The 71,802-nt window shown below is 31.6% G+C and overlaps 9 protein-coding genes across 10 annotated transcripts; 6 read left to right on the plus strand and 3 right to left on the minus strand.

Annotated features, from left to right (window-relative positions):
- Window positions 1-6,005: 6,005 nt before the first annotated feature.
- Window positions 6,006-16,325, plus strand: LOC124419280 (probable serine/threonine-protein kinase cdc7; the record flags this gene model as incomplete). The annotated part of the gene is made up of 2 exons (XM_046947927.1): window positions 6,006-8,124; window positions 11,821-16,325. Coding segments are annotated over 2 exons (2,379 nt in total), but the record flags the coding sequence as incomplete, so codon positions are not given.
- On the minus strand, window positions 16,225-32,921 carry LOC111679381 (protein NASP homolog). Its single transcript, XM_023440945.2, has 5 exons — window positions 32,779-32,921; window positions 20,369-21,168; window positions 18,591-18,750; window positions 18,233-18,510; window positions 16,225-16,647 (listed from the first exon to the last, which is right to left on the minus strand). Exons 2-5 carry the CDS (start codon window positions 21,113-21,115, stop codon window positions 16,357-16,359), a joined length of 1,476 nt encoding a protein of 491 aa, XP_023296713.2. The 5' UTR covers window positions 21,116-21,168; window positions 32,779-32,921; the 3' UTR covers window positions 16,225-16,356.
- On the plus strand, window positions 26,457-27,314 carry LOC111679376. The gene is made up of 2 exons (XM_046948423.1): window positions 26,457-26,732; window positions 26,802-27,314. The coding sequence occupies exons 1-2, from the start codon at window positions 26,597-26,599 to the stop codon at window positions 27,080-27,082; spliced, it is 417 nt and encodes a 138-aa protein (XP_046804379.1). The 5' UTR covers window positions 26,457-26,596; the 3' UTR covers window positions 27,083-27,314.
- A 1,455-nt stretch (window positions 32,922-34,376) lies between the features above and the next one.
- LOC111679375 (39S ribosomal protein L40, mitochondrial) lies at window positions 34,377-35,341 on the plus strand. Its single transcript, XM_023440939.2, has 3 exons — window positions 34,377-34,537; window positions 34,594-34,833; window positions 34,909-35,341. The coding sequence occupies exons 1-3, from the start codon at window positions 34,512-34,514 to the stop codon at window positions 35,219-35,221; spliced, it is 579 nt and encodes a 192-aa protein (XP_023296707.2). The 5' UTR covers window positions 34,377-34,511; the 3' UTR covers window positions 35,222-35,341.
- Window positions 35,342-37,276: 1,935 nt separating this feature from the next.
- On the plus strand, window positions 37,277-38,108 carry LOC111679379. The gene is made up of 2 exons (XM_023440943.2): window positions 37,277-37,618; window positions 37,922-38,108. The coding sequence occupies exons 1-2, from the start codon at window positions 37,484-37,486 to the stop codon at window positions 38,054-38,056; spliced, it is 270 nt and encodes an 89-aa protein (XP_023296711.2). The 5' UTR covers window positions 37,277-37,483; the 3' UTR covers window positions 38,057-38,108.
- Window positions 38,109-45,311: 7,203 nt separating this feature from the next.
- On the minus strand, window positions 45,312-51,789 carry LOC111679369 (DNA-directed RNA polymerase II subunit Rpb4). Of its 2 annotated transcripts, XM_023440931.2 has the most exons (5): window positions 51,572-51,789; window positions 50,613-51,426; window positions 50,341-50,553; window positions 50,035-50,282; window positions 49,651-49,968 (listed from the first exon to the last, which is right to left on the minus strand). In XM_023440931.2, the coding sequence occupies exons 1-5, from the start codon at window positions 51,633-51,635 to the stop codon at window positions 49,739-49,741; spliced, it is 1,569 nt and encodes a 522-aa protein (XP_023296699.2). In that variant the 5' UTR covers window positions 51,636-51,789; the 3' UTR covers window positions 49,651-49,738. The 2 variants fall into 2 exon arrangements, with proteins under 2 accessions (XP_023296701.1, XP_023296699.2); XM_023440933.2 differs by lacking the exons at window positions 49,651-49,968; window positions 50,035-50,282; window positions 50,341-50,553; window positions 50,613-51,426 and adding exons at window positions 45,312-45,673; window positions 49,419-49,599.
- A 471-nt stretch (window positions 51,790-52,260) lies between these two features.
- Window positions 52,261-53,784, plus strand: LOC111679360. The gene is made up of 2 exons (XM_023440915.2): window positions 52,261-52,637; window positions 53,442-53,784. Exons 1-2 carry the CDS (start codon window positions 52,414-52,416, stop codon window positions 53,782-53,784), a joined length of 567 nt encoding a protein of 188 aa, XP_023296683.2. The 5' UTR covers window positions 52,261-52,413.
- Window positions 53,785-53,787: 3 nt separating this feature from the next.
- On the plus strand, window positions 53,788-55,857 carry LOC111679358 (trimethylguanosine synthase). The gene is made up of 2 exons (XM_023440914.2): window positions 53,788-55,321; window positions 55,788-55,857. The coding sequence occupies exon 1, from the start codon at window positions 53,788-53,790 to the stop codon at window positions 55,258-55,260; it is 1,473 nt and encodes a 490-aa protein (XP_023296682.2). The 3' UTR covers window positions 55,261-55,321; window positions 55,788-55,857.
- A 3,071-nt stretch (window positions 55,858-58,928) lies between these two features.
- LOC111679361 (haloacid dehalogenase-like hydrolase domain-containing protein 2) lies at window positions 58,929-60,035 on the minus strand. Its single transcript, XM_023440916.2, has 4 exons — window positions 59,840-60,035; window positions 59,480-59,776; window positions 59,201-59,420; window positions 58,929-59,137 (listed from the first exon to the last, which is right to left on the minus strand). The coding sequence occupies exons 1-4, from the start codon at window positions 59,926-59,928 to the stop codon at window positions 58,979-58,981; spliced, it is 765 nt and encodes a 254-aa protein (XP_023296684.2). The 5' UTR covers window positions 59,929-60,035; the 3' UTR covers window positions 58,929-58,978.
- Between the last annotated feature and the right edge of the window lie 11,767 nt (window positions 60,036-71,802).

The following is a 71,802-nucleotide window of genomic DNA, read 5'->3' on the forward strand; positions in this document are numbered from 1 at the left end:
ATTGAATAATGCACAAAAGTTATTTTCTGTTGTTTTTGTTTTCATATGTTAAACAGTGGGAGGAAATTATATATATTTTATAAGAATTTCTATGGGGACAAGCAAGGATAAGTTTGGTTTAATACTTTAACAAAGGTACATTTAATGCAAAGTGATTAAGGTTTATCAACCACGCATTGGCTGTAAATGAGAAGTTTAGACTTATTCAAATTTGGTTAGAGAAATGATATAGAATGTGATACGTGAGCAACTACCTTGACGGCCTTAGTTCTCGGTTGTCTTTTTTAACCGCAGAAGGAGCAAGAACACAGCTGAATATGTTCTATGCACAAACACCAGATAGAGATGTTTAATCTATGACTATTGCAGTCCAGTTTTGTAATGTCTTGCAAATTCCAGACCATATCCAAAGCTCTCCTCCACAAAAAATTAACACTAATCACAGATTGATCTATTATCTAGACTATAGATTGTGCTATAGTCAAGACTGTAGATTGATCTATAGTCAAGATTATAGGTTGATCTATAGTCAAGACTACAGATTGATCTATAGTCAACACTTTAGATTGATCCATAATCAAGACTATAGATTGACCTATAGTCAATACTATAGATTGATCTATAATCAAGACTATAGATTGATCTATAGTCAATTCTATAGTTTAATCTATAGTCAAGACTATAGATTGATCTATAGTCAAGACTATTGTTTGATCTATAGTCAAGAGTATAGATTGATCTATAGTCAAGACTATAGATTGATCTATAGTCAACACTTTAGATTGATCTATAATCAAGACTATAGATTGATCTATAGTCAATACTATAGATTGATCTATAATCAAGACTATAGATTGATCTATAGTCAAGACTATGGATTGATCTATAGTCAAGACTATAGATTGATCTATAGTCAAGACTATAGATTGATCTATAGTCAAGACTATAGATTGATCTATAGTCAAGACTATAGATTGATCTATAGTCAAGACTATAGATTGATCTATAGTCAAGACTATAGATTGATCTATAGTCAAGACTATAGTTCGATCTATAGTCAAGACTATAGATTGATCTATAGCCAAGACTATAGTTCGATCTAAAGTCAAGATATAGTCAAGACTATAGATTGATCTATAGTCAAGACTATAAATTGATCTATAGCCAAGACTATAAACTGATCTATAGTCACGACTATAAATTGATCTATAGTCAAGACTATAAATTGATCTATAGTTAAGATTATAGATTGATCTATAGTCCAGACTATAGATTGATCTATAGTCCAGACTATAGATTGATCTATAGTGAAGACTATAGATTGATCTATAGTCCAGACTATAGATTGATCTATAGTGAAGACTATAGATTGATCTAAAGTCCAGACTATAGATTGATCTTTAGTCCAGACTATAGATTGATCTTTAGTCCAAACTATAAATTGATTGTTAGTCAAGACTAGATATTGATCGTAAGTCAAGACTATAGATTGATCTGTAGTCAAGACTATTGATCTATAGTCAAGACTATAGTTTGATCTATAGTCAATACTACAGATTGTTCTATAGTCAAGACTATAGATTGTCTATAGTCAAGATTAAAGATTCATCTCTAGTCAAGACTATATCAAAATCTTTTGAGTTTTCTTATTGTTTTTCTTTGATCTGCATGAACTTTGAACTAGAAATATTCTGTATATGATCCTTGCCATTGGTCTGATTAAGACGTTTATAGTTAAAGTTTAACAATTATTGCCATACTGAAATCAAATCATATTAACTCCCAGATATTTATTTGATCCTTCATAATAATAAAAAATTTATGTTTCAGATTATCTAATACCATTGTCCCACTGTGCATTGCACATTTCCCATGATTCTTTTACATGTTTTTGTGGGTGTGTACCAACTACCTGCTACTGTTCTGTTTTCGTTTCATTTTGTGTTCTTTTTTAGTTTTGTTATTCTTTCACCATGTTTAATACTTAATCAACACAAACAAATTAAATTTGTTTGTCTGTTGTAGCATCAATTCTTATCGTGGCAGCAACATGTTGTACAAGTGCATACAACAACAACAAATACAGTTGCTTTGTAAATTTGTTCTCATAGAAAAGAATCAACACTTGTTTGCATATTTGTCGTCGGGTATCGGTATTGTATTTCTGTTGCCAACAGAATTTTTTATTAAATTTTCACCTTAATATTTCAGAATTCATTGAAGACTAATATTAAACTTATATCAGGAGAATGCTTTAGAATGTGGATAAAAAACAACAACAAGTTATTGTGACATCTAGTCGTTCAAGATAGAATTTAAGATGTTGTGATATGTATATCAGTTTGATAATAAATATATTTTCAAAACTGTCCAGTTTCACCTTAAAAAACATCCTTAAAAGCTTTAAAATATAATTTTTTAAACTAATATGCTTTATCCACACCAATAGTGTAGAAAATGTTATATGGTTTAAAGAAAATAACAAATTCGAATTTGTATTATTATTGATGACTTAATAAAAAAATTCTATTTTACTTATTGTGTTGCCACAAAAAAAAAGTTACTCAATTTAGAAATAATTTATTTGTTGAAAAAAAAAATGCATTGAAAGGAATTTTTAAACTTTAAAAAGCAATTAAATTGCAAATGAGCTGCTAAAGTAATTGTGAATGTTAAATATATTTATTCAAATTTGTTCATAATCTCATATGGAAACATTAAATATGTTTTTTTTTTTAAATTTACTACAGTTAAAGCATTTTTTTCAGGGAATTTTGTAGGTAGAGTTTAAGGTCAACTAGGTTTTGATATCAGTAAATATAGATCTGTCAATAGTTTTTAATAAAGATCAATCCATAGATCCATTGATCTATAGCCAAGACTATAGATTTTTCTTTAGGTAAAACCATAGAATGATCTTTAGTCTACACTATTGATTGATCTTTACCAAAAGACTATTGATTGAACTATTCAAGACTTTAGATTAATCGATAGTTAAGATTATCAACTGTCAATACTATAGATTGATCTTCAGTAAAGACTATAGACTAATCTACAGTCAAGACTATAAATAGATCAATGGTTACGACTATAAGCTGATCTATAAACAAGACCATAGACTGAGCTATATATTGATCTATAGTCAAGACTAAAGATTGATCTATAGTCAAGATTAAAGATCGATCTATAGTTAAGACTGTAGACTGATCTATAGCCAAGAATATAGATTGATCTATAGTCAAGACTATAGATTGATCCATAGTCCATACTATAGATTGATCGATGGTCAAGACTATAGACTGATCGATAGTCAAGACAATAGATTGATCAATAATCAAGAACATGGATCGATTGGTCTATAGTCAAGACTATAGATTAATCTATAGTCAGAATAGATTAATATATAGTCAGAATAGGTGATCTATAGTTAAGACTACAGATTGATCTATAGTTAAGATTAAAGATCTACAGTCAAGATTAATCTATAGTCAATACTATAGATTGATCTATAGTCAAGACTATAGACAGATCTATAGACAGATCTATAGTCAAGGCTATATACTGATCTATAGTCAGGACTAAAGACTGATCTATAGGCAAGACTATATACTGATCTATAGTCCAGACTGTAGACTGATTTATAGTCAGGACTATAGACTGATCTATACTCAAGACTATAGACTGATCTACAGTCAAGATTTTAGACTGATCTATAAGTAGACTATAGACTGATCTATAATCAAGATTATAGACTGATCTATAGTCAAGACTAAAGACTGATCTATAGTCAAGACTATAGACTGATCTATAGTAAGTCTATAGACTGATCAATAGTCAAGTCTATAGACTGATCTATAGTCAACACTATAGACTGATCTATATTGAATGCGATAGACTGATATATAGTCTAGACAAGAATATTAACTCATCTACAAGAAATACTATAGATTGATCTGATCTATAGTCAAGACTATATACTGATTTATATATAGATTGATATATGGCCAAGAATGTAGATTGATCTATAGACAATACTTTGGCTGATCTATAGTCGAGAGTATAAATTGATCTATAGTGAAGATAATAGACTGTTCTATAATCAGGTATACTGACTGATATTTAGCCTATATAATACTATTTACTGATCTATAGTAATACTATAGACTAATCTATAGTCAAGACTATAGACTGATCTATAGTCAGGACCATAGGCAAGACTGTAGACTGATCTATAGTCAAGACTGTAGACTGATCTATAGTCAAGACTGTAGACTTATCTATAGTCAAGACTGTAGACTGATCTATAGACAGGACTATAGACTGATCTATAGTCAGGACTATAGACTGATCTACAGTCAAGATTTTAGACTGATCTATAGTCAAGAATTTATACTGATCTATAGTCAAGACCAAAGACTGATCTATAGTCAAGACTATAGACTGATCTATAGTTAAGTCTATAGACTGATCTATAGTCAAGACTATAGACTGATCTATAGTAAAGTCTATAGACTGATCTATAGTCAAGACTAAAGACTGATCTATAGTGAAGTCTATAGACTGATCTATAGTCAAGTCTATAGACTGATCAATAGTCAAGTCTATAGACTGATCTATAGTCAAGACTATACACTGATCTATATTGAATGCGATAGACTGATATATAGTCTAGATAAGAATATTAACTGATCTACAAGAAATACTATAGATTGATCTGATCTATAGTCGAGATCTATAAACAAGATTGATCTATAGTGAAGATAATAGATTGCTCTATAATCAGGAATACTGACTGATATTTAGCCTATATATAATACTATTTACTGATCTATAGTAAATATTATTTTTGAAAATTTTCTGAAAACAATACCTAGCATCTGAAGGTTACATTTCACATTTGGTCAAACTTTGAAAACGATTTTATTAGCAAGTTTGAAACAAATTCTACAAGAGCTTTGCAGGCAATTAAAATGAACATGACTGCTTTTGCTTCTTAATCTATTGTAAATTATTTTGTATTATAAAAATTATTAACTTTAGCTTAAGGTTAGAGTAGATATTTGTTATCCTTATATAAACCCTGCACTTTATTGCATGTGATGAATGTATTAAACTTAAGCTTAATATCATTGCCTGCTTTTCAAATTGTCTCTTTATTTCTCACTCATATTTTTTATTTGATTTATTATTCGCCCTTATTTCGAAACAAAGCAAACTAACCAAAAAATTTTCTTCTCTCTTTCTTCTATTCTTTTTTTTTCAAAAACATTTTCTTTTACTCAATTATTCATAATTATATTTAGCAAAAGCTTAAAAAATCAAATAACAAAGAACGTAGTTAAAAAATCATTAAACAAGTAGAAACTGTATAAAAAAGTATAATAGTTTAACAAAAAAACTGGTGACTAAAAGAAAAAGCAAAAGAAAATCATTAATTGCTGCTTTAAAACTAAATCAAAAATAATTAAGAGAACAGGAAATCAAAAACAAAGCACTTGAATTTTATAACAACAACAAAAAAAATATTTACAAAAAGGCAACAAAAGCCTAGAACAAAAAAGAATACGAACGAACAAACATTGCAGCGTTAAGCGATTAAATACATTACAGCGGCAATTAACATTAATTTAGAAAGACATAGAAACATACATTTACACACAAAAACACATACATACATAAACAACTAAAACTGAATTTCCTAAAACATTATTAACATCCACAAGTAGCTTGATAAAAAAAGCACAAACATTTTCAAAATAAATAAAATACACCAACAGCCTAAATCACCAACACCCTATAACATTGAAACAACCGAAACACTAGCAACATCATCTGCAACTACACCAACATCATCAACGGTAGCAGCACCGCAACAGCAATCCAAAATTACGACCACAACGAAAAAGAGCAACCCCACCAACACCAATACCAACAACTCTGCACCTCATACACAGAACAACGTTATGAATACGAACAAAATGAAAAAACGTGATACTGATTTATGACTGGTGCGTACCAAGGGTGCCTTGGGTTTGGGCACAAGCAGTGGCAGTCGCTATAAAGTGACTGCTCGCTGTGTACCGGAAGTTAGTATAACATCACCCGTAACACCACCCACAGAGAGTCAATACGGTTGTGGCAGTAGTACAACTAGTAGTAGTTGTAATCGTAGTAATAATAGTTGTAGTCATAATCATGTAACAGCAATAGCAACAACAACAACAACAGTAGGCCCCTCATCAACACCTCCAACACAACCACAAGCAACCACAATAACAACTTCAACCACTACTCCTTCATCTGTTAGTTTTTCACAAAATCAATTCTATAGTTTTCCCAACAACACCGCCACCAATACCAACAACATCAACAACATTTACAATAATAAAAACAACTATAAATTAAACAACAACAATAATAATAACAACAAAATCAACAACATTAATAACATCAACAACATCAAGAATTTGAAGAATACAATATCAAATCAGACAAACAGTAAAAGTAAAAGTAACTTTGATTGCTTGTCCCATCATACAAACGAAACTAATTCCACAATTTTATCCTCAGGAGCGACTTTAGTAGAGGAGGAGGATTTCAATGAACTTACCGCCGTACCCACAACAGCAACAAACGCAACGCCAGCAGCCGCAGCAGCTACAACGCCAGCAAACATTGTGATAGCAGCCAACAACAGCGCAACAACCACCATCAATAACGACTCGACTAAAGGGAACAATCGCAAAGTGTCCAGACATTTGCCACCATTGAAACTGCAAAGTAATTGCGAGCCTAGCTCAATAACGCCTTCGGCTGGTCAGGGGCCCTGTTCGACAATTGCAGCCACCGTAAGAAATGTGTTGCAACGTCAACAGGCCTCTTCAACAACAAGTCCAACTCAACAACAACAACCAACAAAATCAAAACGTACGGCCACGACATCGAATATAACCGCTCCAAAGAACGACGACGATTTCCATACACAAGCCAACGAGCATACGCCTCTGTTCTCGGATCTTCAACGTAACCAGCAACAGCTCACGCAAACGCCTCCTACATCGGCTAACGCTTCTACGTTAGCATCGCCCAACAATAGCATAATTGCGCAATATCAAACAAACGTTTTAAACACCACCGGCGTTGCTGCCTCTACTGCCATACCCAATTACAACAACAGCACAAGCACCACCAACAGCAACCACACCTTTAGTACTACTGCTGCTACTACTGCAACCACTACCACCTATTCGCACAATTCGAAGACAACACGTTCCTGGCCAGTGATCTATCGCAATCCCCATCACTACGACTACGAGGCCCTTTATGCCCCCAACGCCGCCAACTCGAGAGCAAACTATTATCAGCAGCAGCAACAATACGTGGCACCTTCAGTAACTTTTAAACAGAACTGCTATTCGAATCAATTCAAACAGTCGATTATCTATTCGTCCAGCAATGAGGACTTAACTACCATCAATGAATGTGCGTCAGCGGATGGTGTGGTGGCAAATGGTAATGGTGGTAGAAGCAGCAGTGGCAGCAGCAGTATTTTTGGTGGTGGCAATAGCAATCCTAGTTGCAGTAATCTACAGAAACTTAATCAACAACAGCAACAACAAACGACTTGTTACTACTTCTCACCCTCACGCCATAATAGCATTTATGAACATCCCTCGGCTGTTGTTGCCAGCTCACTGCAATTCGATCCTCATACCTCAGCGGCGACAACAGCAGCTGCTGCCGCTGCCGTTGAGTCTATACGACGTAGCAATAGTATTCTGTTGCGCAATAGCAGTTGTTCCTCGAAAATTATGCATCAAACGGGAGGCGGCAATTTAGACAGTCCCACCTCGCTCAATTCGGCCATGGATGTGACCAGTAATGTTGGCTCCTCATCATGTTGCTCAAGCTGTTGCATGGGTCCACCGCCTGTGCTTTTCCTATTTGTAACTCTACTGATGACAACCAGTGCTACAGCAATGCTTTGCGCCGCCATTATGACCGATCATTGGGAACATGTTAAATGGGATCGTATTAGTCTGGATCGTTATTCGAATCGTTCAAATCTACAGCTCGAATGGATAATGGAGGATAAGGTGGCGATGTTGAAACCGGATAAGAGAGGTAAGTTTGGAAAATTTCGTTTTGATCGTTTATTTTTGAAGTAGTTGAATACACATCCGATGGAATATCTTAAGGCCACATTGTGATTGTCTGCATATAAATATAGAGCCAATAGACGAATGTTTGTATCCTTCCATACAAATTCGATTGTGTTGCATATTATATAAAGAGCTAAATTTTCCATCTCATGGATATATCGAAGAGGATAACCTCTTCAGCAATTCAATGTGTTTTTTACCCAGAAAGACTAAAGTGAGCGCGAACTAGAACTGAACTAGAACTGAACTAAAACAGAACTAGAACTGAACTAGAACTGAACTAGAACTGAACTAGAACTGAACTAGAACTGAACTAGAACTGAACTAGAACTGAACTAGAACTGAACTAGAACTGAACTAGAACTGAACTAGAACTGAACTAGAACTGAACTAGAACTGAACTTTAACTAAACTAGAACTGAACTAGAACTGAATTAGAACAGAACTAGAACTGAACTACACTATTTTCTTCAAACTGGGAACAGTACCTCATGAGTTCTCGAAAATGTCTGCATATCGGTATCTCAAAGGCTCTCAATGCAGCCTTATATCTTCTGTAAGATTCAATAGTTATTATTACACTTTTTCGAAATTTAGAGGCTTGTTATTGTGACACTAATGTCTGCTACTTAGCGCCCAGCATTAACGTCCCTTGATGATACTACAATGCGTTCAGTCTCCAGTCTTCGATATCTTCCCTCCCAAGAAGTATGTTTCAAATGTCCTAAGACATTAATCGATATCAATATCCAGCATTGCAACTTTATCTTTAGTTTTCAAATCAAACCCGCAACATGTTAGAGATGTTGAACTGTGCTTCAAGATAAATGTAGTGCGCTTGTACATTTTCCGGAAGATATTTTCACAATTTCTCAAATAACATTTAAAATAGTTAACAATTCAGCTTAAACATAAATAAAATTACAATTTCCCTCTCTTAAATTGTGTAAATTTAAAAGTTTATCAATTTCACAAACTTTGAATTCTCTATAAAGTGTTTATTTTAAGTTAGTTTAAAGCACAAAAAAGAGAAGAAAAGAAAAACATACTTCTTCTTATCTTTCCCAAAGTCATTTTTCATTATATCAGAATACATCCTTCCGTGCTTAATGCTTGAATAATTTCCACAAATACGAAAAGAACTTTAAAGCATGTAACTACATAGAATTAAGTATATAAATGCTAAAGTCTTTTATGTAAAAACTTATGTATGAATAAATGTATATTGTCAGTATACATGTTTCAACCGAAACATGCAACATAAAATAAACATTAATGTCTTTCTTATGCTTCTTTTGGATGAGACATATTAAATCGTCATTATGCCAGTGAGAGACGTCAAAGTAACTTTTATCCAAATTCTACTAAACAGAAAAACTAAATTGCCAAGCGCACAACCTTGACCTTATTCAAATAGAGACAAGTAAGACTTAGCTCGTGTATAGAACTGCATACAAACTTATACACCTTTGCTTTCTATCTTTCTACCTTGTACTACATACATACTACTTAGTCTAAACTCTAAAAATACAGTGCTTTAACCTTTAACTGGGAGCGGCATTAATATTATTCATACCCGTTGTCTTCCTTTAGCCTCTGTCTAAAGTTAGCAAAAGCAGAGAATAAAGTGAAAACAGAAAACTAAATAATAACGATATGAACTTCACATTTGTAACTGTATAGAAAAGTTTTCTTTTCGTTTCAATGTTAACTTGGGTTGGTTGGAAGACAGACAGCAGAAGCCATAGGAAAAAATTGATTGAAATATCCTAACATATTGTACGAACTACAATGTACACTTATTTAGGAATAATAAGTTGGAGAGACCGTAATCAGTTCTGATTTTTAGTAGAATCTCTGTTTGGTTTAGTTCACAATCACGTTTAGTTCATAGACATTGCAGTTTAAAAGATAAAAGCTCTGAATACATGTGTACTTCGTAATCTCCTACCACTAGGGTCTCGCAGACGGTGCCTTACTTGCTCCTAACAGTATTTTCGAATTCCCGCCAGTTGCAAGCGGAAACTTAACATTATATTGTGACTTAAAGGGTAAATGTGTAATGTAGAACTTTAACTGAACTAGAGCTAACTGAAGAAGAACTTAACTAAAACTGAACTAGAACTGAACTAGAACTGAACTAGAACTGAACTAGAACTGAACTAGAACTGAACTAGAACTGAACTAGAACTGAACTAGAACTGAACTAGAACTGAACTAGAACTGAACTAGAACTGAACTAGAACTGAACTAGAACTGAACTAGAACTGAACTAGAACTGAACTAGAACTGAACTAGAACTGAACTAGAACTGAACTAGAACTGAACTAGAACTGAACTAGAACTGAACTAGAACTGAACTAGAACTGAACTGGAACTGAACTAGAACTGAACTAGAACTGAACTAGAACTAACCTAGATCTGAACTAGAACTGAACTAGAACTAACCTAGATCTGAACTAGAACTGAACTAGAACTGAACTAGAACTGAACTAGAACTGAACTAGAACTGAACTAGAACTGAACTAGAACTGAACTAGAACTGAACTAGAACTGAACTAGAACTGAACTAGAACTGAACTAGAACTGAACTAGAACTGAACTAGAACTGAACTAGAACTGAACTAGAACTGAACTAGAACTGAACTAGAACTGAACTAGAACTGAACTAGAACTGAACTAGAACTGAACTAGAACTGAACTAGAACTGAACTAGAACTGAACTAGAACTAAACTAGAACTGAACTAGAACTGAACTAGAACTGAACTAGAACTGAACTAGAACTGAACAAGAACTGAACTAGAACTGAACTAGAACTGAACTAGAACTGAACTAGAACTGAACTAGAACTGAACTAGAACTGAACTAGAACTGAACTAGAACTGAACTAGAACTGAACTAGAACTTAACTTGAACTGAAATAGAACTGAACTAGAACTGAACATAAACTAGAACTGAATCCTTGGGAAGCATTTGTTAATCACACGTTGCACCGCTACGAACATTTTCAAACTTTTCGAGACTTCTTTAGGTGAAAAGATATTTCTCACGAAGAAGTTTTACAAAAGTACATAAAGGGATCCCGGACAATAAGAAGTGATCTTTTGTGGAGCAACAGTTTTTTAATAAGATCGAATTAGTTCAGACAACTAATCGTACGTAGTATTTACTCTATTAAAATGCGAATATAGAGTCCTTCAATAGCAGTTAACAAGAAAATACATCATTCAGAAAAAAACTTTTAAAGGTTAGAAAAATACATTCAAACTTTAGAAAAAATATTAGGTTCTTGGAAATAAATTTACATCTATATGACTTCCTCTATGGTTTCTATACAGAATTTTTTGCCTTTTAAAGCAAATGTAATATTAAGTAGGGTATTATATATTCCAAACAATAAACAAAAATGCTCTTACCTTCTTATTGAATGATAAAGAAACACGCATACTTGACAAACCATAAAGGGAAACTTGTAAAATTTAAGTTGACAGTATGATTATGGTGGCTTGAAAATTGTCTAGAAAAAAAATAAAGAAAAATATTCAATTTAAGAAATTAAAATAAAAAAATCAGTTAACAATTTAAAAGACCTTGACAATAACTTAACAACAACAATAATTATATAATTAATTTAATAACAATTTAATTTCATTCTAGCCGATCATCGTTTTCGTCGTGATAATCTATTTTTGGTGCCAATGCATGGTGGCATTTGGACTTTATGTATAGATCTTCCTCTGCATGAAATACAAGAACTGAGACGACATCCAAAATTTCCCCGTAGCGCACCGACATGCCTTAACTATTTGGCGGGCTCAACGGAAAATGCACGAGGCGAGGAGCAGCGCAACGATTGGCAACATAGTGAGTCACAGACCACATTGCAGCCTCATTTAAGTACGTATGGTACAATCTAGGTGTAAAATTTCATGTCTCTCTATATATATCTGTCTCTCTCTCTCTATTTCTCTTTATATACAAAAAATAATGACTTTCAAATCTAATTAATTACTAACTGAGTAACACACATACACTTTGATAAATGTTTGTATCTATGTACAATGTATGTATGTTAGGAGTACTAGCGGAAATTAGCGGGAAAAATTTAAGGGTCTTTACTTATGATTACTTTATGTAATGGCTTCTACGGAAAGGTCTAAAAAATTTAATACCTTTTTAAGAGATTCCTCTTAATATTAAAACCTTTTCTTTCTTTTCCTGCACAAATAAGAAATTCCTTAGAAATAGAATGGAAAGATTTGGTCTTTGTTTAGTAGTAAGACCTTTTGGTTGACCTTTAAATTTTTCACCGCTGTAACTGGTACTCCATCCTATAGTATGTGTTATTTAATTGTGATTAAAAACTCTCTAATCACATTTTAAATGTTGTGTAAAAACACCTTATAATAGAAGAAAAGGATACATGTAAGAAAATGTGTTTTTTATAGAACGAAAAAAAATTAAGGAGAAAACGTTTAAAATATTTATTGTAAAACTTACATAATTAGTATTAGTGAGAAATGGTATTTCCGTAATAACATCACTTTCAAGATATTTTGATTTAATTTCGACGAATGCCTGGCAGTGGCAAAGTAAGTGCTGCAGAGTTTTACTGTCCTCTCCACATCTTTATTTCTCTGAATCTTCAATTTGCTTATTTGGAAAAGATTTCTCGTCTTGCTTCCATCAGGGTCACCCCATAGAATCATAATGATTCTGTATACAAATGGTTCGGCATTCAGCAAGTTAACTACATCGTGCTCCTTTCATTTTAAAGCAATTACATTCCCACATCGTTTCCGACTACTTCCGAGTGGCCTGGTACCCGTATGATGTAAACTTTACCTCTGGGAGAATGTTCAGTTAAAGCTTTTTTACAATCCAATACGGTCTTGGATTTTATTCTATCACCTGATATCGCCCTAATTGCCTAATTGTTAATCCGATTTACTTCCGTTATTGCTCTGACTTCCTGTTTTATGAAACCTGGTTTATGATTAGGTAAACGGTAGCATATTGCTGTTTCTGAGTCTTTAATATAGAACCCAAGGATAACTTTTTTTCCAATTTAAAGGTATTCGTGTAGTAACGAATTCCTGCTGGTATTTGCACTAATGTTCCGCTTGACCAAGACAGTGTTCAGTGTTTCAAAGTTTCCGACATATCCTGTGTCTGGTAGGTGTTCAGGCTCGTCCGATGATTGTCCAATGTGTCTAGTATACATTAAGGAAGGACATGTATCATAAACGCTTTTTTCTCGTTCGCTAAGAATCAGTATACGTAGAAAGATTTTCATCTTCGAGTTAATATTAAGGCCTCTCAGTGGAACCCGTTTTTTTAATTCTTTGTTACAAATCCTCTTTTCAACTGCATCAAGATGGCATTTACTTTTAGGTTTTGCTAAGTTAACATGGCAGTTTACTTGTACGTAAACACTCAGGAAGAATCGAAAGGACATCGTTTATGCAAGGCCACGCCCCTTGCATGATGGAAAATATTGGGCTGGGTTACGTGTATTGCTCACTAATAAGTGGATTGCGTGCTAGGATACCCTTAGAATTGCCATTCCCTTATATTGATAGTTTATACATAATGGTTTTCCTGCTAAATTTCGTTGACTATATGGTTCTTGCAGGAGCCAAGAGAACTACCCGGTTTTTCTAAAAATCCGATCATATTTATTAGTGCCGCACCTCTGAGATTATGTTCTTGTAAGGTCGTCCAGCGATTAAACATTAAAAAGATGTTTACTCATTCGAACTGTAACAAAAGTTACGTTAAGAGTCCTTTATAGTACTCACTACTTTCAGAGTTAAGAACACGTGTCAACTGGTAACCAGTTCATTATAGTTAACATATCAATTGTTGGCGCCATCTTGCCAGTAACAATTGAATTCTATTGCCTGCCACCACACCACAAAATCAAGTTGATACCTTTAGGATTAACGGCATAGTTAGGGTATTCATATTTTAGTATAGTTTAATGGCATGACCAATTAGCTTATTCCATTCAACTTTAAGGGCATGAATTATTATGTAAAAAGGAACAAACTTAAGGCCAAAGGAAACGCTCCACTTTCCCAGCAAATGTCAGCGTAATAGATAATCTATTTACAACTAATTCATGAGGGCAGACAGAACTCCTTACCTAAGGTGTCCACGTCTAGCAAGTCTTGAGGATCTTCTTAATAAACTGCTGAGTTTGTTGACCATGAACTCGTTCAAGATTCTCGAGAAGAAAAGACGCATGACTGAGTAGTACATAGAGTCCTTTGGTTTAGTATGTGATGTATTTCTGCCATTAGGAATAAAGATTAGAATTTTTCAATGTCTTTTTAAGTCAGTAGAGAAGATAGAATTCCCAACTAAGTTGTGCCACGTCTAGCAAGTCTTGAGACTTTTTAAAGAGGATCTTCGTAATGAACTGCTAAGTTTGTTAATCCCAAACTCATTCAAGAGACTTAAGAAGAAATAACGCCTAACTGATTTCTTTTCCAAAGAATATTTCAAGCATTTGTCAAGTTTTGTCCACACCTTTAGATTGTCGATATCTGGGCAAAATAATCCTTCATAGTTCAGTAGTTTAGAGTTTCAGTTATGTCACCCAAACAATTCCTTAAAGTTCTTTCTTATAGTCCCACAGTTTATAGTTTTAGTTGTGATGTGATCAAGTCCTTATTTGCAGTCTTATATTGTTCACTCCTTTAGTCCAGTTCAGTGCTTTAAGAAGAAATTTCCTTTGACCTAAAGTTTGTAGATTTTGAAGTAATTTTTCCATTGTTAGTTAGAAAACATTCGTAAAGTAGTTTTATTTCAACTTTTTCCGAAAAATATTTCCAGAATTTGTCTAGTTTTGTCCATTCCTTTAGATTGTCGATAACTGGACATAATAATTCTTCATAGTCCAGTAGTTTAGAGTATCAGTTTTGTCTCCAACATTTTCTTAAAGATCTTTCTTATAGTCTAGCAGTTTAGAGTTTCAGTTGTGATGTAAACAAGTCCTTATTTGCAGTCTTATATTGTTCACTCCTTTAGTGCAGTCCAGTGCTTCGAGAAGAAATTTCCTTTGACCTAGGGTTTGTTGATTTTGATATAATTTTTCCATCGTTAGTTAGAAAACATTCGTAAATTAGTTTTATTGCAATTTTTCCGAAGAATAATTGAAGAATTCGTCAAGTTTTAGTTTTGTCCACTTCTTTACATTTCCGTTATCTGGCCAAAATCCTTCATAGTTCAGCAGTTTACAGTTTCAGTTATGTCCTGAACAATTCCCTAAAGTTATTTCTCATAGTCCAGCAGTTTAGAGTTCCAGTTGTGATGTAAACAAGTCCTTATCTGCAGTTTTTTACTGTTCACTCCTTTAGTCCAGTCCAGTCCAGTGCTTTGAGAAAATAATAAATTCATAGTTTTAGTTAAGAATTTTTTTAATAAAAAACTTTATTTAAATATTTTAAATTTTTTGTTTGTTTTATACGCTTATTAACTATTTGTGTAAAAATATTTTATGTTGTGTATGCACTACTTCAACTTAATAAGTTGATGCAGTAATTTGCATTATTTTATTTGAATAAAAATATGAATAATTTATTAATAATTATTATAAGAGAAAAAGAAAAAAAGAAGGACACAAACAGGACAACAAAACTTACTGTTTTTAAGTAGCAAAATGAAAATTAAACAAAAATATATAGATATTTTTTCATAATTTTAGAGAAATTATTGAAAAAAATGAAGAGGTCTTTAGGACATTTGTTAGTGTTAGGATGCAGCAGACTCTGGCAGTTGATAGGAAAAATAGTATTAATATATGAAGTAGAAAAGGGGGAATTAATTTTTACATAAAGAAAAAAGTTGTTTAAGGAAATGAGAAATAAATTAAAGTTTTTCACTTTTTCTAGAGATAAAATGTTTAAATTGAAAAATAAAAGAAACAAAACAACATTTCAGTGTGAAACAGAAAATGTATATTATTAAGGAGTTAAAAAAAACACACACACAAACAAAACCAGGAGAAGTAGGGGGCCATTCACACAACTGGAATGCAGTTAATTTATGAGCATATTGTGTAGATAACATTTTGTATTTTTTTTTCATTTTCTTCTCTCGCTCAATATACAAATGAAAATTAATATTAATAAAAATAAGAAACAGACACACACAGATACAGATACAGGACAAAGAAAACTAAATAATTTAAACTGCAGGACGTTTGGCCGGTGAACAGGCAACAGCAGCTTCGGCTTCTGAAGTTGGCTCTTCTGGCTTTTTACGCTTAATTAAATGTGAAATATCATTAGGTTTCGACGAAGATGTTATTATGGCAGCTGATGTTGCTGCTGTACCATCTGCTGTTAACGAGGAGGCAGCGGCGACGGCGGCGGTGGCTGCTGTTGCTGTTGCAGATTTTGAAGAGCCAGCATCTACATCACCACTACTGAGTGGTTTAATGTAACTATCTAAAGCAGCACGTACTTCAGCAATATTCTGCAATGAAATTGTAGAAGAAAAGAAACACACAATACAAGATATGAATATTAAATTACAATTAATAAGACTTTTTCTAAGCATGTACATAGATACATACAACTGTTTGTATGTAATTGTCTGGGTTCGTCGTAATATGATTGCAATTAGTTTGATCAAATGTTAAGAATTTAGAGAAAAATGAGTTTCTTTTATACAATGTTAATTAAAAATAATAATACGCAGCTGACAATTTTAGGGTTAAAAAGTGTGAAATGTATAGTCGGTTGTGACTGACCTTATGATACTGGTGTTAAAAATGTGAAATTTTATTCAATTATCTTGAAAATAGCGACCTGTAGCGTGAGTACAAAGTTTACATGGACAGACGGAAGGACATATCTAAATCAATTCGGAAAGTAATCAGAGCCGATTGGTATACTTAAAGTTGGGTCAAGGCCATACACCAGTCAGCTAAATCGACTCGGAAAGTGAGTCTGAGCCGATTGCCGTGAGCACGAGGTTTATATGAACAGACGGACGGACGGACATAGCTAAATCGAATCAGAAAATTATTCTGGGCCGATTGGCGTGATTACAAGGTTTACATAGACAGATGGATGGACAGACGAACATAGCTAAAACGACTCGGAAAATGATTCTGAGCCGATTGCCGTGAGCATAAGGTTTATATGGACAAACGGACGGACGGACATAGCTAAATCGACTCGGAAAGTGATTCTGAGCCGATCGGCGGGAGTACAAGGTTTATATTGACAGACGGACTGAAATAGCTAAATCGACTCGGAAAATGATTCTGAGCCGATCGGCGTGAGCACAAGGTTTACATGGATAGACGGACGGACATAGCTAAATTGACTCGAAAAGTGATTCTGAGTCGATTGGTGGGTCTAGAGCCATATACCAGTTAGTATGTTCAAAATGTGGAGTAAATTTCATCAAATTATCTTGAAAATAGCTACCTGTAGTGTGAGCGCAAGGTTTACATGGACACGCGGACGGACGGACATAGCTAAATCGCCTCGGAAAGTGATTCTGAGCCGATTGGCGTGAGCACAAGGTTTATATTGACTGGCGGACGAAAATAGCTAAATCAACTCGGAAAATGATTCTGAGGCGATCGGCGTGATCACAAGGTTTATATGGACAGAAGGACATAGCTAAACTGACTCGAAAAGTGATTCTGAGTCGATTGGTGGGTCTAGAGCCATACACCAGTTAGTATGTTTAAAATGTGAAGTGAATTTCATTAAATTATCTTGAAAATAGCGACCTGTAGCGTGAGCGCAAGGTATACATGGACAGACGAACGGACGAAAGGACATAGCTTAATCGACTCGGAAAGTAGTTCTGATCCGATTTGTGCAGTTTAAGGTGAGTCTAGGGCCAATATTTTCAAGTGTTACAAACATCACAACATAATAACCTCCCCACTATAGTGGTGTAGGGTATAAAAATAGGTTGTACGGTTAAACTAAATTTCTTATAATATAAAAATAAGTTATTTATTCTTCTCATGATTAATGATGAAATTTAAAGATAATTTTGAATATGTGTTAAAACCAACCCCTCTTCCCCTCCTTACCTGTGCTTGTGTTTCTTCAATTTCTGTAATTTTTGCCTCAATCTCCTGTTTCGTTTCCTCCATATCTTGTATATTATTCTTATCCTTTTCAGTAAGTTCTGTTGATTTTTTAATTTCTTCAATTTCTCCTGCAATTAGATTGCAGGCTTCCTTCAATGAAGCGGCACCTTCTTTATTTTGCTGTTGCATTAAAAATGTTAAACCGATTTTATAATGAATTTCAGCCATAGCACGACGATAGTTGTTGGGTAATTCTTTGTAAATAATTAAGGCTTTTTCTAAAGAGAAATAAAGAAACAAGCAGCAAGGAATTGGGAATTAATCGACAAACGTTAGGTGTCTTTATCTTAAAACTTACCATAGTCATCACGTGCTGAATCTAAAATATTATTTTCAAATTCAATATTGGCCAATTCGGTTTGTACCTCTGCCAAATTGGGTAGACCACGTTCGCCCTGGCGGGAGAAGATTTTTGCTGCCAATTCAAGGATTTCCCAAGCTAATTGAAGGTTGGAGGCCTGAAACGCAAAGAACAAATTTTAGAGAATTTTTTTCACAAATATTTGACATTTTTTTTTTCATCAAAAATTTTAGTAAATTTTCACCCAAATTATTAATGAATAAATATTTCACCTAAAATTTTGGAAATTTTTTTGTTTCACTTAAAAAATTTTACGAATTTAATTCACTAAAAAATTTTGTGAATCTGTTTTAACAAACTTTTTAACACAATATTTTAGTTAAGTTTCACGTGTGTAATTTTCACGTAAAAATTTACAGAAAATTTTCGCTTAAAGTTTTAATGAAATTTTTTACTTAAAATTTTAGTGAAATTTTTCGCAAAATGGTTTTAGTGAAATTATTCACAATTTTAAAGAAAATTTTAGTGAAAATTTTCACTCAAAATTTTACCGAAACTACTCACTTAAATTTTTCACTTAAAAATTTTAGGAAAATTTTTCACTTAAAAATTTTTGTGAAATTTTTCACTTCAAAAATTTTTGTGAAATTTTTCACTTCAAAAATTTTAGTGAAATTTTTCACTTAAAACTTCAGTGAAATTTTTCACTTAAAAATTTTAGTGAAATTTTTCACTTAAAAATTTTAGTGAAATTTTTCACTTAAAAATTTTAGTGAAATTTTTCACTTAAAAATTTTAGTGAAATTTTTCACTTAAAAATTTTAGTGAAATTTTTCACTTAAAAATTTTAGTGAAATTTTTCACTTAAAAATTTTAGTGAAATTTTTCACTTAAAAATTTTAGTGAAATTTTTCACTTAAAAATTTTAGTGAAATTTTTCACTTAAAAATTTTAGTGAAATTTTTCACTTAAAAATTTTAGTGAAATTTTCACTTAAAAATTTTTGTGAAATTTTTCACTTAAAAATTTTAGTGAAATTTTTACTTAAAATTTCAGTGAAATTTTTCACTTAAAAACTTCAGTGAAATTTTTCACTTAAAAATTTTAGTGAAATTTTTCCCTCAACATTTTTTTGAATCTTTTCACTTAAAATTTTTGTGAATCTTTTCACTTAATTTTTTGGAAATTTTGCGTAAAATTTTAGTGAATTTTTTCACTAAAAATTTTAGTGAAATTTTTAACTTAAAAATTGGAGTGAAATTTTTCACTTATTTTTTAGTGAAATTTTTTACCTAAAACTTTAAGTGAAATTTTTCATTTAAAAATTAAATAAAATTTTTCACTTAAAAATTTAATAAAAATTGAGTGAAATTTTTTATTTAAAAATTTCACTTCAAAATGTTAGTGAAATTTTTCAATTAAAAATTTTAGTGAAATTTTTCACTTAAAAATGTCAGTGAAATTTTTCACTTAAAATTTTGGTGATATTTTTTTTTTAATTTAGTGAAATATTTCACTTGATTTTTTTTTTGTGAAATTTTTTGTAATAGATTTTATTAAAAATGTTTGCTAAAAATTTAAATGAAATTTTTACATTCACACAAATTAAATAGATTTTTCATTTAAAATTTTAGTGAAATTTTTCACTTAGAAATTTAGTGAAAATTTTCAAGATTTAGTGAAATTTGATTTGTTTAATTTTTATGTGATTTGTTCTGTAAAAAGTGAAAAATTTTCCTTAAAAATTGTGTAAAAATATTCCTCTCTTCACTCACCGCTTCATTTTCTTCATCGTCTTCTTCTGCACCAGCTTCACCATTAGATGTTGATGGCTTTTCACCATCATCAATGGCAATTGAAGTTTGTGCCTTTTCTGCCGAACCATTTGCAGCAACATCACCATTTGTGGGCTTTTTCTCTTCATCCTCCTCCTCTAGTTTCTTGTCAGTTTTAGTATCATCAGTACTGCTAACTTCTGATTCTTCTTCCATTTTTTCTGGTTTATCTTCTTTCTTTTCCTCTGCAACATCTTTCTTTTTATCGACCTCTTCTGTAGTATCTACAGCATCTTCTTTTATACTCTCCAATTTAGTGCCATTTGTACCGACAGCAGCGGCCTCTTTAGCTTTACCATTTGTTGTCTCAGCAGCAGCTTCAGCACCATTTTCTTCCTCATCATCCTCATTATCATCTTCTTCCTCATCGGGTACATCGATAACTTTGTTTTCATCTAAAGCCAATGCTATAAGAGATTTGGCATAGAGTAAATAGGGCATACCCAATTCATCGGATAATTCGCCATATAATTCTTCATAGAGAGCACAAACTTGACTTAATTCATCAGCCGCCTCGGCAAAGGATTTAACCAAGAAATTACGTGAACCATGACTGTAAAGTTCTTTAGCTTTTAAAATCTTTTCGGAACGTTCTTGTTCGACTATGGCTTCAGTGGAGAGTGTCTCTGTGGTAGTTGCAGTGCTCTCTTCAGAGGTTTTGGCAACATTCTGTTCTTCAGTTGGCATGTTTGTAGATTTCTTTTTCGTTTTCTTTTTTATATGATAACAAAACAAAATAGCTAAAATTAAAGATAAAACATTTTATTACATGTATCCTTAAGTGGAATTGTAAAAAAGAAAAGAAACACCAAACTATAAATATTTAAAACAAAAAAAAAAAACTATAAAACTTTATCTATCAACATTTCTTTCTCTTAAAGGATTATAAATATTTTTGTTTTAAACAGAAGGCAATAATCACGTAGGTTGTACCGCAAACTCTCATCAAAACATGTTTTAATTAAAAACCAAAAAACAAAATCCAAAAAAAAAATTTAATTAAAACTAAACTAATTTAAATTACTTATTTTATCCTTTTGCATTATTTTAATCAAATTGCATGCTTAATGCTTTTCTTTATCTGTGTCTATTCGTTATTTTTTTTTTTTTGGCCTGTTTTATGCGTTTCTTTTTCGCCTTGACTTTAAAACAAAATAAAATTAAAAGAGAATTCTTTTTCAAACACGTAGAAAAGTTAAAAGTTTGCTTTAATTTTTATTTAGTTTTTTTTTTATAATAAAATTTTTATTTTTTGTTTAATTCCCCATTTATCATCATTTACACAAACTCGCACGCATACAGTTAATTTAAAAATTTGTGTAAATTACAATTAAAAAGTTTTTAAATGTGTTTTCTTTTAATGTAAATATTTCAATTACAATTAAACTTACAAATTGTAAATAACAAGATACAGTAAGAAAAATAGCATACCTCAACATGTTCCAGCATGCATATTTTCTATAGAAAAGTTGTCTGGAACAGAGCTACTTCTTTTTCTATAAAAAAGTTGTCTGAAACAGCTGAACTTTTGCTTTAGAAAACAGAGCAACTTTCACTAAAGAAAACAAAACAAAGCAAATTTTCAAACAACTTTTTATTTAAAGAAGATGTCTGATAGAGAGCCACTTTTACTATAGAAAACTTGCCTAAACATAACAACTCTTCCTACAGATAAAATGCTGGAAACAGAGCAACTTTAGGTCAACTTTTGCTACAGAAAAGTTGTCTAGAAAACATCATCTTAACCTACAGCAAGTTTGTCTGAAACAGAGCAACTCTTCGCAAAAAAAAGTTGTCTAAATCGGATCATCATTTCCTATAGAAATGTTCTCTAAACCAAAGCCACTTTTCCTATGTAAAAGTTGTCTAAAAGAGAGCAACTTTTCTAATAGAATATATGTCTAAAAAGGAGCAACTTTTCCTAAAGAAAAATTGTAGGAATGAAAGTAGCTTCGCCTATAGAAAACTTGTCTAAATAAAGGCAACTTTTTCTATAGAAAATTTGCCTGAAACAGAGCAACTGAAAGAGAGCAACTTTTCCTATAGAAAAGTTTCCTGAAACAGAGCAACTGAAAGAGAGCAACTTTTCGTATAGCAAATTTATCTGAAAACATGCAACCTTTTCTAAAGAAAAGTTGTAGGAATCGGATCAACTTTTCCCATAGAAAAGTTGCTTGAAATAGATCAGCTTCTTCTGTAGAAAAGTTGCCTGAAACAGAGCAACTTTTCTTGTAGAACAGTTGCCTGAAACAGAGCAACTTTTCCTATAGAAAATTGCCTGAAAAAGAGCAACTTTTCCTATAGAAAAGTGCCTGAAACAGAGCAACCTTTCTTGTAGAAAAGTTACCTAAAACAGAGCAACTGAAAGAGAGCAACTTTTCCTATAGAAAAGTTTCCTGAAACAGAGAAACTGAAAGAGAGTAACTTTTCGTATGGCAAATTTATCTGAAAAAGTGCAACCTTTCCCAAAGAAATGTTGTCGGAATCGAATCAACTTTTCCTATAGAAAAGTTGCTTGAAATAGAGCAGCTTCTCCTGTAGAAAAGTTGCCTGAAACAGAGCAACTTTTCTATAGAAAATTAGAAAATTGCCTGAAACAGAGCAACATTTCCTATAAAAAAGTTGCCTGAAATACAGAAACCTTTCCTACAGAAAAGGTGCCTAATCATATTAACAATTTGTATGGAAAAGTAACTTTTCCTGTAGAAAAGTTTTACAAAACAGAGCAACTTTCCCTGTAGAAAAGTTGTCTCAAAGAGATCATCTTTTTCTAAAGAAAAGTTGTTCGAAAGAGATTAACTTTTCCTATAGAAAAGTTGTCTGAAACAGAGTATCTTTTCCTATAGACAAGTTATTCAAAACAGAGCAACTTTTTCCATAGAAAAGTTGTCTGCAAAAAAGCAAATTTTTTGTATGGAAAAGTTGTCAAAAAGGAAGAAACTTTTCCTAATAATAGTTGCCTGAAGCAGAGCAACTTTTACTACAGAATAGTTGCCTGAATGACATCAGCTTTTAGTAAAACAGAGCAACTTTTCAGATTCCAAGCAACGACTCTTATAGACTCTTATAAAATGGCCAAAAAAAGATTAACTTTTCCTATAGACAAGTTGTTTAAAACATAGCAAAAGTTGACTGAAAAAAGAGCAATTTTAACACTAGAAAAGTTGTGTAAAACAGAACAACTTTTTGTATAGAAAAGTGATCTGAAAACATCGTTTATTGCAACTTTTCCTACAGAAAGTAGAGAAACTTTTCCTATAGAAATCGTCTAAAACAAATCAACTTTTCCTCTAGAAAAGTGATTCAAAGTAGAGCAACATCCCTTAAAGAAATGTTAACTAAAACAAAGTAAAATTTCCTTAAGAAAAGTTTACCCTTTTTTACATCCTTTCCTTTAAAGAAAATTTCTTTATTAAAATTTTTGAAATGCATTTTTAATTGTAAATAAATTAACAAATTAAAGAAGAAACAAAAAACAAGAAAAAGGTAAACAAAATGAAGGAAATGTTTATTTAATGTTTATATTTAACATATTTAACACCCAAAGAACATTGTTTTAAAGTAAAATTGTATAAAAATTTTATTTTATTTAAAACAAGGTCATATATCCGTTTCCCTTTTGCACGGCATGGCAATGGATAAAAATTTAACAACATTACTTGTCATCTTACGTGTGCGTATATATGTATGTATGTGCAGCAATTCAATGTGTCCTTAAAACCATGTGCTTTTGAATGTGTACATCCGTTGAGGCTCATTTTTAAAGTAATTTGTATAGTAAAATAATTTAAAAATGTTAAAATAAATTCCATTTTTGTAATCTTGTGGAAATTGTAGCAACTATAAAATCTGAACTGTTTCCCTCTCCTGTCTTCCTTGTGGCTTTTTTGCGTAATCAAAATATCTTGTATTTAAAATGACAACTGTTTTTTTTTTTAAATTTTGCAATTTAACGAAAAAAACTTCTTTAAAGTATTATAAGTCGTTTTAAATACTTTATACACTTTATTAAATTGCCTTAGATTTGTTAAACTTAATAAAGAAAGAGAGAGCTTTGTGGCCAGATATCTCTTGCAGTATTTCAATGTATGTTATTTACAACTTAAATAAATCTTCTCTTAAGCTTACTTAAGACAATTAGATTGTGTTGTATGTCAAATGTAACTAGGTACTGCTTTAAGTTTGTAAAACAAAGAATTTTAAGTTTAATATTAAATTAAGTTTTAAGAAAAAGTATAGAAATTAAACAACAGCTAGCTAGCTGCTCATCCTTTATATTATAAAGGATAAAGTTTATAACCATTAAACAATATTCGTCCATTTGGTTGTCATTACACCAAAAAAAGATTACACTCTATTCTATAATCTTCCTGTTCATTAGTATAATTACCCCGTTCAACATTATCAGCACATATGCTAAGGTTCTATATGCAATTAAAAGGTTTTTTTTTTACAAAAACTAATACACATTGTTGTCATGTTAAATAAGCATTTTGATTATAGATTGAGCGACAGTTTAGTTTGTTAAATGTCAATGTTTAAAGGAAATGAAACATATTGCAGGAATAATGGTTAAAACATCAGTTATAAAACCAATTAATCTATGGTAAACAATGCTTTTTTGTAGTTACAATACCAAAAAATTATTTAAAAAAAAATAATGGATTAAAAGTATGTACAAATGTAAATGTTAATACTAAAAGATTTTATGTTAAAATTGAATTAAAGTATTTGGTTGGTGTTACATTTGAAGATTTCATTGTCATGTCATGTTAATGACAATCAAAATACTATGTGACCTTGTTGGATAAAGAGCAAACATAATATTGTTATATGTATTTTTTTATTTCTGTTTATTTGTTTGCGTAAAGGAAAGGATATGAATACAATTTTTGTATTAATGTAACTACATGAAATGAATATATAACAATTTTGGCGGCAATAGCATCTTGTCATCAAAAGAAAAATTTTAATTAAAAATCCAATAGAAAGTTTTAGACAAACGAACTTTTGCCATAGAAAAATTGTCTGAAATACACAGCTATTTTTTCTGAAATACCCAGTTATTTTTATTTGTCTAAAACACAGCAACTTTTGCTATAAAGATCAAATTTTCCTTTAGAAAATTGATCTGAAACAGATCAACTTTTCCTATAGAAAAGTGATCTGAAACAGATCAACTTTTCCTATAGAAAAGTGATCTGAAACAGATCAACTTTTCCTATAGAAAAGTGATCTGAAACAGATCAACTTTTCCTATAGAAAAGTGATTTGAAACAGATCAACTTTTCTTATAGAAATGTGATCTGAAACAGATCAACTTTTCCTATAGAAAAGTGATATGAAACAGATCAACTTTTCCTATAGAAAAGTGATCTGAAACAGATCAACTTTTCCTATAGAAAAGTGATCTGAAACAGATCAACTTTTCCTATAGAAAGTGATCTGAAACAGATCAACTTTTCCTATAGAAAAGTGATCTGAAACAGATCAACTTTTCCTATAGAAAAGTGATCTGAAACAGATCAACTTTTCCTATAGAAAAGTGATCTGAAACAGATCAACTTTTCCTATAGAAAAGTGATCTGAAACAGATCAACTTGTCCTATAGAAAAGAGATCTGAAACAGATTAACTTTTCCTATAGAATAGTGATCTGAAACAGATCAACTTTTCCTATAGAAAAGTGATCTGAAACAGATCAACTTTTCCTATAGAAAAGTGATCTGAAACAGATCAACTTTTTCTATAGAAAAGTGATCGTAAGATGACGTTATTTTTCATTATAATTGCACTTTATTCAACCTTTAACCTTAATAATTAATAAAAATCTAATAACTATACAATTTTATATTAAATGTTTAAACTTTTTTCTCTGCTTTTTTTTAATTTAAGTTTGCTAATTGCTATTTTAAAAGAAATTTCTACAATTGTATATAATATGTAATGTTAATTAAACAAACATCATACCTCATTTAAACTATACAAATTCATATTAAAAAAAAATCCTCTACACCTTAACACTCTATGCTTTTAGTACACATTTATTTTTGTTACAAAAAAAGCTTAATTTTAAGCCAGTTTTTCTCAATGTTTTTTTTAAAAATTTCTTTAAAAACGCAATTTAAACAGAAATTTATAATTATTATTAAATTTCTCATTTACAGGAATGCAAAATTTGTCAATTTCCTGCTCATTAGTGTGTCTGATAATACTGGGCAGTGCTGCTTTAGTGGGAGCCTTTGGTGTTTGTCAAAGACAAATAAGCGCCATATTGATAACAGGTGTTATGTATTTACTGGCAGGTAAATGTTATAATTTATTCCTTTTCTTTTTGGTAAATATATTTTTTTTAACAATTTATTTACTTTTAGCTTTATTTGCTTTATTTACTCTAATGATAATACATTTTAAAAGACAACAAGGTCGTCCCATGTTGGATAGTGATTATGATGGTACTGTAGATGGTATAGTGGCTAGACCGGGAGGACCAGCAATAATGGCTAAACCACTTTTAGGAGCTCGAATATTTTTAACTTCTTGGAGTTTAGATTTAGGTTGGGGTGGTGTAGTCTTATGTGCTATAACCTCTGTACTTTGGATATTATTATCGAAAATAATGCGTTTTAATCCCTTTTCCACTTTAATGATTTAGGACAGCAAATTAAAAACTTTTTAAAACAAATTAGTATTAAAAAAAACAATTTCATAATTAACACGGTACCTAACAACAACAACAACAACAAATACTTATTGTAATATGTACTTTAATATAAAACGTATATTTTTTTATTAAACAAAAATTTTTCCAATTAAGTTTGTTGCTTATTTTAGTTTTTTTCTTTTTCTTTTCTGAAACCTATTCATATTAAAGTTTGAAATAAAAAGTACCTTGAAAATAAACTAAAAACAAATAAAAAATGGGAATAAATTTAAGCTTTTAAAATAAAATTATTGAATAAATTAAAATCAAGAGAAGAAAAAAAACCTAAAAATAATTGTATTAAAAAGTACTTGTAGAACTAATTATAAAAAAACCCAAAAAATTGCAACAAAACAGAAAATTTAAACAAAAAAGTAATCTAATACTAAAAAATAATATTTATAATATTGTAAAAAAAAAGTTTTAAACACTTCAAATAGCAAATTAAAGAGAAAAAAACAAAAATATTATTTTATACAAAATTCGTTTTGAAAATAAAAAGAAAGATATAAATAAGCATTTTTAATTATATAAATTATGAAATATTGCATCAATTAGAAATTTAAAATTTATGTATAATTAAACAAAAACAAAGTTTATAAAAAACAGAACAGAACCAATTTATGCTTAATTAACTTTTGGATAATATGTATATTTATTATAAATTTATTGTTCATTTGCACTAATGACTCTTGACTCCTTGATAACAATTGGTTTAAAATATACAAAACTATTTTATAAAAATTTGTCAACATTTTCATTATTCCAATAAAATCTCGACAATGATCTGAAGAATATGAAGTTTTCCTAAAGAAAAGTGATTTGAAACCGATCAACATTTCGTATAAAAAAGTGATCTTCAATAGATCAACTTTTCCTATACAAAAGTGATCTTCTTCTTCGTATAGAAAAATGATCTGAAACAGATCATCTTTTCGTATAGAAAAATGATCTGAAACAGATCAACTTTTCCTATAGAAAAGTGATCATGAACAGATCAACTTTTCCTATAGAAAAATGATCTGAAACAGTTCAACTTTTCCTATAGAAAAGTGATCTGAAACAGATCAACTTTTCCTATAGAAAAGTGATCTGAAACAGATCAACTTTTCCAATAGAAAAGTGATCTGAAACAGATCAACTTTTCCAATAGAAAAGTGATCTGAAACAGATCAACTTTTCCTATAGAAAAGTGATTTAAAACAGATCAACTTTTCCTATAGAAAAGTGATCTAAAACAGATCAACTTTTCCTATAGAAAAGTGATCTAAAACAGATCAACTTTTCCTATAGAAAATTGATCTAAAACAGATCAACTTTTCCTATAGAAAATTGATCTAAAACAGATCAACACTTCCTATAGAAAAGTGATCTGAAACAGATCAACTTTTCCTATAGAAAAGTGATCTGAAACAGATCAACATTTCCTATAGAAAAGTGATCTGAAACAGATCAACTTTTCCTATAGAAAAGTGATCTGAAACAGATCAACCTTTCCTATAGAAAAGTGATCTGAAACAGATCAACTTTTCCTATAGAAAAGTGATCTGAAACAGATCAACTTTTCCTATAGAAAAGTGATCTGAAACAGATCAACTTTTCCTATAGAAAAGTGATCTGAAACAGATCAACTTTTCCTATAGAAAAGTGATCTGAAACAGATCAACTTTTCCTATAGAAAAGTGATCTGAAACAGATCAACTTTTCCTAAAGAAAAGTGATCTGAAACAGATCAACTTTTCCTATAGAAAAGTGAGCTGAAACAGATCAACTTTTCCTATAGAAAAGTGAGCTGAAACAGATCAACTTTTCCTATAGAAAAGTGATCTGAAACAGATTAACTTTTCCTATAGAAAGGTGATCTGAAACAGATTATCTTAAGTGATCTGTAACAGATCAACTGAAGTGTAAAAAGCACAGAAGTATGAAAATATCTTTCAAATTTTAATCATTATGATTAAAGAGGCTTAAAAGCAATTGACTAAAAATTCTCCTTTAATACCCAGCAATTCATTTATATTTTAGCTATTAGATTCTTTCAATCAAATATTTAACAATATCATTTTCATAACAACCAATCACTTAATCAAATACAAAAACAAATGCCTTGAATATAAATTTTGTTTTAAGCTTACGTTATAAAATAAAAAGAAAATGACAACCGAAAGTAAAATACATATATTTAACTTAAGATAACATTAATTTCCCAGAATACTCTCTCAAACTCCCTAAGCAAAGTAATATTTATAGTACATTTGTTTTTTGCCTTTTATATACTAAAATATATTTATATCTGTATGTATTAACTATTCTCTAGTTATTAGGCTAATACTTATGTTTGCTTAAAGCTCTAAATTTATTTTTGTTAAACAAGCTTAAATTTATTAAGAAAAATAAAAAGAAAATACAAAACCCCACAAATATTAAGAAAACAAAATTGTCGAAAGAAAAAATTAAATGGCCTTCATTTTCTAAAGAAAAACAAAATAAAAAGAAAATCTATTTTATCATTAAATAATACTTATTATTACTACTCGTACTCTTAAAAAAAAAAACAAATTTAACTATTCACTCTGTTTAATAAAACATAAATAAATAAATTTACATAATCCTTAAATGAAAATATGTTAAATAAAATGAAAAAAAAAGAAACAAAAACCAATTAATTAAACTAGAAGAGAAGAAAAGCAAAAAAAAGGAAACAAATAAATGTTATTAATTATTTAAATATTTTATTATTATATTTTTAATTTTAATTATTATTAATTATAATCCATTATATGAAAAAGACATAAACAAAACCAACATTGCAATGCTTTTATTGCTTTTAAATTACACATTATTTACATAAAATATTAAATATAACAAAACAACAAATGGAAAAATTATATTAATGAAATGTATTTTTATGTAAACGCTTTGCCTTAAGAAATAAATAAAAAAATATATATAAAAAAATAAAATCAAGAATACAAAAATAAAAATATGTTTAAAACTATCTTTTGAATAAAAATTGAAATAAATTTCATTTAAAGCTAAATCTAGAGGAGATTGTTTTATTTCAAATAATTAAGGGTAAGTTGTTCCAAAAGAAATCTCAGTTTTAAATGAAATTAAAAAAAGTTTTTTTCTTTTTTGCAAGAGTTTGTAAAAGAGTTTAGAGAAAGAGCCACTTGATTATCGACAAAATCGTAAAGACCCAGTAGTACCCTAAAAGCTGACATCCTCGCAAATATTTAAGTCTGTAAAACATTACAGTTTTTAAGGAATACTTATCCCAGCTTCTTCACAGAAGAGTACAGTTCTAACACGGCAGTTCATTTTAGAACCATTTGTTAAAAAATTTCTTAAAAGGAACTCTGACTTTGAAAACTATAACAAAGTCCATGTGTGACTTAAGTATACAGATCTATAAAGTGAATACGGTAGAGACACTAAGAGTAGATACCGTTTTGGAAAGCTACTACTCATTTTTATCTACTCATTTCATAATATTTACTACATATGAGCAGGAACTCAGACAGTGTTAATATCAGATAGGCAACGAAGCCTTAACATATTTTTCTTGCATTGCCTAAATAATAGGAAACTGCGCCTGTTAGAATGTGCAATATAGTGTTCAGAGCTTCTGGGTTATTACACTGTTTGCTGATCTCTAAACTCTTTATAGATGATCTTTAATATATATCTCTCAGTTAAACTCCACTATACAAAGGATCCTCATGTAATAATAGACTGTAAACATCCATTAAACTATGGCGGGATGGGACATGATTTCATCTCAAACATCTTACGATCCTTTTTGACACTGTTTTGGATATTACGCTGTTAAGCAGTTCTTTAACCGCGGCGAGTTGAATATGGGAATCTTACTTTTTGTTGTGAATAGAAGCAGTCCTGGCTTGTGGAATTTACAGAAGTAAGAAGGTTATTGAGGACTTCAATAGTATACTGTTTATAACTCAAACAACCTTATGTAGTGTGGTCTCTTTGGATCGACCTTTTGACTTAATTTGTCTAGACTAAGCAATACATTAGACCATAGACTAGACTATAGACTAGACTATAGACTAGACTATAGACTAGACTATAGACTAGACTATAGACTAGACTATAGACTAGACTATAGACTAGACTATAGACTAGACTATAGACTAGACTATAGACTAGACTATAGACTAGACTATAGACTAGACTATAGACTAGACTATAGACTAGACTATAGACTAGACTATAGACTAGACCATAGACTAGACTATAGAATAGACTATAGACTAGACAAAACAATTTTATAAGATACACACTTCTTGTTTGATGGATTACTTAGGTACTGGGAGACTGTTTTATAACTTTGATAAAACAATCAAAATCTTCCTAGTTTTTCTTGTATGGAAAAGCATTCGCAGTTGTGACAAAACAAATCAATAATTTGTGGCGATAAACGCAGAAATATCTAGTAACAGGGTTAGCATTTTTTTAAACAGCTATTAGTCTTAATATTTCTAGATAGATTTGCCATTTTGTCTGTGAAAAGATTTACCAAGTCATATACAACTATCAGTCGACCACTTCGTCCAAAAAGTTAACAGAATTATGAGTAACATCTTCAATGAGAGGGTTTCCCGAAAAGGAAATAAATTAACATACTTTTGAAAATATTTGTATTAAACGGTTTAAACTCTATTAACTTTATGAAACAGACCATTGACTAAACACATATCAGAAGCTACTGAAACAAGTATTGAAGTACTGATTATTGCCCATGCCTGGTTAGTACCACAAAAGTCTTTGATCTTTGAAGTGTAAATACAAATATATACTTACATATTGTATGTACATATGTATGTAGGTATGTTTTTCCAAAAATGGAATAATGTCAAATGAGTTTATTTCAAATAAATGGAATTTAAGAAGAGATCAAAACGTGTTTTACACAAAAAAATATATGCAAGGGACATTAATACATATTAAAACAATTACCAAGAGAAAAAAAAAATACAACAAAAGTTCAATAACATTAAAGTAAATAGGTAGAATGTGAAAATTAAAATATGAAGAAAAAAACACTCATATTATTTATTTAATTTACATGCTTGCATGGTTTCTTTGTACTGACATATAATTTAGCAAAAATGTAAAAAATAAACCTTTTAAATTGTTAAACTAGTAAAATAATTTAAAAATTTTAAAATTTTGCAAAATAAAGACTGGTAACCTTATTTTAAAGTTTTCATTAATAAAATTTTAACACCAAAAAGAAATGGCGCAAAACAATACTAATGACACACACTGTAAACTGTTTGGTTTTTCTGTGCTTTTTTTTGGTTAAACAGTTTCCTTGCAAATGCAGTAATCCCCTTGTTTAATACATAAATATATTTAATACATAATAATTTTATAATAAATAAACAAGTACTTGTAGCAGAAATTAAATAAAACAAGCCACAAAAAGTTCATTCAACTTAAATACACAAAATAAATCGAGTATTCAGTCCGTAGACATCATCAGTATTTGCAAATGAAATTCTGCCTGCAACGCGCTTCCCCATATACTTTATCGAGTATATAAATTTAATAAAATCATTTCTTACACAATTCCAGTTTTTTGTTAGTTGTCCCGGTATAATAACAAAACAGTTTTAACTTACCTGGGTTAACAAGTTTTTTAGTTTTCTTTTTATCTACTTAATTATTTTATTAATTATTAACTTTTTTTCCTGCAACGATTCACTTTTTTTACTTCAACTGTATTCACAAAATTTTTGCAATGGAATGCAAAAATATTTTTTTGCGATAAAACAAAAAACACAACTGAAATGTGCCGCAACTTTTTTGTCAAAACAATGGTTTAACATTTGGTCTCTTTCTCTCGTACAGTATTGCCGCATAAATGTTAAAGGAGAAAGAATAAGCCATAGAAATGGCGTAATTCGCGCGTTGTCAAACACAGTTGAAGAAAACAAACAGAACAGAGATGGATAAAGTGATACGTTTGAAAATATGTGCATTTGAAGAAACTCAGCATAACTAAACAACTGAAATGCAAATAATTTCTAAAATAGAGATCCGATCGCAAAAGTTTTGATGTCATTTTAAAGATATTTTGAGGGGTATTAGGATTTACTGTCCTTATTTACACAAAATTTTCACAGCTATATTATTTTAAAGTTTTTTTCTACAAGAGGAAATTGTAAAACAAAAAACAATAGTTAGTTGCATATAAAGAAAACATCAAATCCGGAAACTGCTCCTAGGAATCGAAGACCCCAACACAGGCTATATATACTTTGTGCCATTAACTCCGGTCTAACAGACTAGAAACCAATTACTTACCTACCGGAGGACACCAAAGAAACGATACATATGAAATATTTTTGATACTGAAAAATCTAATTTTCCATCCCTGAAAAGGGCTATTTCTTTGACAAAACAATAGCAGTGTTGCATTAAAAGATACGTTTAAATTTATACCCCTTTCACACGGTGCAATTAATCGAAATTCAGCATTTAACTAGAGTTCTATAAATCGACTTTCGAAGAATAGAACAATCGACTTTTTGTCGAAAAAAGGCGAAAAGTCGAAGTCGACCATTTTGTTCCAAAAAAGTCGATAACTCGACTATTGTCTGTGAAAAGGTCGAAAAGTCGACTTTGTTAATAAAAGTCGAAAAGTCAAAAAAAGTGTAAAAGTCAAAAAAAGTCGAAAAAAATTCCAAAAAAAGTCGAATTCGAATAGTCAGAAAAAGTCGACTATTTATAAAATACTTATAGTCGAAAAGTCTAAAAGTCGAATTTTAATTAAATGAAAAAAGTCGAAATGTCAAAAAATCGACTTTTCATAAAATGCAAAAAGTCTAAAAGTCGACATTAAATTAAATGAAAATAGTCGAAAAGTCGAAAAATCAATATTTCATAAAATGCAAAAAGACGAAAAGTCGACTTTTAACTAAATGAAAAAAGTTGAAAAGTCGACTTTTCGTTTCAACTATAGAACGCTACTACATATAACCTCCCAATTACGTCCGGAGCGGATATCCTGTTCTCGTTTGACCGAATTACCAATGGGTCGTGGCTATTGTCAGGACGTATTAAGTAGTTCAACTGCTTAGTGTGAACTTGGTATTAGAAGTCTATCATTTTGTTTAAAGATTCAACAATATACTCCAATTATTCAAGACATTTTAAATAATAACGGTTTAGCCCTTTTAGGAACCAGTCTGGCAACCTTCTACTTAAGACAACATGAGGTGAATTTACACAACAGCTGACTAGTGTTATGCAAACGGGTTGTCAAAATTTTGACAATGCTTTTTTAATCCAAAAATACGAAAATTATTAGTTTTGGCATAATTTAATTGAAAATTAATAAATTAAAAAAAACATGTCCTTATTAAATGCATTCTCAAGGTAAGTTTTATAAATGAAAATCCTAGTATTTCACTAAAAAAAACATTTCTATTTAGATTAACTTTACAAACAACAACAGTGCTGAGACAACCCAATGCCTGGCTGCACTCCACACCGGTCTTGTGTGCTGAACCACTGAAGAAAAAGAAGAAATTGGATCCACAAATTATTAAACAACGTGAAGACAGACGTAAAAAGAAATTGGAAAAACAAATTAGACGTTTGGAAAAGAATGCCAGACAACTGAAACCGGTGGAAGAACTTGAAGTTCCCTTGGATTTGATAGATGAACAGAAGTGAGTAAAAACTAACAAAATAATAGAAAATATTAATTTTCTGAATCTTATAATGAAAAATGTATTACTTTTCAGACAACGTGCCCGCAAATTAGCTCCTCTAACAGAAACTGAACTAGAGCACCGAGCCCAATTGAATAAACAATGGGCCCGTTACAAACACGAACAGAAAATACAAGATTTTCAAATTATTGATCGTTTAATGCAATCGCAACGTAAAGCCTTACAGGAATTACGTTTGGAATCAGAAGAGCTATATCAAGAGGCCATACAACCAGATATGTCTCTATTACCCATTACAGTCAAGGGTCCCGTTGCTACACCACCTATTAAGGATTATGTATCGCCTGATGGTGAATACATTTTGGAAGCTAAACAGTGGGATTAATGTAATTTTAACTATTTCCTGTTATAATGAAAACTTAAGGTACTAAAATGTTTATATTATAATTTTGGGGATTTTTTTGTTAGAAATATTCCAATAAAATAGAAAAATTTTCAAAGTGTATCTACGTGAATCCGAAATTTTAATAAAATTTGAGGCATTTTTGAATTACATTTTTTTAAAAATATAAATATTATAAAAAAATTGAAAAAAGTTCTATAGACTAGACTATTGATAAGGTGATAGATATGGACTAGACTATAATATAGACTAGACTTTAGACTTGATAATAGACTAGACAATGGACTATATTATAGATTAGACTATAGACTAGACCAAACTAGGCTCTAGACTAAGCTATAGATTAGACTATATAATAGACTATAGGCTAGACTGTAGACTAAACTATACATTAAACTTTAGTTTAGAATATAGATTCGACTTTAGAATAGACTATAGATTAAACTATAGACTACGCTATAGACTAGACTACAGACTACGCTATAAACTAGATTATAGACTACGCTATAGGCTATATATTATACCATAATTATCACCATAATCTTCACTATGAACAAGACTAGACTATAGAGTAAACTATAGATTAGACTGTAGACTAGCCTGTGACTAGACTACAGATTAGACTATAGACTACGCTATAGACTAAACTATAGACTACTCTGTAGACTAGACTATAGACTAAGCTATAGACTAGACGATGGACTGGAATATAGTCTATACTATAGACCAGACTATAGTCTAGTCTATAGCGTAGACTATAGTCTAGTCTATAGCGTAGACTATATTCTAGTCTATAGCGTAGATTATAGTTTACACATTAGACTCGATAATAGACTAGACTATTGACTAGACCATAGACTAGACCATAGACTAGACCATAGATTAAACCATAGACTAGACCATAGATTAAACCATAGACTATACTCTAGACTAAGCTATAGACTATAAAACAGGCTAGACTGTAGACTAAACTATAGATTAAAATTTAGTTTAGAATATAGACTCGACTTTATGCTAGACTATAGAATAGACTATAGACTAGGCTTTAGAATGGACTATACTGTGGACTAGACTATAGAATATACTATAGATTAGACTTTAGAATAGACTATAGATAAGACTCTAGACAAGACCGTAATCTTGACAATTGATAAGACTAGACTACAGACTAGACTATAGATTGAACTATAGACTAGACTATAGAGTAGTATGTGACTAGACTACGTTATAGACTACGCTGTAGACTAGACTATAGACTACGCTATAGACTAAACTTTAGACTAGACTATATACTGGACTATAGACTGGACTATAGTCTTGATTATAGACTGGATTATAGACTGGACTATAGACTAGGCTATAGACTAGACTATAGACTGGATTATAGAATATATTCCAGATTATGGACTACACTGTCCAGACTATAGACTACTATATTCCCGCCTATAGATTAATCACATAAATTTTCTTTTAAAACGAGCAGATAAAATATTTCCTTTTGCTTATTAGTTCAAAATTTCACTTTCATTTCTAATAGGAATGAATTTATTCTAATGTACTTGTCTCATGGGGCAACTTGAAATCCAATGTCAATGCCTTTTAACATTGCTTTTCAGTCAAGGTAACGTATGATAAGGAATGCTATAAAACGTCTCTTAAAAATAATTGTTAACATAAGCTAATAGACAGAAAGACAGACAGACTGTGGAAGTGATACCAAATGAGCAATATATTTTTACACTATTTACAAATATACAATTTTGGAATAACTTAAGTATTCTTTTGTATTATAAAACTTTTTAAACAATTGATAAAATACAAATTATAGTTTAAATTTAAAAAGTTACACACCCTTCAAAAACTAACTTTCTTCTTAACTACATTGTGTTACCGTTTCAGTTGGAAATGGTGTAATAATAGAAAATCTCTGCAATATCTCTTGGACAAATTTCTATTGTTTTCCATTTTGCATATTTGTTTTTGACCCTTATACGAGTACATATTTCATATTTATCTCTATTTGAAAATCTTATTCAATACATTGCGGTTGTGTCAAGTAGAAAAATATGGATTTTTTTTCGTTTCGATTTAAAATCTAAATAATATTTAGTTGCGCTTTTGCTGTGTGGGCCCTTTAAAAGAAGAAAAGAGCATATTACTATAAATGACCACATTAGTTCTGCAGCAACGGTCATTTGAAACACATCGGCTTTATTAGTTATATTGTTTTTATATTTTTCTATTATGTCATTGCAATTGCAAATTGATAAACTTAAGGGTTTAGATAATTATAAAGCTTGGTCCATGACGGTGCGTGCCTATCTAGAAGTCGAAGATTTATGGAACACTGTAGAGAATGGTCCGGATGGTAGTGAAGAGGTAGGTTAACTTTCATTTTGTTTAAATCATTTTAAATTTAAAAGAACTTTTCACAATGTTCTTCTAAATTATCAGAGTTTACAGTAGAATAAATCTATTACGAATTCAAAATTTTCAAATGTTTGTGTTTGTAAAGAAGAAAACAAAGTTTAGAAATCTCTCTTCAAGAGTTTAAGTACCTTTTTTTGGTAGTCAAAAACCGGTCTATTTAATAATTTTGAATAGTTCGCACCATAACCTACAAATTCAGTTAAGTTTTGGAAATATTTTAATATTTTTTATTTTTTCGTTTTCTAATTTCAGAGTCTTCAGAAAGATAAACGTGCCAAATTTATCATATTGTGTTTAATTGAACAGAAACTATGTCAGTTTATGGTTAGTATACGTACATCTAAGGATTTGTGGGCCTATTTGAAAAAACAACATTCGTTACGGTGAATTTTTTTTAAGAACTAAATAAAATCTAATAATATTTTATTAAAAAAAACTATATAAACACTTTGTTTTAATCCGATATTTGTTGATAAAAAGAAAGGCCAAAAATATAAATTCTTGGGATTCGATATCTCATCAGAATAAAAAATCTTTTTACTTTTGTAACACATGGAACGATTAGTCAATAAAAAACCCGAATTGGTATTCTTTTTATATTCTGGACCTATACTGAGTAATTATAAGAGTGAGTATAGATAAAGAAGAGAGTTGAAGAAAATGTCCGTTTTACGGTTAAGTAATAAGAGAGACAAGGAGTCTAGTGTCTTAGACCAAGAGTAATTATAAGAGTAAGTATAGATAAAGAAGAGAGTTAAAGAAAATGTCCGTGCTTGTGAACTATTAAAATGTCACGATTTAGTGTGGTCATTTGGGTTTTAGAACCAATTGCTGTGCCTAATAAAGGCGTTTATATTTTCCGATTTTAGATTGGATAGCTCTGATAGGTTATCAAATAATCGTTTTGCTATAACTTCGAAACAATAGTCTGCTAACGCAGGGCAGTGAAAGAGAAGATGTTCAACAGATTCCTCCTCTTCCTCGTCCTTGCAGCTTCTACAGAAGTCGTTGTGTGGTTTCCAGATAAACCGTGACCTTTAATAACAGCAACAAGATTACTAAGATGATAACGACACAGTTGTATGACGTGCGTTTGTTGAACAGATCGGGTCATATCTTTCTGGTAATGAGATAGTTCATATACCATTTATCTATTAATTCCTTTTAGACCTTTACCGGCATATGCCGCAGAAATTGTCTATGTACCTATCGAACATTAAGGCTCTTGTTTCTGCCAATTCATGGGCAACACAGTTACCAATCAAATCCCCGTGTCCCTATACCCATTTGAGTACGATTTTTGAATGACTCGCCATCCTATTTAAGGATGCACGGCATTCCCGGACAAGTGTAGATGTAGTGTATACACCAATCAGAGATTTGAAAGCAGCTTGACTATTAGTACACATTTGCATATCTCCATTAGATATTTTGTAGTACCAAAGCTAGTTTGCTGCCATTTTCATGTCTGATAGTTTAGCCTGTAATGGCTTAGTTCCAAATTTAGGGATAAAAATGCCTCCTCCTACTCGCCCTTCTTTTTTGGCACAATCCGAAAGGGTTCTTGGGTAGTAGTCTCCCTCCAAAGCAGTATTTTCGGAGATTATATATCCGAAGTTCCTGTGGAAGAAAGGTTTTGTAGTGCATTAATCTATATTAGCCGTGATTCTCAGTGATTCTGTTATAGGGATTGATATCCTCATTTGGACATTGTCCAGGAGTATGCAATTGGAGCTTTTGTCCAGTGCTTTCCGCCAGACTACCACCCCATAGAAAAGTAAAAGTTTATAAATCTTCTTTTCCTTTAGAACAGTATATTTTAGTCTCTTTCTCTATCCGAAGGTACGGCTAATTCCCCTAATAAATTACATAGATAGCAACCAGGAATATTGAATAGTTTGTGGTGAAATCTATTACCTAGCCATTTTCCCTGAGACCATGCAATGTTAATGGCGTAATCCGATATTGTAGCATTTGCTAACAAAGGCCCTAATAGAACAATGTTCCGTTGAACCCGTCATGAGTACATCTATCCAGTCCAGTTAGCCAGTTTGTATTAGACCCGTTTTGTACATAGTTATGACAGATCTACTATATGCAATCTTGTGTGTTTAATCTTCTCTATTGTGGGCACTAGAAGATAAGGGTGTTTTTCAGCTATTTGTATGACATGGGGTTACTAATCAATAAGACAATGGCGAAGTCCGATATTGTAACAGTTTTTAACAAAGTCCCTAATAGAACAATGTCCCGTTAAACACTATAAGAGTACATATACCCAGTCCAGTCAGCACTATGTTTGCATTTTTTAGACTGGTTTTGTACAAGGTTTTGGCATGGTTATCTCAGACTTACTATCAGCAATCTTTTGTGTTTATCTCCTCTTTTGTGAGTACTAGAAGTTAAGAGCATTTAAAGCTATTTGTATAAAAATACCGGGAGATCATGGCCTATAGAGTTGACATGGGGTTACTTATCAAAAAGACTAAATGACAATTGGATTTAGACATCGGTTGTTAAAACTATTCTAATTTATGGTTACAGTTCGTCTGTGTTCTTTCCTGGGGAAAAATTTCGGTTTATACATCTGCATAACTTAGGTTGTTATGGAGCGATGATCCAATTGTCATGGAAACGTTTACTTATTGTTGTATTGTCTAGTGAGAAGCCTTGATTAAGTACAGTTATCGAATGATGCCCAATAAATCTCAAAGGAAGTTGTGCTTATTTTGCATTACTGCTGATTGTAGTACACCATAAATGGCCTTGGACAGCATTCTTTATATGTCACCTATACAAGACTCTATGAGTCTTCGTTAGTCAAACTTTCGCGAGACAATTACACAAAAACTAGGTAGGTCTATGTGTTAACTCCCCTTTTGGAATTACAGGTCATAGAAAAACGACTGTAGACTTCGATTAAACTAATCACATGAAATTGCCAACATTGAACGATTGGCTTATTTTCGGTAGACAGTTTGAGGTTATACAGTTTTTATCGATGGGTAGATGGACCTGTTGTCTATTTAGTCGATGTCGATATAAAGAGGTACTTCAGACTCCCTAACTAATGTAGTGTCTTTCAAGCAGAATTCCTAGCGATCTGTAAAGCGACGTCAATGTTCGCGAATCATATCGATCTAGGGTCGTCGTTGGTGACAATTTATGTCGATAGACGAGTTGTTTTTAGAGAAACTTATGTCACTATTATAGGTTGCTTTTGAAGAGAATCGATGTTATCATCAATTAGTCCTGAAAAAGTAGAATATATTGCAAAATATCAGAGGCCTTATGGCCATCACTTGATGCGATAGTTTACGGATTTTGAAAGAAATGGTAACAGGGTTTTGCATTTGTCAGTAAGTAGGACAGCAATACAAAGGGTTATTGCAGGATATGCCAAAAATCAGTGAAACTAACGACAATTAACCACATTATCGTTCTAGAACATAGAGCCTTAGATTGAAATTATTGGGTTCTTCGATTAAGTTTTATAGGAAAATTTTGATTCTCTCATAATTCTTTCATTGAGAATCGACTTGGTATTCTATATTGAACCAAATCCTGTCGTAATTCAGATCTGAGTTGGGGAATAACTCTTGCGTCATCGCCATTATTTGTTAAGGACGATCAGGTGTTTGTTGCCAAGTATTTCGACAGAATTCCGACTCACTAACACCAATTGAGTGTGTTACTACGTATAACTGTTTCCAAGTTGGCGTTAATTGTTTGCTTTCGTTTTACTTACCCCGTTTGAGGTTATGTTTGATTAAATTGGTGGAGACCAAGTAATATTGAAGGGCTCTCATCGAACTAGCGTGGATTATATACACCACTGACAAATTACAGAGTTAAAAAAAAGATACATATCCAGTAAGAATCATATCGCAGATGTGGTCTTATTTGCTTAATACATATTTTACCTTCAGAATCTTCTTTCCAGGACACTTAAAGATATATCTCTATATAGGGAGATCTATACCTATAATTCAATCTCTACTCATTCTTATAATTACTGTTGCTCTCAGACTCGAAACTTTACTTCTCATCTCTCTTCTCACTTAACCCTAAAACCTATTTCTCCTTTCTCTCTCCCCCTTTGCTTTTCATTTCATTTCAGGTATCACAAAGGGACCAACGGGACCCAAGTATGAGTCTTTTGCAGTCTGAATACCATTCCATAGAGAGTAATGAGTATAGTCCCTCTATATCTTTAAGCTTTTATGCAGGGTATTTAATAGTCGGCATATGTTTTTTTATCAATATCATATTCTACATATTGTTCTCAAAACACCCAACCCTTCCGTTAGCTCTCACCCTTCTAGCCCAGTTTTCTAATTCTTTTAACATTCTACTACTACGTTGTCTGTTTCCTGGTTTCATTTTTATTTAGTTTATATTATTAACGTTTTATAACTAACATACGTTTTTGTTAAAACTTGTGTTAAATAAAATTTGCGCATAAAACAAAATTAATAAAATTAAAATGTCTTTAATAATCAAAATTGACAAATTGCGAGGTCGAGAAAATTACAATGGTTGGTCGAAAAAAGTGCGTATGTATTTGATAGCAGAGGGTCTATGGACTACGGTTAGTTCGATAAGTTCTTTAAATGAAAAGGTGGATGAGTTGAGAAGTTATTATATAAAGAATTTATAATAAAAATATTTTAATTTTGTTGTTTTTTTTTAGAAAAACAAACGTGTTAAATTTATTTTATTGTGTTTAATTGATTATGGTTTATTTGAATTTATTGAACCGGATGCTACACCACACGCCATATGGATGGCATTGCAAAAGCAATGCACTGAAGCGGAAACAAAGTAGAAAAGTGAAATTAAAAGAAAATTATAAAAAAATCATATTAAATTAAACTAAATAAAAAAGATTGTTTAAGAAAATTTCTTTACAAGAAAGTGATTATGTGGGTTTAAATTAGCAGAGATTTGAAGGAACTAAAACTTTATAAAATTAATTTATTCCATAAATTTGCGTTCTTAAATAAAACACTCAATTCTTTAAAATATTTATCATCAAATTCCCAATAGTTCGACGGGACAGTCCCGAACTGACCACTTAAACTACCACTTGCGTTGGACCCTAGTCACCTGACCTTTATTCTTCAATGAAGAACTCAGGTGGCAATTTTTGTACATTGGCTTTGATCGGTCCATGCAAAAGCAATTTGATGAAGTACTCGAGCTATCTAATCTCTGATGGATAGGTTAGGTTGTGCAGACTGCTTACTGACACGAGTAAATCTTTACTTGGGTGCTTTAAGGTCCCTTTGTAACGAATCTCTGATGGATGGCCTCTGTTGATTCGCCAACAGCACCTAGAGACGTAACTGGTGGACCGAAGTACGAATCCATCGAATAAGCCGAAGACATTGTTCTTACTCACAGGGACACACTGTGGTAATTCTGATACGAACAAAGTATACTCTGAACATATCTGGACAAGGAAGGAAAATTCAATGATATCATATGTATATGATACCTTTCATCCATCATCATTCAACCCAGCACACATCTATTTCATACGAAACATTTTTAAAAGAAAAACATACGACACATTCATTAGGTAGACGGGTGGGGTAAGGCGCGCGCCGAACATCATATTCATCCCAACTCATTTCCAACGCTTAGTACTACAGTCACTCCGAAAATACTGACTTTATCATGCATCAGTCTTTTAACAGCCACTTACTGTCACCCCCGCGAATTTGGGTTTAAATCACAGCCACTACGTGGATACCGAAGGAACCTCAACCAACTGACCAGAAAGGACATAATCCTGCGGGCAACTGGCCACCCGTAGTACCGTAGATTATGCGGTGCTCTGGTCTGACCTCATTCAATATATGCAAGGACTAAGCCAAACAGTAGACTGTAACCAATTTTTTAGTCCTGGCTAGATTAGAGATATTGGCCACCTCTTGGCTTCACCAAGGTAACATGCCCCGGGGGGACCTACAAAGGCCAAACAAAATTAAAGGATGGTTATCTTTAAATGGGTTCTTGGAAGTAAATCACATTTAACTGGAGCTCCTTTTCTTGCTATAAAACTAGGACATGAACATGGTGTTCTAGGATAGTGACGATTTTCTTTTACTCTTGATGAATGGCCCAAAACATGCGAATTGGAGTCAGCCAGGTAGTAAAATATTAATGGGAATTTCAAGTGTCTACTCTTTATAATACTATGGGACAATAATGTGACAATTGACCCGAAAGATATAAATTTGAGTCAACCAGATGATGGCATATTAATAGAAAGTAACAATTATTTATGTAAAAGATGAGTAAAATAACTACTTTCGGAATTTCAATAAAACGAAAACAACTTTTAAGAGTCTAATCTCTAGATTACTTGGAGACAGTAAAGAGACGATTGCCTTCGCTCTCGCTTTCAAAGGGGACACTAAAGTGACGGCTGTCTATATTATCGGTTACAAAGAGTTTATTTGTGACGAAAGACCAAAAACACACGAATTGGAGTCAGCCAGGTGGTAAGATATTAATAGAACTAAAATTTAAAAATTTCAAGTGTCTGCTCTCTAGAATACTATGAGACAATAATGTGACGATTGACCCGAAAGATATGAATTTGAGTCAACCAGATGGTGGCATATTAGTAGAAAGCATCAATCATTTCTCCAAAAGGAAGTAAAGGACGACTTGTTGTTGTAACAGCTTAAACTATATAACTTTTAATCCGGGGGTTCTGTATTTAGGTCCAAGCCAAGAAATTGGGCTACTTCATTAGGGTTAGTCCATAAATCCATTGGACTAAGTTAAGTAGGGCATATTTTGGGGTCGGTACGGTCTATGCGGGAGCAGTAGGTGTTGAGCCTGTTGCTTCATCCCGATCTCAGTTGTGCCAGAGCAACTCTTGTTTTCCGCGGCAGGTTCTTCCCTATTTCTGCTATGGGCGGTGGGCGACATTAGTGGCGAATGACGCAAAACATACGACTTACAATCATCCAGGCGGTTAACTATTAGTGGAAATTACTGTCTTTTTCGTATGCATTGACTCTTTGTTGAACTGCTGGCTAACGACTGACGCCTCAATTATAGTCATAACAAACTATAGTTTTCTTTTTTAGCCACTCATTAGACAGCCGCCACATATCAGAGAGAGAGAGAGCAAATAACTATCATACACTTTGGTCTCAACACTTTGACTTGATTTGACAAAAACGTTATTACCCATAAACAGACTAAAACAATCCGGCAAGAAGACAACACACACACACACAGCAAAAAAAAAGATGTCTTTTGACTTTCAAGTAGACAATTTAAAAGGTCGACAAAATTACAATGAATGGTCAAGAAAGTTAAGGTCCTATTTGGTGGCTGAAGGTTTATGGCATATAGTGCGTAACGACAGCTCAACGGATGTAGTGGTAAAAGAACGAAAAAATTAAAACCTAAAAGAAAACTTTAAACAAAATATTATAATTTTAGAAAATCAAACGTGTTAAATACATAATAATCTGTTCGATTGAAGATGATTTATTAGAAAGCATAGATCCAGATGCTACACCAAATGCCATATGGTTAGCTGTACAAAAACTTTGCACTACAACGGCCACTTAAAGGTTAATTAAATTTCAATTATCTAATTAAAAAACTAATATTATTTAAAAATATTTAGATTTTTTTATTATATTTTCCCCTTTTTATTAGCAAAATTATTATTTATAGTTTTTATAGCAAAAAAAAAAAAAATTAAAAGTACAATTGTCAAACATTGTTCTTTGTTGGTTAATTGTAAAAAAAATGTATAAATTTAAACTTAATACACACTCACACACTTTACAAAACTAATATTGTAAACTACGTTTTGTACAGATATCATCTAAAATTTGTCTTAATTCTTCATCTTCGAAACGTCCCTCTAGTGACGGTATTAAAGCTTTAGCTTCTTCGGGTGCCTCTGGACATAAATTACCTAAAGCAGCCAATTCAAATTTATGCAATTTCTTTTGCATTAATAAACTGTAAAAGAAAAAAATGAGAAAAATAAATCAATAAATATTTTACAGTGTTTGTGTAAAATGTAATTTATTTGTGTAAATTTCAAGTTTATGTAAAAAATTAAATTAATTGAAAAAAATCTATTTTTGTGTAAAAAAACGATTTTTTATGTAAAAAATAATAGTTTTTGTGTAAAAAATACATGTTTTATAGATTTTGTTTTGTGTTAAACCAAGATTTTGTGTAAAAAACGAGTTTTCAGTAAAAACTAAATTTTAATCTAAAAACATAGTTTTTGTGTAAAAAACAGAGCTTTTGTGTAAAAACAGAGCTTTTGTGTAAAAACACAGCTTTTGTGTAAAAACAGAGCTTTTGTGTAAAAACAGAGCTTTTGTGTAAAAAAACACGTATTTAAGTAAAAACTGAGTTTTTTTGTAAAAAACACGTTTTTGTGTAAAAAGCGATTTTTCGTGTAAAAACCCAAATTATTGTGTAAAAGCCTGCTTTTTTATGTAAAAACTAAAGTTTTATGTAACAACTAAAGTTTAATGTAAAAACTAAAGTTTAATGTAAAAACTAAAGTTTCATTTAAAAACTGTGTATATTGTATTAAGAGAGAGTTTTGTGTAAAAATATTGTTTTTGTGTAAAACCAAAGTAAAAACAAGTAGGAAAGTATAGTCGGGCATGGCCGACCATATAATACCCTACCCCATGACTATATTTAATTTTTTTTATAAAGAATCTTTTATGTTGAATATTACCATAATTCCAAAATATTTAAGCAAATATTAAGCAAAAATGTCTAAATGAGTCTTTATATAGGTCATATATGGGCCGATCCTCGTTAAATTTGGGAGTTTCATTGCGATACAAATGGTTACAAGTCAATTTTAGACGTTTAAGACATTTTTTGAAGGGGGGTTTGTATGGGGGCTAGGGTCAAATAAGGGCCGATCCTTACGAAAATCTGCAGTGTCATTTATACTTATATAAGACTTATTTGTGCCAATTTTTAGAGAGATGAAATAATATTTGACGTAATTATGGCATAAAAAGTTCAAATCGGGAGGTACGGTTGTATGGGGGCTAGGTGAAATAATGGACCGATTTCAACCATTTTCAATAGGCTTCGTCCCTGTCCCTGGCCAAAAAATATGCTTGGTCCAAATTTCATCAAATTATCTTGAAAATTGCGGCCTGTACCTTGCGCACAAGGTTTACATGGACAGCCAGCCAGCCAGCTGGACAGACGGACGGACATGTCTTAATCGACTCAAAAAATGATTCTGAATCGATCGGTATACTTTAAGGTGAGTATTGGACCAATATTTTTGTATGTTACAAACATCAGCACAAACTTATAATACCCTCCCCACTATAGTGGTGTAGGGTATAAAAACAAAGCAGTTGTGTAAAAAAAGAGCTTTTGTATAATAACTGAGTTTTTGTGTAAAACCAAGTTTTTGTGTAAAAACCAAGTTTTTGTGTAAAAACTAAATTTTTATATAAAAACCGCATATTTTGTGTAAAAACTGAGTTTTTGTGTAAAACCAAGTTTTTGTGTAAAAACCAAGTTTTTGTGTAAAAAATGATTTATTGTGTAAAAACTAAGTTTTTATTTAATAACTAAATTTTTATGTAAAAACTGCGTATTTTGTGTAAAACCTAAGTTTTTGTATTAAAACCGAGTTTTTGTATAAAAACCAAGTTTTTGTGTAAAAACCAAGTTTTTGTGTAAAAACTGAATTTTTGTGTAAAAGCCGAGTTTTTGTGTAAAAACCGAGTTTTTGTGTAAAAACCGAGTTTTTGTGTAAAAAATAAATTTTTATATAAAAACTCCGTATTTTGTGTAAAAACAGAGTTTTGTGTAACAACTGAGTTTTAGTGTAAAAACTGTGTTTTAGTATAAAACTGATTTTTTTTTTGTAAAAACTGAGTTTTTTGTGTAAAAACCGATATTTTGTGTGAAAACATGTTTTGTATTAAAACAGATATTTTGTGTAAAGATCAAGTTTTTTTGTAAAAAAAAACTAAATTTTTATGTAAAAACAGTTTATTGTGTAAAAACTGAGATTTATGTAAATACTTAGTATTTTGTACTTAAGAAAAGTTTTGTATAAAAATCTTGTGTTTGTGTAAAAACTAAGTTTTTGTGTTAAAACCGAGCTTTAGTGTAAACACAGAGTTTAGTGAAAAACTGAGTTTTTGTGTAAAAAATTTAGTTTTTGTGTAAAAACAGACATTTTGTGTAAAAAAACAAGTTTTTATGTAAGAACTGCGTATTGTGTAATAAAACATAGTTCTGTGTACAAACTGCGCATTTTGTATTTAAACAGAGTTTTATGTAAAAATCTTGTTATCTTTTGTAAAAATTGTGTTTTGTGTAAAAATCGTTTTTTTTTTTTTTGAGTAAAAACACAGTTTGGTGTAAAACCGAGTTTTGTGTAAAAAATGTGTTTAGTATAAAACTGAGTTTTTGTGTAAAAACTAAGTTTTTGTGTAAAAACTGAGTTTTTGTGTAAAAACTGAGTTTTTGTGTAAAAACTAAGTTTTTGTGTTAAAACTAAGTTTTTGTGTAAAACTTAGATTTTGTGTAAAAATCTTGTTTTTGTGTATTTTTTTCTGTATAATAGCTTTATCTATAGACAATTTTGTGTATAACAGTTTTCTCTATTGAAAATTTTGTTATACAACGCAATTTTAATAGAAATTATTGGTACAACATTTTTATAGAAATTATTGTACAAGGGTTTCTCTGTAGAAAATTTCGTGTATTACATTACATTCTATAGAAAATTTTATGTATAACAGTTTTCTGTATAAAAATGTTGTGTATAATAGTTTTTTCCTACAGAAATTTTGATTTTAACAGGTTTCTTTATAAAAAATTTTGTGTTATAGAACACAATTTTCTGTATAACAGTTTTCTAAATAGAAAATTTGGTGTATAATAGTCTGTATAACATTTTTTCTATAGGTAACTTTATGTATAACAGTTTTCTTTAAATGTTGTGCAAACGTATTTATCTACAGAAAATTTTGTGGAAACGGGTTTTTCTATAGAAAATTTTGTGTATAACAGTTTTCTCTCTAGAAAATTTTGTGCAAACAAGTTTCTCTAAAGAAAATTTTGTGTATAAGAGTATTCTACATAGAAAATTTTGCGCAAACGTGTTTCTCTATAGAAAGTTTTGTGCAAACGGGTTTCACTAAAGAAATTTTGTGTATAAGAGTATTCTTTATAGAAAATTTTATGCATTAACAGTTTTCTTTATAGAAAATTTTGTGCAAACAAGTTTCTCTACAGAAAATTTTATGTTTAAGAGTATTCTCTATAGAAAATTTTGTGCAAACGGGTTCCTCTACAAAAAATTTTGTGCATTAACAGTTTTCTCTATAGAAAATTTTGTGCAAACGAGTTTCTCTACAGAAAATTTTGTGTATAACAGTTTTCTCTATAGAAAATTTTGTGCAAACGGGTTTCTTTACAGAAAATTCTGTATATAACATTTTTCTCCATAGAAAATTTTGTACAAACAAGTTTCTCTATAGAAAATTTTGTATATATGAGTATTCCCTATAGAAAATTTTGTGCAAATGGGTTTTCCTACAGAAGAATTTGTGTAAAACAGGTTTCTCTATAAAAAAATTTGTATATAACACTATTTTTATAGAAAAATTTTGTATATAGAAAATTTTGTGCATATCTCAAAATTAGTTTTCTTTTCAAACTCTTTGTTTCTTTGTAATACATATTTATATACCTTCTAACAGCAGCTATAGTTTCTTTATTTTTAAATTTACGAAAACTATCCGTATACGCATAGGTTTTCATAAATACTTCCGAAAATTCTTGTTCCTCATCGGCCGATTCATTTTGACGTTTACGATGATCCAACAGCATGTGTACTTCCGATATAAGTAAAGTTTCAGCATTTTCAAATTCTTAAAATGGTAATGAGAAAAATGAGAAAAAGAAACAAATAATATTTAAGTAATTAAAACTTTTAACATTTAATAATAATAAAAAGCGCCTTTATGTAAGAATATTATGAAAAAACGAAAAGAAATTTACAAATAAATTTCAATTAGGTTTATTTATATGGCCATGTTCTATAAGGAAATCATAAATTTGACGCGTCTTATTAACATCGATTTTTATTAAACGTCTCGCATCGGCCAAACGTAAATGTCCCACTTTAGTATTTTCGGCAACCAGAATATTTTTATAATCTAAATAAGCTTGAGGCACTATACGTGCCACACTGCAGAGTTTACGTTCATCTTCACTAAGTTTGGCAAAACCGGGTAAACCTTTAAGAAAAATAGACTTTTATTTAAGTTCTTTAGAAAAAAAAAACAAAACAAAATTTAGTTTACCAAATACATCCATGGGAGCAGCTTTCTTACGCGGCAAAGCATTTGTAGTGGGTGCTATAAAATATGTACCACCTAATGACTCTAATGTTGTATTGGCATTTGGTAATAATTTACGCCAATCATATTGTGCACGTAAACGCTCATTTTTTACTTTTTCCCTTTGTTCGTACAAACGTTTCCTTTTCAATTTGAAATATAAAGATCCACCAATCATGGTGCGAACACCATTTTGTCTTAGTTCATATAAGCTATAAGATTAAATAAGTTTTAAATACAAATTTAAAGTCCATTTTAAAAATTACTCACCGAAATATGGTTTTCTGTAAATCACTAAAATATTTTAAACCCTCCATTAGCAAATCAAATTGTATGGGTTCACACAATTGCATAAAAGCCAAAAAACGTTTACAATTCTGTTCGGAACGTAAAGCATCAGCATATTTGGTAATCCAACCCAGACAGCGATTTGCCATTATTAAACCATGATCACGCATAATTTTATAGCGACGTTGACGTTCCCTAACCGAACAAAATGTATAAAATTAAAACGATAAAAACCACAACAATAACTTAAATACCTTAAACGATGATTATATGATCTTACTAAAGCTAATTTCAATTCCTCTATACATGTGTTAACATCAACAACTCCTTCTATGGCATTACGTACAATATCCTCCGATTCTAAGATAGTGGTTAAAATACTTTCAGCTGTTACATCGTAGGGTGTATCAAAGTCACCACGTGCACTACGATAACCAGCCATCATTTTGAATTGCATAGAAGAGATGTCATCATGTCGGGGTGGATCTACAGAGCGCATTTTTACCACATAGGGCATATTTTCGGGCATATATGTTTGACTAGCATGCTGCAGACCCAATAAGCGTTCAAATATGCCCCCAAAATAGTTATCATGATAATGTTGGCGGCATTCTGCCACTGAAAAACGATATTGCAATGCTTTTGCGACTGCCTCCCAATTGCCATAACCCTGTGTTTGTAAGCTATTCAATAAAATGCGTTCATCTCTAGCTGTCCACTTGCCCGGACCGGGAAATATTTGTATATCATCTTTGATGATAATATAAGCATGATTATTATAATGTATTAAAGTTTCCCTGCCAGTGGCAAAGCACTGCAGACACAATTCAGCCGAGCAATCGGCACATTTTACATAAGGCTCTTGCAAAGCCAAGCGACAATAGGCACATTGATGATCATGACAACAAAGTTGCTTAAAGTCTTCGGCACTAGTTGTATGTTCGATTTGCTGTTCCAAACGATGGTTAAATTGTTGCGGATTGTATGATGCCACCAAATATTTAGTATCCGGTGTTACTAAAGCCTTAATAACTTTCTTTTTACATTTCCTTTTGGTCACCGGGCGAGCTGTTTCAAGTTAAAGACAATTTATTTAAAGAAAATCCTCATAAAGAGGATTAAATAAAAGTATTTAAAGGTTTTATAATAATTCTCCAAAAAGGCGCTTGTTATTATTAATTAAACATTTTAGATTCAACAAATTTTTCCTTACCTTTGGGAAACTGCAAATCGGCAGCATCTTCCTCTACCATATCAACGGGATTCATGAATGACATATTGCTCGGTATTAGATGTGTTTGCTTGTAGAAATTAATAAATAAATTATGTTTTTAACACAATAATTGTTAAATTTTATTAAAAATTTTCACTTTTTCTCGAAAACGAGTGCAACTTTTTAAGCGGCTTTTGTAGTTGTTGTCTTTAAAGTGTTGTCAACTAAAATAATTTTTAGAGTAAATTTACTTTTAAAAGATTAAATTTTATATTAATATATTTTAATAAAATTTACAATAACATTCTAATTTAAATTATATTACTAATATAAACATATTTAAACAAATATTAAATGTTTAAACAATAAAAATAACATAAAGAAATTAAATCTTTTTATTTTAAAATATTTATATATTGCTAAATTGACATTACTGTTAAAAATGACAATAAAAGTTATCGATAGCTGCTAATACAAGGTTGCACACAAAAAGCATTTGTTTACCACAGCTGTTAAGCTATTGTGAATGAATTTTATGACATTTTGTTTGTGTAAACAAATTGAATGTCAAAGAACACTGAACAATTTTCTATTCCTGAAAAATAAACAAATAATACAAGATTTTCAATTAAAAAGTGCTTTATTTAATAACAAATTAAAAATTTTTTAACAAAAACTTAAAAATTAAATGTTTTTGTTAAAATTTAGTTAAGAATTTGTAAAAGTTTTACTTTGAATGAAAGAAAATTTTAAACAGCTTGTTGCCATGTGTTAATTTAAAAGTCAACGTTGTTTTAAGTTGAAATTAATTAAATTGAGTTTAATTATCTTAAATTAAACAAATGTCTTTGGACTTGACGTTGTCTTTTGAATCGGAAGCTGTGAGAAATATCGTCAATTTACCAAAATATTGTGATTTCTGTAAGTTTTTGCTGGTGGAAGAATTGTGTTTGGAAGACGACTATCGGCTGTTGCACTATGGCAAATGCAGTGTAATTGGGAAGTTGCAAGTAGCTTCCGATGGTAATTTTTTATTGGAAAACGTTCGCGTCACTAATTTGCCAAAGTGAGTGCATATACGTTTTAAATAGTAAATTAAAACAATTACAAACTGAGTGCAAAGGTAGATTGGTTTAAAGATAGATAGATACATAGATAGATAGATAGATAGATAGATAGATAGATAGATAGATAGATAGATAGATAGATAGATAGATAGATTGATAGATGGATAGATAGATAGATAGATAGATAGATAGATAGATAGATAGATAGATAGATAGATAGATGGATAGATAGATAGATAGATAGATAGATAGATAGATAGATAGATAGATAGATAGATAGATAGATAGATAGATAGATAGATAGATAGATAGATAGATAGATAGATAGATAGATAAATAGATAGATAGATAGATAGACAGACAGACAGACAGACAGACAGACAGATAGATAGATAGATAGATAGATAGATAGATAGATAGATAGATAGATAGATAGATAGATAGATAGATAGATAGATAGATAGATAGATAGATAGATAGATAGATAGATAGATAGATCGATAGATAGATAGATAGATAGATAGATAGATAGATAGATAGATAGATAGATAGATAGATAGATAGATAGATAGATTGATAGATTGATTGATTGATTGATTGATAGATAGTTTACTTGAGACTTGATTCGAATAAACATTTGTAGTGATAGATAAATAGAAACGTTAATGCAGACCAGATCTTTGGAACATAAAATTAATTTATTTCGTAATATGACTGGAATTAGGATTCCTAACTTTAGATATTTATTCCACAATTTAAAGATTTATTTAATACAACCTCTCTTTCTCTCTCTTCAATTTCAGCGAATATTCACTACCCGAAGGCACGCTTAGTATACGACTATTAACCTTTTCCTACTTTGGCACACAACTAATTAACAATAAACACGTAGAAATAACCGGGGAATCAGTACTTTATAATACCAAAAATCCTCAAGATAATCAATGTACACTTTTAACTTCCAAAGGTGTTGCAGAACAATTAAACAATACAACAAATGAAGAGGAGTACAATAAACTATTGAAATATTTTTACAGCACCTACAAACCAGCCATAAAAGTTTGGTTTGTACAACCGATCAATAGAGCTGGTGATTTAATACAACGTAATCTGGAATTAAGAATGTTACAAGAAAAATTACACTAGAAAATGAGTCAATATTTTATAGAATCGAAAAGTAAACAACCTATATTTTTTAGTTTTAGCAGAATTTTAGAAAACCAAGAGATTTTCGATTATGATTTGTTTATAAAAGAGTTTCAAGAAAATTTTGAACAAGAACAACAAGATAATTGGAGTAAATATTGGCAAAAAGAAGGTGAAGAGGAAGTACTAAAGAAATGGAATGAAAAATATAAAGAATATTTAAAAACAGAACAGGAAAGTGAAGAGCAACAAGAAAAAGAAGAAAACTATTCTAAAGAAGATAAGGAAATTTCAGAAAAAGAAATTGTAACAGCGACTACATCAGCTGATATATTACCCGAAAAGTCTTGGGATGATTTATGGCAAGAACATAGAGAGGAAATCTACTGTGAACAATATTTAATATTTACCACTATATATTACAACTATTTTTTGGATTTAAAAAAATCCTGTGAAATTCCCCAACCCATCGCCGAAGATTTAGAAGAAGTAGAAGAAGAGCAAGAGGAAGAAGCCTGTTCTCAGTCAAAACTTACCGAAGAATTGGAACAATTAAAAATTTTAGGTTTACCCACATCCTTCGGTGGCAGACCACAAAATTCTAGTAAAAAACAAAAACCCCGTAACAAAACCATACACTATAGTGATTATTTCTCAGATTCTGAAATGGAAAATGAATCGAATGGTAGCGATTTGGAAGAATATGATAAAGAGCAGGATACCAAAGAATTAGAAGAAGAAGACACTTTGCATGGTGTGCAAGAGAAAGCCATTAACAAGCAGCAGAAGAGAAAAAGAAATCGTAAATTGAAAAATGTTCCCTCTTTTATTTTGGAAGAAAAGGGTCTTCTTAAGTATTGGCGTAAACGTTTCAGTCTATTTTCACGTTTTGATGAGGGCATACAGCTGGATCGCGAAAGCTGGTTTTCTGTTACCCCCGAAAAAGTAGCCAAACACTTAGCCGAACGTCTGAAATGCAGTATAATTGTCGATGGTTTTTGTGGCAGTGGTGGCAATGTCATACAATTTGCCTTAACTTGCGATAAAGTTATAGCCATTGATATAGATCCCGTCAAATTGCAAATGGCTAAACATAATGCAGAAATTTATAAAGTTTCCCATAAAATCGAGTTTATTTTGGGTGATTTTCTTCAACTAGCAGCTGGGGGAAAACTTAAAGCAGACATAGTGTTTTTAAGTCCTCCCTGGGGTGGTCCAAAATATAAAAATAAAAAAGAATTTGATATAGAGAAATATTTGTTACCCGTAAAAGCTTCCGAACTGGTAGCTGCTTCTAGAAATGTTTCGGAAAATATAGCTTTATTTCTACCGCGCAATTCAAGTGTTAAACAAATTGTTAAACTTGCTGGTATTGGTAAACGTTGTGAAATTGAACATAATTATTTGGATTCACGTTTGGTGGCCATTACCGCTTTGTATGGCGAAGAAATATTAAGTAAAAAGGCAACAACTTAAGTGCATTATAGAATAAGTTTAGTTCTTTATCCCAAAACTAACTTATAGCATAACTTATAAGGTATGTATGTATAAATAAGTGGTTAAATAATGAATTATGTTAGGAGTAAAATATGTATGTGATAAATTTAAAGTTTATCCCCCATATTCATAAACAAATTTTTATTTTATAAACGATTTATAAATCAAATTTCGTATGGAAATTTTGTTTTATAAACTTTTTATAAAATAAAGTGCTGTTTATAAATAAGGGGGTATATTTTTAAAATGATAAATTTTAAAATAACTATTTAAATCTAATATGTTTATAGGGTTCTTTTCCGAATATTAGTAGTGCTAGATAGAAAATTAATCAATAATCCAAATCAATCAAATTTAATAGTTCAACTTAAATCTTTGGCTTAATTTTCTATCATTAATTTTACAGATTAACATGTATCTTATATATATATATTACTAACACAAGAACAATTTACATGAAGTTATGTACAAATATATTTATTATTATTTTTTTCTTGTATTCACAGATATTACAAATAGACGATATATTTTTAATAATAAGAAAACTAATAAATTATAGCTTTGTGGGAAAACTAACAAGGATTCAAGAAACAATTTTTGCTAGCCAAGGTATGTATTATCCTTTGATTTATTTTTTAACTTTTAATTATAAAACACAAAATAAAGGTAATCAGCAATAAAAAGAAAAAATGTGCAGGAAATAATATATATTTTAAATAAAAATATATAAAAAGTATTTTGTATTATAATATACCCTACATCACTATATTGGATAGGCTATTATGTGTTTATGCTGATGTTTGTAACACCATAAATAATTGATCCTAAACACACCTTAAAAAATAGCTTTCTGAATCGATTATGCTATGTTCGCCTTTCCGTCCGTCTGTTTATAGACGATGCAGGAGGCAAGAATTACGTTTGTAAGACCATAAAATATTGGTCCTAAACACACCTTAAAAAAAGCTTTCTGAATCGATTAAGCTATGTTCGTCCGTCTTCCCCCCGGGGGCATGTTAACTTGGCGAAGACCTCCGCCTTGGTGTTATTGCAATCCCGGGGTATAAAGAGGGCCCAATACCTCCAATGTGACCGGGATTCAAAAATTGGTGTTTCAGTCTACCGCTTGGCTTAGTCCTTGCATAGATTGCCAGAGGTCTGACCAGAGCACCGCATAATCTGGTACTACGGGTGGCCAGTTGCCCGCAGGACTATGTCCTGGCTGGTCAGTTGGTTGAGGTTCCTTCGGGATCCACGTAGTGGCTGTTGGTTGAACCCAAATTCGCGGAAAGAGAATAAGTGGCGGTTAAAAGACTGATGCATGATAATAGTCAATATTTCGGGATAAGAGTTCGGTGCTGTTGCCGAAAATCAACAGATACCCCACAGAGGAGTGATTGTGGGACTAAGCGTTGGAAATGAGTTGGTGTCAATTGTATATGATACAGAATGAATGTAGAGGTATACGGGCCTTACCCCACCCGTATACCTAAATGAGTGTGTCGTATGTTTTTCTCTATGAATGACTTTCCACAGCGTGTCACTGTGAGTAAGAACGATGTCTACGGCTTATTGATGGATCGTGCTTCGGTCCACCGGTTACGTCTCTAGGTGCTGTTGCCGAATCAACAGAGCCATAGTAGTGTGGTTGTCTTACAACGTGACTACTTTGGTAAGAGATTAGATAGCTCGAGTACTCCAGCAAAGTACTTGCGCATGGTACCGGTCATAGCCAATGTGCAAAAATTGCCACATGAGTCTTCATTGAAGACAAAGGGGCGATGGTAGACTGTTCTCAAGTCTACCCTGTGGATGAAAAAAAACACCGTGAGATAAGGCGGCAGGTGCTCACGTTAAAACTCTCGACAGTCTGTCCGTCCGTCTGTTTATAGACCATGCAGGTCGCAAGAATTACGTTTGTAAGACCATAAAATATTGGTCCTAGTCTGTCCGTCCGTCTGCGTACAAACGATGCAGTTCGCAAGAAAAATTGGCCCATTATTTTAACTAGACCTCTTACAAACGTGTTAAGACTAAACTCGTATATTATTAATTTTAAAATTAAATCATCGGGAGTATCCCCTTTGTGTATCTTACACGCAGGTTGCACTTTGTACAACCACTTTGCTCTAGTACTTGAGCTTTCTAATCACTGACCATTGCTGCCCCGTTGCTTAACATCCGAGATTTAAAACATCACTTCCGTTTACAACTACGCAGATGGGATGTTCTCTGTTGATTTGGCAACATCAAATAGATACGTAACCGGTAGATCGAAGTACGAATCCATCAAATAAGCCCAGATTTTGTTCTTATTCACAGGAACGCACTGGTAATTTTGATATGAACAGTGTATACTCTGAACATATCTGGACAAGTAAGGAAAATTCAATGGTATCATTTGTATATGATACGCCACATTCATTATAGGTATACGGGTGGGGTGAGGCCCTCATACCCCACATTCATTTTGTATCATATACAATTAATAACAACTCATTTCCACCGCTTAGTCCCACAGTCACTCCTATATGGGGTTTCTGTTGTTTCGGCAACAGCACCGAACTTATCCCGAAATATTGATTTTACCTTACATCAGTCATTTAACCGCAAGTCACTCTTCTTCGTGGATCCCGAAGAACCTCAATCTACTGACCAGCGAGGAAATTTTTAATAATTCTGCTAGACATGCTTTCGAGAAGATTGCTATTTCAAATCAGCAAAATCGGTCCATAAATAACGGAGATATAAGCAAAAATCCGAGACAACCTCTGCTAATTTCATAAAAAATACGTTTTTTTTCCATGCCTTGTTAAAAAGCAAACAACACTGTGAATCGGAAAAAGATGTACTTACATGTGTGTGTAAATGTATTTGGTTTTATTACGCTGTGTATTTGATTTTATATGTTTGGGATGCTGTTGACTTCACAGCGTTATGTATTTTGTTTTTGCTTTCTTTTTGTGAATTCTGTTCGTATATTTCGATGTAGGTTGGTTTCTGCTGGTCCACACTAGGAAACTTTTTTTGGAAAACTTTTGATTTTGCGTGAGAGAGAAAGAGTTTCTCGTACTCAGAAAGTTGTTTTGTTTTGTTATTCTTCTCATTCGTACAACAACAAATCAATGCAATTAATACGTAATTTTTGAAACAAAAGTTTTTATGACCTGGTTCACACTAGGAAACTTTTGAATTTGTGTTTGAGAGAAAGAGATGGTTGATATTTCTCTCACACATAAAAATCAAAAGTTTCCTAGTGTGAACTAGGTCTATGTGTGGACATTAAGGAAACTTCAAAAGAGAATTAAGAAAAAGTTTCTTAACAAAAGTTTCCTAGTGTGGACCAGGTCTTTTATGCGTTATTTTATTTTGTTTTTCTGTATTTCGTTTTGTATGTTTAAATCTCTGTTGGTTTAATTGTTTTGTGTATTTTGTTTTTTATTTCGTTTAGTGTTGTTGTTGTTCATTTTGTTTTGCTTTTGGTGTAATAATAACGTAGTCGGGAAAAAACTTAAAATTTCGTTTTACTTTTCCTAAAAATGTTAAATACAAAACTTCATAATTCCACCTTCGATCATTATGAAGTTCTGCGACAGTAAGTGAGAATAAACAATCCATTTTTGAATTATTAAATATCTAAAGTAATATCAGCAACATAAATAAATAGTTCTTTTAATTGATCAGTCGTTTAACAAACTTATTTATTTTTCAAAATCCAATCAACAGCTTCTGAAAAATTTTCTACCAAGGCGGTAGGTGGTGGATCGGCCACTACATCGGGTAAATATTTACCAGTTTTAACCTGTAATCCTTTAAGGCCAACTTTCATAGCACCAACAATATCATCTTTAGTATCCTACATAAACACAAACAACATCATTATTATAATATAAACTTCCCAAAAAAAAGCAAAACTTACATCACCAATCATAACACATTCCTCCACATTAATATCATCCGATAAGGCACTTTTAAAGAAATACTCATTTGGTTTACCAATTAAAATGGACTTAGTACCAGTAGCATATTCCAGACCTTTGACAAAACAGCCCGGACCTAAAGCCAAACCATCTTTACGTTTATAGTATTTTCCTTCGTGTATGGCAATTAGCTTATGATCCTTGTTGGCCAATAATATACTATAAAAGAACAAATTATTTCAAGATTTCATAAGGTGAGTGAATAAAGTCAAACTTACTTAAAAGCTTTATTAAGATTTTCATAATAAAATTCATCGGGTGCCAAACCTATGGCCACTGAATCATAAGGTTTTCCTTCATCATTTGCTGGAAAATCCGAACGTGCATCTTTGCTTACCAAATAAAAGGGATTGAGTTTTTCTCTTTTGATATATTCTACCGCCGCACTTAAGGAACTGTGTATTTCATCTTTATCCACTTGAAAGCCAATCGATTGCAAACGTTTTAATAAAGTTTGTCGCGATTCTTTAGTGGTGTTGGTGACAAATTTAATCATCACACCAGAATCACGCAATCTGTGCAGGAATACAATTTCAGATATACATTTCTTATACTGGAATACATACAAAAAAACTAACCTTTGAAGGGCATTAACAGCATCTGGTGTTGGTTGATCTTCTACATGTAGGGTACCACTTAAATCGATTAAAGCTACTTTAATAGGCATTTTACTTTTAATTGAATAATTCCATAAGTTTTTATAACGTTTAATAGTTAATAATTGCTGTTTATGATGATATTGGTTTAGGCAGAATGCAGACAAATATTTTGTATACATTATTGTGAATTATTATGAATTAACCCTCGAGCTGGTAATGGGGGGACATAACTGACTAGAAGGTTTGATAAATTACATAATACCTTAATACCTTAGGTTAGATTTTCAGGTAACAGAAATGTTTATTAATTTTGGCTCCTTTGTGATATAGACGTAAACATATTTTAAGAAATAAGTGTAGAAGATGTTCTAATCTTGCTGAGAATTGCTGGCCTAGAAATTTAAAGCGAAAGTACTCTAGACAGATTTGCGATCGCTTTACACGAGTAACCTTGTATTTTTAAGAGATTTCCAACATGTAAATGAACATTTTCGTATATGTTATCTAAACTATGAACATCACTGCCTCGTAATTTAATTACCAGTAGACTTCGGATTATATCTGAAGCATTTGGAATGGTATCTAAATTGTTGTTGGTCACCGGACTTCAGTGATCTCATAGTTACCTTTAGAGGAAGTTTTGCGAAACTGTCATCTCATCAGCTGTTCGCTTTATATCCTACTGAGGCTGAATTTCCCCGTGGGATCATCGAAAATTGCAGTTGTATGCTATGGCGTTCGACATAACAACCAAGGTGATCCAAAATGCGCCTGCTCGCCTAATGCCTTCTGATCGAATATACCTACTGCTCCAAAATGCGCCTGCTCGCTTAATGCCTTCTGATCGAATATACCTACTGTTGTAAACGCTAGAGAATCGAAGTTTGCAATTGAACGCTCTAGCGTCCGAAATAACAATCAAAATGCGTCTAACTGAACCAAGAAAATAGCAGGTTGGTAAATGACTGTTGGCATTACTGCACTGGACGTACTGACTAGACGACTCAACACTGCCATTTGTGGTTTTCCACTCCGGTATATAGATCTGCCGGTCTATGTGGAAGCACTCGAGCTTTCTAATATCTGAACATTGTTGTTGCGCTGCTTACTTCCGAGACCTACAATAACTTCACTGTTGGATATCTGTTGACTTCGGCAACAGCACCGAACCTATCCAGAATTATAGACTATTATGTGCATCAGTCATTTAACTGGCATTCTCTTTCTGCGAGTTTGGGTTTAAAACACATACACAACTTGCACTCCGAAGGGTCTTCTCCAATAACCGGGACATAATAAAGTCCACAACTCTGCCTTATCGTTCCCATGGTACCTGATTATGTGACCCCATGTCAAAGGATAGGCCGAGGATAATTATGACAGGTTAGGTTTAGTATTTATGCTGCAAAGACGCACACTTGGTTCCTGTTGGTCCCTTTGTGATACCTGTAAAAATTATAGATATAGAAAAGAAAGAGCAGGGATTGTTTAAGTGTTTAGAAATAAGAGAGGTGTAGAATGAAATACTGGGAGAATGAAGAATTGAGATAGTAATAGTAAGTGTAGTAATAGTAAGTGTAAGTGGACTAGTAAGTGTCAAATATGTCTTAAAAACCAATTACTGTGCCTGATAAAGGCATTAATATTATCCAGTTCTAGCTTGGATAATTCTGACAAATCGTCAAATAGTCGCTTTTCTAGATATATGAATCGAATGTTTGCTAGCTCAGGGCACTGTTAGAGAAGATGTTTGATAGATTCTTCCTCGTCTTGACAACTTCTGCAGAAGACGTTGTGGGGTATAACAAGTCTTCTTGCAGTGTTACCAAATGAACTATGTCCCACCATGACAGGAATGTCGAGAGTTTTTAACGTGATCACCTGCCTTGGAGGCCTTATCTCACGGTGGTCTTTTTTATCCACTGGGTAGACTTGAGAACGGTCTACCATCGCCCCTTTGTTCTTCAATGAAGAGCTATCTAATCTCATATCTGGACAAGGAAGGAAAATTTAATGGTATCATATGTATATGATACCTTACATCCATCATCATTCAACCCAGAACACGTCTTATTTATACGACACATTCATAAGAGAAAAACACGACACATTTAATACGTAGACGGGTCGGGTAAGGCCCGTACCATATACAATTAATACCAACTCATTTCCAACGCTTAGTCCCACAGTCACTCCATTTGTGGGGTATCTGTTATTTTCGGCAACAGCACCCAACTTATCCCGAAATATTGACTATTATCATGCATCAGTTTTTTAACCGCCTCTTACTCTCCACGCTAATTTTGGTTTTAACAACAACTACTACGTGGATCCCGAAGGAACCTCAACCAACTGACCAGCCAGGACATAGTCCTGCGGGCAACTGGCCACCCGTAGTACCAGATTATGCGGTGCTTTGGTCTGACCTCTGGCAATCTATGCAAGGACTAAGCCAAGCAGTAGACCGTAACCAATTTTTCAGTCCCGGTCAGACGGGAGGTATTGACCACCTCTTTATACCCCGGGATTACAATAACACCAAGGCGGAGGTCTCGCCAAGGTAACATGCCCCCAGGGGAGTCCCATCATAACAGCGACAAGATTGCTCATGTGAGGACGGTTTAGATATGACAGATGTCCCTATCGGGCATTGAGGCTCCTATTTCTCTAATTCATCAGCAGTACAGTTGCCAACAAAATCCCCGTACCCATTTGAGCACGAACACTTTTGACCATTAGCTGTTTCTTCCGTTCCTACTAGGAACAAAATAGCCATCCTGTTTAAGGATGCCCGGCATTCCTGGACTAGTTTGGATGTAGTATATACAACATATATTGAGTGTGTGGGCAGTGCTATGTGCCACTTTCCTGGCACTGCGAATGCGAATAAAGATCTCCTTAGAATCATGTCAAGAAGTATACAGTTTGAGTTTTTGTCAAGTGCTACCCACCAGACAACCGCCCGTAAAAGAGAATAGGTTTAATGACCGCTTCATGGATCCAGTTTACCAATTTTGGGTTCAAGTCCCCATATCTTGCCTATGGCCTTTCTGCAGAAGTACATTGCCATTAAGGATTTATTCACCCTAGCCACATTTGATCACATTGGCAGACTAGAGGAACTAATATAGGTAGCTGGGCATTAGTATTGTTCTTGGATGGCAAGAATCGAGTTACTTCTGTGATCCTTTTATGGATCATTATTTTCGGAATAGTTTGTTTCTTAAAAGGAAAAAATAAGAACTAAGAAGCATATGTATGTGAAAAGTCTGTACTGCATTGGTTTTTCAACACAGATTACGTGAATGTTTGAAATTCAAGAACTCTTTGAATAATAGGGGTGGTATCCATATTTAATTTAGTACCAATCAACAGACAAGCCAATTATTACCAGAATTGTTAACAAAATGTTTGAGAAATTTTCAATGTTTAACATGAAATTGAGAGAAAATCCATTTTACGAAATGTATGAAATAGCTATTTTTTAAACTATTTTAAACATAATGTTTGTCTTCCTTTGATGTTATAATTTTGCTCTAGAATTTATAAACCAATAACAATTATATACGCTTTTCTAAAAAAAGGGTTAAACATGGCAATATTCACATCAATCTTACTGGCAAATGAACATTCCTAACAAATACCAAATATGTTTGTAACACAATTTAACGTGGGGAAGCTAAGGATAAGCAACCCTTTCCTCTAAACGGTGTAATGATAATGTTTCCAACTTAAATAACTTATTGTCTGTTTATTTAAACTAATGATGATATAATTATTTAACTCTTAGTAATTTTACTAAATAAGACATTTTAAAATTTATTCTATCGTCTATATTAAAATTGTTAAAATCTTAAAATGCTTTTTATAAGAAGTTTTAGTAGCAGGTTATTTAATATTGTTGAGATTTCTGTTTTTGTTTATAATTAAAAATACCTGAATATGCCACAATTAGATAACAGTAATAAGTATTAAGCATTTTTTTTGCTCTGTCTGATGGTCACTTGTTATGATTTTATTTTACTTTTTTTTTTGCCAAAACAAGGATTGCTTCAGCAAAACTGACCAAATGAACAAAGACTTTGTTTGTAACATTTTTAATTTCATTCATGTTTATGGATGAATGTCCAAACATTTTAATCTCTCTAAATTGGATTAAGTACTTTTTAAAAAGGCACTCCTTTGTTTTCAAACAAAAATATTATTATAGAGCTCATACACCCTTTCCCATTTAATGTACTCACATCATCTTACAGAATTTGCATTGTGTCCATTTTGTTGTCGTCTCCTCCTGTTTGTAGCAAATTGTTGTTGCAAATTATATCTTGTTGTCTCATTTTATTCTCTTTTTGATTTCAAAAGCTTCATTTGATATTTTGTAAAGTATTTTTTGTCAGTAAAATAAAAGATTGAAAGTTTAAAGTAAATAAATGGATAGATAGATAGATAGATAGATAGATAGATAGATAGATAGATAGATAGATAGATAGATAGATAGATAGGCAGACAGACAGACAGATAGATAGATAGATAAATAGATAGATAGATAGATATATAGATAGATAGATAGATAGATAGATAGATATAGATAGATATATAGATAGATAGATAGATAGATAGATAGATAGATAGATAGATAGATAGATAGATAGATAGATAGATAGATAGATAGATAGATAGATAGATAGATAGATAGATAGATAGATAGATAGCAGACAGACAGATAGATAGATAGATAAATAGATAAATAGATAGATAGATAGATAGATAGATAGATAGATAGATAGATAGATAGATAGATAGATAGATAGATAGATAGATAGATAGATAGATAGATAGATAGATAGATAGATAGATAGATAGATAGATAGATAGATAGATAGATAGATAGATAGATAGATAGATAGATAGATAGATAGATAGATAGATAGATAGATAGATAGATAGGCATATAGATAGATAGATAGATAGATAGATAGATAGATAGATAGATAGATAGATAGATAGATAGATAGATAGATAGATAGATAGATAGATAGATAGATAGATAGATAGATAGATAGATAGATAGATAGATAGATAGATAGATAGATAGATAGATAGATAGATAGATAGACAGACAGACAGACAGACAGACAGACAGATAGATAGATAGATAGATAGATAGATAGATAGATAGATAGATAGATAGATAGATAGATAGATAGATAGATAGATAGACAGATAGAAGACAGATAGACAGATAGACAGATAGACAGAAAGATAGATAGATAGATAGATAGATAGATAGATAGATAGATAGATAGATAGATAGATAGATAGATAGATAGATAGATAGATAGATAGATAGATAGATAGATAGATAGATAGATAGATAGATAGATAGATAGATAGATAGATAGATAGATAGACAGAAAGATAGATAGATAGATAGATAGATAGATAGATAGATAGATAGATAGATAGATAGATATATAGATAGATAGATATATAGATAGACAGACAGACAGACAGACAGACAGACAGACAGATAGATAGATAAATAGATAGATAGATAGATAGATAGATAGATAGATAGATAGATAGATAGATAGATAGATAGATAGAAAGAAATATAGATATTCGTTCTTATCGATTGAGATGCTTTTCAAAGCCTAGCTTTACTATAACAGGTTTTTTTGCAGAAAACTGCCAATACCATTTCTTTATCCGCTTATGTTAGCTCAATGTCTTTTTCTGAATATTGTGAACAAACTTTCAGATTAGAGACATACGAAACATTTAGTGTAAAATCTTTAATTATTAGTAAAATAATGAAGTTTCTGATTTCGCTCAAAAAGTTTGATGAACTTTTCAAAAGTAGACTTTGTTGAATACTAAACACTATTGTGCAATGAGTCGAGCAAACATATTTCTCGAAAATAAACATACAAGTTGGCGACACAGCTAACGAATAATCCTTGTGCGGTAAAAAATGTTAATATAGTTCTCTAAGATAGTCCGCCTGATTTGTTGGCATCTTCACTTTGTTCTTTACAGAGACTTCATTCAGATTTCAATATACATAAGATAGTCTGATTAAAAATAATATCAATTTATTGTAAGACTATTTATTGATTTTTATTGATTGGTAAAGATAGACTGGTATAAACGGATATGGTTATATACGAATTAAAGATATGCTAGCTAATATAGCATACATTATATGTATAGTTCTTGAAGATCACTACGAATGTATGTCTATATTAACGATATCAGATGAAAGGCTTAAGTTATATTTATTATTTATTAAATAAATTCTTCATTACATGATTTTGTAATCTATTTTGATAAATAGTTAACAATTTTCATATATAACGAATCCATTTCTATAAATTTCTGCACTGTATGTTATAGTTTGAAATGTGTAAGAAAAAAAACATTGATTAAGTCTGTGCTTGGTAACTGTTACCATTTGACAACATTCTATTAAAATGACCCAAAGGTTACTAAGCTCAAAGGATTACTTATTAATGGTTTATTAAATGTACTCACTATTGACGTATTGTTTTTAAAAAACATTTTTCTTTTTAATTATGGTCAAAAGAAATTTTTGTTTATAATAAATATTTGTCAAAATCGTTGATTTTTTGTAAGAAAAAAAATGATTGTTTTAAAAATTAAGGCGAAAGTTGAAGAGAAAAATCTCTTTAACACCAAATCGGATTTTGTTATCTATGTAAAACCTCAAAGTATGACTCGCAGGAAATAATATCGTGTTACTTTAATCCGCATAAATATGTAGATATATAATTAAACTCTACGTATTTATAATAAATTGCTTACTGCAAAAAAAAAAAAAACATCATATTCATGGTTAATTTATGACAATTAATTCCACTTAACTGCATCAAATAAATTACATCTAATAAATTCAAGCAAACTATTTTTACACAACTAGACAAACATACAGACAATAGAATCAAAGTCATAAATCTGGCATAACATTCGACAAAAATTAGCCAAAAAAAAGGGACGGACACCTGTGCTGGAACAAATTTCAAAGTAAAGTTATTAAAAACCAAAAATCATTTAAAGCGAAACAACAAAATAAACCACCCTTCAAATTAGGACACCCTTCTTCTCTGCTCTCCTTAGCAAAGTAGACAGCAACTGGTAAAACAAAGTCAAATATACACTGTGAGAAAAAGTATTATATAAGCTAAACACGAGGCGAATCTGAATCAAATTTTCTTCATTATATTTGGGTTTTTGAGATATCGCGTCCTTTAGCAAAGTAGACAGTAACTGGTAAAACAAAGTCAAATATACACTGTGAAAAAAAGTATTATATACACTAAACACAGGTCGAATTTGGATCAAATTTTCTTCATTAAATTTGGGTTTTTGAGATATCGCGTCCTTTAGCAAAGTAGACAGCAACTGGTAAAACAAAGTCAAATATACACTGTGAGAAAAAGTATTATATAAACTAAACTAAACACAGGGCGAATCTGAATCAAATTGTCTCCATTTTATTTGGATTTTTGAGATATCGCGTCCTTTAGCAAAGTAGACAGCAACTGGTAAAATAAAGTCAAATATACACTGTGAGAGAAGAAGTATTATATAAACTAAACACAAAGCTAATCTGGATCAAATTTTCTCCATTATATTTGGGTTTTTGAGATATCGTGTTCTTTAGCAAAGTAGAAACAAAGAGCTTATCTGGTTCAAATTTTCTCCATTATATTTGGGTTTTTGAGATATCATGTCCTTTAGCAAGGTATGTAGACAGCAACAGAGCTAAACTAAACACAGAGCTAAACTAAACACAGGGCGAATCTGAATCAAAATTTCTCCATTTTATTTGGGTTTTTGAGATATCGTGTCCTCTAGCAAAGTAGACAGCAACTGGTAAAACAAAGTCAAACATACACTGTGAGAAAAAGTATTATATAAACTAAACACAAAGCTAATCTGGATGAAATTTTCTCCATTATATTTGGGTTTTTGAGATATCGTGTTCTTTAGCAAAGTAGAAACAAATAGCTTATCTGGCTCAAATTTTCTCAATTATATTTTGGTTTTTGAGATATCGTGTCCTGAAGTTTAAAAATAACTTTTCTATAAACTGTTGAATGTCATTTGAATGTCTATTCTGACAATCTCAATATCTTTATTGATATTCGAAATCCTCAATTAAACATTTTAAATATCCTCAATTTAACATAAAATTTCTTTCAATGTCTCTTTATCACTAAAAAAGAATTTCACATAAAAAAATGTTCTACAAGAACACCAAAAATAATGGGGCGGAAATTAGATCAAACGAATTGTTAAGATGAGTTGAGCAAATAAGTTGATAAACCGAAGATTTGCCCCTTGTAATAGAAAAACGCTTTTAAAGAAGTTAAAGCGAAAAGGGGGAAAAATTAATAAAACAAGAAAAAAGAAGGTCATAAAACAAGTGAAATGGTCTTTATTGACATTATTTTGTTAGATTTTAGTACTTTTTTTATTTGGTAAGATTAACAGCACATTATGGTGGTAATATTAACAAATTTAAGTAGCAGGAGATTAAGGGCCAATAAAGTGGTGACTTTTTATATAGATATATATATATATAGAAAAGTGATAAGAAATAAGTGGCCCTATTAAAAATAGCAAAAAATGTCCTTACAGGATTCAATTCTATATAAATCCCTGCTTCAGGGTGAATAAGTCTTAGTCTGTCATCAAATAGTTCTACTCCGAGTCAACCATTGCTCAAGAGGAGCTTGCGAAGAAAGATTCGATGACTCAATACATAAAAATCGGATCATAATGGACTATACTAAAAGGCGTTACGCCTATAAGTTTAAATATTGACTATATATGAAACCATTCGGTGGGTTGTATTTTATTCTAAAACAACTCCTATTTTGCCTCTCAATTTTCCATCAGTTCAAATAAATAGAACACTAACCATTACCTACCGTAGGTCACTAGTGGACCCGGTATGGTGTTCTTCCGGTAAGTTAGTAGTTAGTGTTCTAGTCTGCCAGACCGGAGGTTTTATTTTCGATTGTATACCAGCAATACTGCAAAGGAAAGAAAAACCCAACAAACCCGATTAAAACCTAATGTGGGCTCCATCAGATTATTGGTTGCAGGACACGTGGAAAACGTGTTTATCCTTTTTTGCAAAAGGATAAACATATTCTCCAAGGTAAGATAGCAAACATGATCGACATTTCTGTGACTGCCGGAAAGACGTTTGTACTCTCTTTAAAGAGACAGACTGTTTCAATGATATGTCAATCTACGAATCTACTCAAACCGGCTAGTTTTCTTTGGAACCATAAATAGCGTTTAATTCCGAAAGGAATAATTTTGACGGTTGCTTAATTAATTAAGCTTAATATAGTTTGATGGACTAATAAGTGATATCATCACAAAAATCTCTAAAGATTTTTTTAGAAACTCATAATCCATCAATCAATCGACTGATTTTAGTATCGATATTTTAGGGCTACCGATAGTAGTGCTGAAGAGGTATTTTAGCGGAAACGATAGCTTAGCGATAACGATTTCCAACCTTGCTTCTTACTAATCTTTCCTGGTCAGATGAATAAAAAGTGTGTAGAGTTGAACGGTGATGGATGAAAGGTATCTCATTCAAGTGATAATATTGAATTGTTCATCCTTGTTCAGATATGTTCATAGAAAACCCTGTTCATACCAGATGGATTCTTACTTCGGTCTACCGATTACGTCTCTGATGCTTTTGCCGACTCAGCAGAGGCCTTCTCATCTGCTTGGTTGTAAAGGGAAGTGATGTTTTTGCATTTTTCATTTTGGTATGATTGTAATTCCAAGGAAATAGGTGCTACCAATACCTTTAGTCTGCGTGGACTATAAACTTGTATCCTCTGCCTTTGCTTGAAATGTTTTGATATAGGTTCGAACCAGAGAACCACATAATCTGGTACTACTAGTGGCCAGTTTTCCGCAGGGGTATTTCATGCTTGGTACGATGAATAAGATTGGTGTAGAGTTTAATGGTGATGGATGAAAGGTATCTTATTCAAGTGATACCGTTGAATTTTCCAACCTTGTCCAGGTATATTCATAGAAAACTTTGTTCATACCAGATTTACCACAGTGTGTTCTCTGTAATAGATTCGTACTTCGGTCTATACGTAAATAAACACCTGCCGGTAACATTCACAGGGGGCGGTGGTGAGCCCTCACAGAAACTCACTTACTTGTTGAAAAAGATCAACGTGAAATAAGGTCAACACATCAGGTGTTTACATTCATTCCAAAATAACAGTGCTGAATATATCTAGGTTTGATTCAAAACCCTGTATTTAGTTAGATGTAATCGCTTCTAAACTACACTTTTAGTAACATTGTGGAAAATTTCATGTTGTGTTCTAAATATCTTTTTTGGAAGAAATATTTTTCATTTATAACTAAGAGAACTCTACATTCTTCAATTATTGTTATTCAATTTCGTTGCAAAACATTCAAAAATAAATAATTACAGGTTATATGATAAAACAATATATTTATTTAAAAAAAATCAGCGGACCACATGTCTAAACGATTCAGTATTTAACATATTAAAAACAATGTTTGCAGCTGAGTTTACTACTGTCAACTTAACACTCGACAAAACTGTTAAAAATTTTACTCGTTGTTGTTGTTGTTGTTACACTATTACTATAATCCCTTAAAGTCAAAATAAAACAAAAAATCGTTATATCTCCCTCTTTTCACTTCAAACATTTGTCAAAAACATTAATGTTACGCTTATTACACCAAATATTACAAAATTAAATACCAACATCATAAAGGGTGACTTTATTTGTTTGATTTCCGCTTACAAAATTGTCCACAACGGATACGATTTAAACGATTACGAGCTGTTAAACGAGAAGAAACTTGACAGAATCCTAATTCGGTATTGGCAAAGTGTAGCATACAAGAAAAAAGGGGTTGTTAAACACTGACACCGTCGAGTACTTACTATTATATAACTTAGTAGGGATTTGAAGAAGAACACGTGTTTGTTTTCTAATAAAATGAAATCATTGTCAACGTTATTTGTTAAAATATATATATTACAAATTACCACGTTATTTTTGTTGTTGTTGTTTTTTTTATTGTTCATTATTATATTGCAAGCAAATAAAATGTCAATTATCCGACAATAAGGTTGGCATTAACGATGTTAACGATGCCGATGACAACGGCGATAATGTGGAGGGTAAAATTGTATTTAAGGAGTTATTAGATGTTGATGATGTTGTTGATATCTGTGGCGACAAGTGCCAAGCGATTTAAATATATTTATGTTTATAGAGTTGAGCTGTTTTATTTAATGTTTATGTTGATTTCATTGCAGGTTAAACTTTTTAATATTGAAAACACAATATTTAAAAGATTACAACTGATAGAGTAGTAACACGTGACTTTTTGTAATAATAAACTGATTATCTGTAGCAATCAACTTGAACTGATGGGAAATAGAGTTATTAATAGAAAGTAGGAGTTTTTTTAGTGTAAGTAAACCTAACCCTAGACATCGTAGTCTATAGAATCCAAATACCGACCATGCACCGGCCAAAAATTTTGAGCGTCACATTTGATAGCCTCTTTACTTCCTCAGCTTATGCTACTGCAATCATACCAAATTTCGAAGTAGTAACAAGGTCCTCAAAGCACTAACCGGCAGTACTTGGGATAAAGAAACGTTGTTAGCTACATGTAAATGATTGGTCGGTCAGTAGTTAATTATGCTGCTCCAGTGTGGTCACCTTCGCTCAATGATACCCTGAGGAGAATCATTCAAAGCTGCCAAAGGAATGTAACTGGCTGATTACAAATTACCTCGGAACATTATCTGCACGAGGAAACGAAGGTCCTTCCAGTCAAGGAACACTATGTCATGTTGGCTAAACTTCACCCGAGGC

This window comes from Lucilia cuprina, chromosome 4 (assembly GCF_022045245.1).
Source record: "Lucilia cuprina isolate Lc7/37 chromosome 4, ASM2204524v1, whole genome shotgun sequence".
Classification (NCBI taxonomy): Eukaryota; Metazoa; Arthropoda; class Insecta; order Diptera; family Calliphoridae; genus Lucilia; species Lucilia cuprina.

Coding starts and splice junctions, on each gene's coding strand:
- LOC111679381 (XM_023440945.2), bottom strand. CDS start 21,115: ATGCCAACTGAAGAACAGAATGTTGCCAAAACCTCTGAAGAGAGCACT. Junction 18,511..18,590: donor TTCAGCACGTGATGACTATG/GTAAGTTTTAAG, acceptor ATTTCTCTTTAG/AAAAAGCCTTAATTATTTAC. Junction 16,648..18,232: donor TTGAAGAAACACAAGCACAG/GTAAGGAGGGGA, acceptor ATTTCATTGCAG/AATATTGCTGAAGTACGTGC.
- LOC111679376 (XM_046948423.1), top strand. CDS start 26,597: ATGCAAAATTTGTCAATTTCCTGCTCATTAGTGTGTCTGATAATACTG. Junction 26,733..26,801: donor TGTTATGTATTTACTGGCAG/GTAAATGTTATA, acceptor ATTTACTTTTAG/CTTTATTTGCTTTATTTACT.
- LOC111679375 (XM_023440939.2), top strand. CDS start 34,512: ATGTCCTTATTAAATGCATTCTCAAG. Junction 34,538..34,593: donor TTATTAAATGCATTCTCAAG/GTAAGTTTTATA, acceptor ATTTCTATTTAG/ATTAACTTTACAAACAACAA. Junction 34,834..34,908: donor GATTTGATAGATGAACAGAA/GTGAGTAAAAAC, acceptor ATTACTTTTCAG/ACAACGTGCCCGCAAATTAG.
- LOC111679379 (XM_023440943.2), top strand. CDS start 37,484: ATGTCATTGCAATTGCAAATTGATAAACTTAAGGGTTTAGATAATTAT. Junction 37,619..37,921: donor GTCCGGATGGTAGTGAAGAG/GTAGGTTAACTT, acceptor TTCTAATTTCAG/AGTCTTCAGAAAGATAAACG.
- LOC111679369 (XM_023440931.2), bottom strand. CDS start 51,635: ATGTCATTCATGAATCCCGTTGATATGGTAGAGGAAGATGCTGCCGAT. Junction 51,427..51,571: donor CGATTTGCAGTTTCCCAAAG/GTAAGGAAAAAT, acceptor AACTTGAAACAG/CTCGCCCGGTGACCAAAAGG. Junction 49,969..50,034: donor TGCTCCCATGGATGTATTTG/GTAAACTAAATT, acceptor TTTTTCTTAAAG/GTTTACCCGGTTTTGCCAAA.
- LOC111679360 (XM_023440915.2), top strand. CDS start 52,414: ATGTCTTTGGACTTGACGTTGTCTTTTGAATCGGAAGCTGTGAGAAAT. Junction 52,638..53,441: donor CGCGTCACTAATTTGCCAAA/GTGAGTGCATAT, acceptor CTTCAATTTCAG/CGAATATTCACTACCCGAAG.
- LOC111679358 (XM_023440914.2), top strand. CDS start 53,788: ATGAGTCAATATTTTATAGAATCGAAAAGTAAACAACCTATATTTTTT.
- LOC111679361 (XM_023440916.2), bottom strand. CDS start 59,928: ATGCCTATTAAAGTAGCTTTAATCGATTTAAGTGGTACCCTACATGTA. Junction 59,777..59,839: donor GCTGTTAATGCCCTTCAAAG/GTTAGTTTTTTT, acceptor ATTCCTGCACAG/ATTGCGTGATTCTGGTGTGA. Junction 59,138..59,200: donor AATGTGTTATGATTGGTGAT/GTAAGTTTTGCT, acceptor GTGTTTATGTAG/GATACTAAAGATGATATTGT.